This window comes from Charadrius vociferus, unplaced genomic scaffold (assembly GCF_000708025.1).
Source record: "Charadrius vociferus isolate BGI_N301 unplaced genomic scaffold, ASM70802v2 scaffold68, whole genome shotgun sequence".
Classification (NCBI taxonomy): Eukaryota; Metazoa; Chordata; class Aves; order Charadriiformes; family Charadriidae; genus Charadrius; species Charadrius vociferus.
The window spans coordinates 2547994-2601056 of NW_009649946.1; the positions used below are offsets into that span (position 1 = coordinate 2547994).

Consider the following 53063-nt stretch of genomic DNA (forward strand, 5'->3'; position numbering starts at 1 on the left):
GACTTCCTCTGCCAAAGCTGCAGGACTCTAAGGGTTTGTAGAAATGATGTTGAAAGATGCATGAAACAGACAGCAAGGCTTTGTCAGCTAGCAGACAATGTCATACTCAGCTGTACTATGTGTACAAAGCATTTTATAAAATTAAGGTGACCACTTTTAGATCTAGTATTCCACAACATATTGAGGTCAGTGTTGTGAAGCCATTGCTTGTTCATCTAAAATATTGCCGAAGGAGTAGAAAGTATGAATAGAGTTTGATGGGCTAAAAATAATTTTGCCGAGATCTTTGGAAGAAGTTTTGTTAACAGGATGTTTGCAAGTGAATTGTGTAGCTGTGCAAAGGAGACCAGTGTGGAAGGAATAAGTCTTATCCACAGTTTGTGCTTAGTGCCTATTAAAAGAAGTTGTCTTGGTCACTGATGTGCCTGCAGGATTGAGGCATAGAAATGAGTTTGAAGTTCCCAAGTGCTTTCCCATTGGAAAATATTGTCTCAAATTTTGTCCTAGTACAGTAAGCTGTCTTGTTTAAGTGCTGGACAAATGTGTTCTAGCACAATAAAAGACAAATGCCACAATAAAAGAAAACTCCAGGGATATGCTGCATACCTGTGTGATGGAGTCTGCAAGTGGGAGGTAGTTAAAGGCTACGGGACATCCTTCAGTCCTGGACAGTCTCTGTCTTACCTTTTTACTTTTCATCCAGCATCTGGCTATGTGAGCTGCTGTGGATGGCTTTTGCAAGTGTACTAAATCAGACTAATAACCTTGTTAAGGTAGGTGCTTGTTATCTTACTATTAAGAGCATATTCCCAAATCAGATTGGTGTTTTTGAGATGCCACCTAAGAAATGTGTTTGGGATGCGCTCTTTAGATAGTAAGAACTGTTTACCCCTTTCCTGGGGAGCTGCTTTTCTGTACAGTACTTCAGATACATGCAAAAGGCTCTGCATTTAGAACAGGATAAATTTGTCAGGGTTCTGAAGAGGGATACTACAGCCTAATGCAGAAAAGATGCTTTTATGAACTACCAGCTTCTGATTTATAGCACAACAGCAATCAGCAAGAGACAGTGTTGTCTGATGAGCTGTAAATGCCTGGGAGGGAAATGGGAAGTGTAACTTTGTTTCAAAATACTGACCCATACATTTCCCCACTGAGTACAGGCAGCGGTTGACATAAACAATATTAGCCTTACTCGTTTTAGCTAAGTTCAGTGAAATCAAATTGCCCTCTTGTTGGTATGAACTCTTGCCTGATAAAACTACTTGGGGATGGAAGGGAATGGACAGCTTCCACAGGATGAGAAAGAAGCCTGTGGGCTTGGTGGATGCCAGTGATAGATGTACACTGGCATCTTACTTGTCAACATCTGGCTCTATTGGCATAACCCTGTTTTATTGAAGACTTAGGAAGGATATGGGTGGGGAAGTTGAGTATCAAGCTTTGGTCTGCTTTACTTCTAGACTGTAAATAAAATTCTTCAAAATGTATTTGGATTATGTTGAAAACTGCTAGCAGAATGAGGCAGTGTGGAATAGGGGGATGGCAAGAACAGATTGTTACAATGTATGGAACACAGATTGGGCTGGTGCCAAAGCATACTAGGGCAAAGAGACGTGCAAACTGTTCACACTTATTAAAAAAAAAAAAAAAAAAGGAGGGGTGGGGGAGAGAACACTGTGTAAATGGATTAATCTATGCCGTGTTATAAGACTCCATATCTGCTGGTGGGAGCAAAGTGCTGTGACCATACCTGATGATAGTGGTCTCAGCCTCTGGTGTTCAAATTCTCTGTGACTTGTCTCAGGTCCTGCAAAGCCTATGTGACATTGTCCATCCTACTGTGTAGGATGATTCATCTCCTTGTATTGGGATGGTTTTTCCTCTGGCCTCAGCTTTGTTATTGTTGCTTTTTACTTTCTTCCTCATGAACTTGAGAATTACTTCTTTAACCTCCCACACATTCAAGTGTTTGGTTCTGTGTCTGAATTTATTGGGATGATATTTTGAGAATATCTTCCTATGGTCTGAGCAGTACCGACGACAAAGGACAAAGGGCAGTGTGTTGGAATGGTGTAAACCTTCCTTGTGGAGAAAGTCAGGATTGAAGGACCAATTGGAGGGCTGCTTATTGTGGAAAGATTGTAGGGTGGTATTCTAAATGATGCAGGTAAGCCGAAGGGAGATGTAGTAAATGCCAGTAGCGTTATCCTCTGGTGATGAGGTCCTGACCTTAAGACTGTTAATTGGGCACTAATGGAAATAAAGGTGAACCTGCTATTAATAGGGAATGGCAACATCTGGGAGAAATTGATACTGTGTCATTAAATAAATGAGGAAAAAAAAAAAAAAAAAGGCACCTCAGTCCATATTTAAATGCCACTGAGTTGGACCTAGAGGAGTGGAGCAGGCAAACACAGTTATGTGAAAAGGAATGACAGTTGTGATATTGTTCCAAAATCTCAAACAGGTCAGACTCTGGATCAGCTGATGTAATGGCAAATGCTTTCAGACAACTTTGTTTGACATTCTTAGGATCCAGACCCTTAAGGGGGTTTACCCCTACCTACATGTAATGGCTGATGTCTTTTATTTTGAACAGTTGTAATAGCCAGTCCCTTTCACAAATGCTTTGTTATTCTTCTTGTCCTCTTATGTGAGTATAGTTGGTTTCTGCGGCAACAGTGGAAAAGAGTCAGCCTTGCAACCATTTGAAGTTTGTCAGTGACATAAGACTAAGTAAAGTTGTTAGCTATTGGTCCAAAAGTTAAAAGTAAACTGATTTTGTAAGAATAATACTTAAATTAATGGGTTGTAAGAGGATTGCTGAATGATGTACCCCAGCACCTGAAAAAATGTAGCTGCAGTGACCATTGCATACAATTGTGGTAAGCACTTTACACTTCTTTTAATAGGAAATATTTTTAACTTTTTTTCATTACCTTTTGCCCTCTAAAAAGGTGTCCAAAGATGATGATGCTGAAAAAGGAAGTGTTTATTTTATTTTTCCCATGAAAGGATTTTTTTTGTGTGTGGGAGGGAACAGTTACAGGCTAATCCATGTTTAGTTACCTTTCGTAACGTACATGAGAAAATCCAGACACTTCGTATTATTCTTATTCTTAGTTATGGAAATCAATCTTTCTTTAAAAGCTTGCTTTCCTCTCTGCTTTTGAGAAAACTGGTATATAGAGTAGCACTGTCTTTTATAGTTTATCACTTCAGTGTTATCTGCTGGCTACTTCAAAATGTCAGATTAAGAGTTGATAAAGTGGCAGACTGCTTTAACAAACGTAATATACATTGTCTATTTGATGTGTTCAATGAAAGAAGTAGAGAAACTGTAGTATTAAACAAACAAAAAAACTTAGGCAAGGTTTAAGTTTAAATATTCAAAATAGTCCTTAGAATTCTGATCCTTGATATTAAGGTATGCAAAATCAGTTAGGCAAAACCTCACTACAGGAGTATTTGAATGACTGGAATTGTGCTCTCTTTTCCTTGAGAAATTCTGTTTCTTTGAGTGTGCTCTGACAAGAAATCATAGGATTTTTGTATATCTTAACCTTGTGATAATATATTTTAAAATTTAATGTATTCGTTCATGTTTTCTGAATGAATTGTAAATGAAGAGTAGGTGTTTCAAAGCTGCCTGAAAGAGCTGGACTCTCAGAAGAAACTAATAGGAGATAATGTAGGTAATTTGGCATCGTTTTGTGTATGAAATAATTTAGGAATTGTATCAAATCCCACCCCTCACCTTGTTTTTCTCAGACTGAAAACTTTTCTTTCTTAGCCTCAAGTCACATTGCCTGTAATCTTAAGTGTTTTAATTGCACTGATGTAGATTACAATCGATGCCAAATTGCTTGAGGAGAAACAAATAGCTGTTAAGCTACTTGCTGGCTCTTTGCATTCTATTTACATAGGGAAAACAGTGCTTGTAGAAATACTGTTTGGGTTTTTTTGGTTTTTTTTTCTTTGGCAGGCAGAGTTGCGAGCAGCTGTGTTTTTGGCATTAGAAGAACAAGAGAAAGTAGAGGTAAGAGAACCTTAAAAAAAATAAATTAAAGAAAAAATCAGCATCCTGATATTTCTTCATGTAGAATTAAACATAATAGCTTTAATACTTTCTATCTGTGAAATGTAACAAGAGAAAATTATGTATTGCTGCATAAGAGTGTGATGCTTAAAGAACACAAAACAGGACTATCAGGATGTTTCCTGATGTTTAGAAATAGGAATTGTTACATAGCCTTTTGAAACTGTAGCTTTAAGTTACTGTCTCTGCTGGTGTTATACTGCTTCTGTCCAATTGACTGGAATAACTAAATATCTTTTCCATCAAGTACTTCTTTTTAAAAAAAAAATAATTAAAATTCTAGCTGACTGTTCAAGCTTTTCTAAATTAGAATAACGAGTTTTGAAATTTAAAATATTATACTGCGTTTTTTTGGACAAATGTATTGTGAAAGCAATTTAATGCAGTAACTTGCCAACTATGCTAATGCTTTTGGTGTTTCTCGTAAGGATGTTGTAGGCTTACTTCAGGATAATTTGCTTTTACTTAAGGAAGAATTCTGAATTAAGAGATGGACTAGGTATTGATACCTTGATAATATACTATTACTAAGGGTATGTAATACTAATGTGATTAAGTAACAATACTTCTGTGGTATGCAGGTGCTAGTTTTGTGACCTCTTCTACTGCTGGCATAGCCTTGCTTCCTGTGTCTTTCAGTTTTCTAGAACTAGAGAGGAGAAGGTGCTGTATGTCCAGGCTTTGTGTTTCAAAAGAGAGGAATGGAAAACTGTCCTATTTGTTTACTGGTTAGATGGTTGTGCTCTTTCTGGAAAATTATGCAACTGAAACGACATTTTTATGATGTTAATAAGGAGGGGAAGTAGTTATTTTATGGTATGAGATTCCATATTCGAGAAATCTAACATCAGATTGATGAAGACGACATAATGGAAGAGTGATATAGCAAACAGTGCCATCTGTTACAGGAAGCTTCATCATGTTATAGAGTACCCTATCTGGAAAGTAATAGGGTTGAAGAGAGATTTGCTACAGTTGATCTCGGCTCACCCTTTTTTCAAAAGACTTAAATGTGTCATATTTTAATTTTACACTGTAGAGACACTGGAAATATATTAATACTTATCACTATTCTGAATTCCTAAATATTAAGCAAGGTATATTTCTTTTTTCATGCAGCACTTTCTTCTGTGTGCTAGCATTTATGACCATAGTGATAAATACCTTTACTTATACCTTTTCTTTGAGTTAGGTTCTTGCCCAGGATATTTTCATGTTAGGAATGGCATTTAGAATTTGGTTTGAAAAATCCCTGAACAATTTTGACAAAGCTAAACATAGCACATGGATTTATCTCTGTTTAAAAATCAAAGTTGAAGAGGGCAAATCTAACGGGAAGAAAAAACATTTTCATAATATCTGTGAAGGTATTTTAATTAACAGAATACTAGCATTGACTTGTGAACCAGTAATTAGCACGGTCCACTCTTTGCATAGATGACTCGTAAATTCCCATTTTTTTAAGAAGTGGGACTGAATTTCCTTAAACAAACTTGGCACTATGTTAAAGGAGCAATTTGGGACATTAGCTGCTTAACTTACCTTTTTAATCATTAAGTAAATAAAACTCAATGTGCTATTAAGAATTTTGGCGAAATTACTCTAGCTCTGTATCTTTTATAATAGAAATGCTGAGACAATTTTAATTTGCCTAGGTAAATGTATGGCTCTGCAGCTTTTACTTGTAGGTAGTAGAATTAATACAAAGGTAGATTTTGAAGAAGTGAATTACATGTGCCAGGCATCCTTGTGGAACAGCATATACCAAAATACCAACTTGCTGTGGCTTTCAATTTCTTGCTAGTACAAGGATGATGTTAATTACTGTTTGGTTTTTGCTTTTTGACAGAACAAAGCACCTCTGGTAAATGAAAGCTTGAAAAGTTTTTTAGGTACAAAAGATGGTAAGTTTTTTGTTTAGTATACTTCTCTAATAAAACAAATGAAATAAAAGATTAAATCTTTGAAGACTGTACTGCTATAAAAGACTCATGATGTAAAGGACACTTGTTCCTGTCAAATGTCATAATTACTATTCATTCAGAATATAATTCAGTCTATAACTTTTGAAGTTAATATTGCTGAAGTTGTATTTTTATCTGATATGACTAATGCATCTAAATTAATATTTTATGATGAGTTATGATTATGCTAACTCGGAGGCATTCTAGACCAATAGAAACAGTAACCAGTGAAAAGTCACCATAGGGGTACAGTAGTGAATGCACACTTAAGAGAAATGCCAAAATGATGTCTTTAAAACAGCTGAATAGTTTAAAAAAAAAAATCTTACACCTGAATTTTGTAAGCAATCTCTACTTATGCTCCTGCAGTATTGCTGCCTTAAAAAATTTGTATACGATGGCTGAGTTACAAATTAGGGAATCGGCATACAAATTAACTATGTGGTGGTAGTTTGCTGAATGTCTGAATGATGTTTCTAGGAGTGTTGGATCAGTGTAGACGTTCACACTGAAGCCGTGTGAATGTTAAATCTTTGAAGTAAGAATTGTTTGCATCTGGTGTATTTTTACTGTTCTGATTTCCTTTTTAGGTCGCTTGGTAGCAGGTCTCGTTGCAGAATTTCTACGGTTTTTCAATCTTGATTTTACATTGGCTGTTTTTCAGCCTGAATCAAGCACGGTAAGATATACTGGTTTTATTTTTATGCTATGCTATGCTGATTGTTTGGAGTGCATGGCAATGAATACAGAAGCTATAGTAGATTTGTTTAAGCTGCGTGCTTGTGTTTATTCTAAACAATTTTTTATATATTAGCCTGTAAAAGGTACTTATTGCCATAAAGACATATATTCCAGGAAAGTGTGCTAATATAAGAGAGTATTCCCTTTATCAGAAATCAAGGCTTGATAATATGTTAATTTTTAATTAACAATTTAATAATTTTTGTGAAATCGTGTGACAGTATATACAACAGAATAGTCCTGCAACATTTTTTGCTAATAGTTTTACTATGTAATGATATTAAGGTAGTATCATTACATGAAAATTAAAACGATGTCAGTAATCTGCTCTGAGAGAAATTTCAGTGAAACAAAGGACTTTGTGCAGATGCACATGACAAAAGGTGATTGAATAGAATAATTCAGGTGGAAGGGACCTAAAATGATCAACTGATTCCTTTTAGGCTTTTGATATTGAGTTAGAGGTTTTTCATCATGTTTGTCCCTTTGTCTCTTTGTATAATATAAAGGTTTAATAATAAACTTGGGTTTGAAGCAGTTCCATTTAACCAAAGAATTTCTCTTTACATCTCAAATACTCGTTTTTATTCTTAATGTCAGTTTAAATAGTTAATTTATTAGAAACCCAACTTTGTTAAATAAGTTAATTGATTACTGTTTCTCAGAAGTCCATGGCTTAATTGAAGAAAATCCCATATACTCTTGTCCTTCACCAGATATCCTTAGCTGCATTTATTGTACTAGGACACATCTGTAAAAAGATTCATGTTCATGCTACCAAACAGAAACAGTCCTGCTTTCTGTCACATTGTCAGTCACCCTTGGGAGCAGTGTTTCATTCACATTGAAAAGGCATCTCATGCTTTTTGAAAGACTCCCTTCATTTTTCCAGTAAAAGCCTCTTTTTCACCTGTTGTGCATATATGAAATTTGGCCAAATTAAGCAAGTTGGCTAAGACCTGCTGTATTATGTATAGTGACCGTGTAGAGTGCTGAAAGATTTTACTTTGTCTTCCTCTGCTAGCCCCTGTCTCAGAGCTGTCTGTTGTATTGTCTCTTTAACCTCTGTGTTTCGGTGTGCTTGACTAGTGGTGGCTTGCTTCAGTATTTGCTTGACCAGTGTTTTGATAGGAAGTGTCACTAAGCAATCATAAGAGTTCAAAATGAACTGGTGCCCTCTGCAGTATTGCCGTTTTGAGGTTATGCCCACCAACCTGGGTTTGCTGCAGCATTCTGCTTCTGCTATAATATGAAGTTCAGTTTTGAAAAGAAATTCTATTTTTCTTTATTTTTTTCCTGTGGGGGTTGGTTGTTTTATTTGGCTGATACTGAATATTTTCATCCATGTTTTTCTTAAAGTGAAAAACTGAAACTAAGTATTGACCTATGCTGGTGTACTTCTATATGCACAGGAATTGAGACTCTCCATCAATTATGAATTTGCTGGAACCACTGGATACGTGTCCTAGGATCCACTTTCAAATGTGATAGGCTAAAGTAACTTGACCATATAAATCCTTAAATCCTGAATCTTTCTAATGATGGATACTTGCATATTTAAAACAACTTTGGATGGTCTGTGATAAGTTCAGGTACAGAACAGAAGTAGATGCTGCAGTAGGCTATAATTACTTCAGTCCACATGCAACAGAAAGTTTTAAATAATCACTCTTTAGTCAAAATATTGCTGTGCTAAATAAGACCCAAAAGCTTTAGGAGTTATATGACAAAATATATATTGTGTTGTGGTGATTTTTTTAAATGGGTTTTTTTTTTTTTCTGTCCCCCCACCCCCAGCTAAATGGCCTTGATGGTCGAGAAAACTTAGCTCGAGATTTGGGAATTACAGAAGCAGAAGGTACTGGGGGTGGTCCCCTGTTGTTGGAGGTTGTTAGAAAATGTCAGCAGAAAAAGATTTCAGGCAGTGGAGAAGTAAGTAGTGTTAACATGTAATTTCTTTCTTCATAATTCTTTATTCATTTTCATTTCAATGATGAAAAAAAAACCTGAATTAAGACCACTTGGTTATGGCTGTAGTATTACTGTTTCAAGTCTCTATGATATTATTTTATGCCTTCAACATAATTTATCAGAAAACAATGCTGAAAGATAAAGATTATGACTATTCTATTCCTTTTAATGCCACCCTAGTACTCTTTACTAATATTCTACTACAACATAGTAAGACAGAGTGAGCCCAGATAAATGACACAAAACACTGTGTCACTTACTTTCTAATTTCTAGTGTGGTTTGATAACACTTCTAGCTGTACCTATTCTGTTTGGTATATTTCTAGTTTTAATATGACCTGAAAAGCCTACAGTTGGTTTTGTTAAAAGCTTTAAAGCTATTCTGAAAATATATGTATTTAAAACTAAATACATGAAAGTATTGAGCTTCCTGAAGTCAATGGAACTAATATTTTAAGGGAATATATAATTAAATTGTTAATTAAATGAATGAAATACAACCAATATAATTTGATTAATTGTTGTCATTGTGGCTCGAAAGAGAATTTTCTGCGCTCAGGATGTGTTTAGTACTCCCAACAAAAACTTAAATTCAGAAGTAGTTGTCATAGATTTCCTAACACAGCATTGCAGTGTCACAGTATGCATACTGTGTGAGTGAGGATGGTAGCCTTGTTTCTTGTTGGATGGGATTATGACAAAATTCAATATATTTTTCATAAGTGTTTATGTGAAACTTCTTAGGTGGCTCCAGTTCTAAGCGATAGCCTGTGCCCCACATCAAAATCATCTGATGGAAGATCAAGTACACACCCTATACCAAATAATAAGGTAAGAGTGTTTATTTGTAATGAAAAAGCTACATAATGTACATAAGAAAAAGAGAGAACTCCTATGAAACTGCGGATGTGATGGCATTCACTTAAAAGATCTCCAAAGTCCTGTACCTTTTTGACTGGTTATGTGACAGTGTCTCTGAGACACAGACAGGTTGGAACTAATTTGTCTGTTTATCAGGCAGCTGGCTGATTGCTGCTTGGGACTGATAAGGTGTTAGGATACAACTGTCTTTGTGTTGGGGCCTGTGGCTTTCTTTTCTCTGTTGCTTCCTGTTAGCACAAAATCTGTATTAACTAATATCTTCCAGGCCTCTAATACTTCTTTACATTTGACAGGAACTGACCAACAAGTTGAGAATTAGGGGGAAGTGTAGGGCATGGAAAGGTGCATGATCTCTTAAGCCTCTTTTCCACAAGAAACCAGCTACCCACTACACCCAGTAGAGAGAGGGGAAAACAAACAAACAAATCACACCAAAAAAAAAAAAAACAATACCAAAGCAAAACAACCCTTATGCAAATACTAAAGTTTGAAATTATTGATTATCTGATCACATAAAAAGTTTTAATAGCTTTTTTCCAAGATTATTGAAAATAACTTAGAAGCTTTTCAACTCACTAATGAAAGCTGAGAAATGCTGCATGGATTTTGTTGTTAGTTTATTCGCTTGGCAGAGGGAGTGAAAAAGATAAAAGAAAAGAAAAATGACAGCTCAGTTTGGACCTGCTTCATTGTATTCCAGTTCTTTAGGGCTTTTTGCCATGCAAAACTAGAAAACTATACAATTTGAAAATAAAGAAAATAAATTCATTTAAAGATTAAGTTACTTTATTAATTGCTGTGCTTGTTGATAGTATCTTAAAAGCTAATATTTCTGTAACTGACCTTTGAATGGAAACTCTGATAATTTCAGACCTGCTTTAGGAGAAGATACTTCTTGCTTGGCACTGGCTTTTAAAACAAAATAAATCCACTAAAAAGGATCTGAATGCTGATTAAATATCACTGATATTGTTCCACTAGTTGTAGATGTCTTAATGGGACTGCAGTTCTTAGATATATTTTTTTCCTTGGTTCTCTCTCTCCTTGGCAAAGGCAGGATGGGAGAATATTCTGCCTGTGCAATGTACTTGGAGTAAAAAAAGAATGCAGAAGGAGGAAATTTTAGCCAGTCCTGGCTGGAGCAACATGGAAGTTACCTGAACAGTCTAGGCTTCCCGATTGAAACTTGAAATTCTTTGGTGGTTTTTCAGCAAACCTGTGAGCTGAACTGGCTCTGACTGTAACCTGACAACCAGTACGTGTAACATAGAAGGGAGCGTGCTAGGAGAGACCAAGACCGCAGCTCTTGGCAGCAGCAAAGAATTACATATGTTTAAGTGCAAGTGTGAAACCACACTCTGACTTATCTTATTAACACCATTAGTCTGAAAACGCAAGGTAGGCATCTTGCTCCTTGAACCCTGAGCCATGGTTAACCTATCACTACAATTTGAAAGTAGTTATTTCACTTCAGCAAAACTGTATGATATAGGAATTCAGGCAAAGGCTGTCATGCTTGTAGTTTCTCAGATGAGATAGTAGCAGCTCACTCCCTCAGGGCCCAGAAGAGAAAAGCAGCTGTAACTTCCCTTTTATTCCAGGCAGAGTATAACTAAGGTCTTAATTTTCAACAACAATTCTGTTCCTCTAGGATAGGAAATTAAAATATTGATGTTACTACCACTTACAAGTAAAGTACTTTTTCTTGCCTGACAAGAACTGGGCTGCTGCCAGCAATTGAATGTGGTTCTGTTACTGAAACAAAATTACTTTGGTAGGCCTTTTTCAACTTTCATGGCCTACAGTTTGAAAATTCTGCTTCAGCCTTCTGGATGAAAGTTAGAGACTAATAAAGAAATACTTGGGACAGTGCAGCCTACATATTGGTTATCTGGGTTAAACAATACTCTTGGTTTTGTTTCAAAACTGCAGATATTAGTGTGCAGGAAGGAAGTTAATGTAATAAATAGCTCTTTTCACTGGCTTAGTTTTAATAATTCTAGGGCAAGATAAAAATTGCAGTATTGCTTGCTAGGTAGCAAGATGCTATTGCTTAAAAAATTTTCACAACAGCTTGATTTGCATATTGTTCTTTGGACCATTAAGTTTTGCAAAGATATGACTTGAGGTGTATTACTTTGACCTTAAAGTTAGCACACAGAATATTGCTTGCATTCTTGAGTATCTGCAGGACTGAGCCCTAAGCATGATACAAAGACTGAAAGTTATGTACTTTAAAGAATCTTGTTTGTATCACTTTTGTTTTTAGCATTTGGAGGAAGAAAGTGTTATTAACGGCAGTCGTCTTATGCTTGCTGCTTTAAAAACTAATATTATATTGCAGAGATTACAATTCAGTATGGGTTAGAATAATTTGCATGAGTTTAAATTGACTTCTTTTGAAGACAATGGCTGTAACTAACAACATTTATTTATAGACAAGTTGCAAAATAACACTAATAAAGCATCATGTAACTTTCAGGCTGTAAAACAAAAAATCCCCCTATATTCAAAGATAGGAGGTAAGAATTAGTCTGTCTGTAGAATTCTTTATTTCACGTCCAACAGCTTTTAAAATTGGTTGCTTTTATAATAGAGGTGATCTAGATAGCAAAGCAATGCAGGGGATGGAACAAAAACTTTTAATGGCAACAGCAATAAAGTTGATAAAATGATAAAGCAACTTTTTTTCTCTTGTGTGATTCCTGATGATTTTAATAAATTCCTGAGAAGTACCAATAAATTTAAGCAAACTTTTTAAAAACTGATGGTTGGTGTATATTATATGTTGTGTGTTTATACTACCACTTACAGTATTATAAGACATAAATACTTATACCTTTCAGTGAGGGCTTTTTTCTTTATCTTTCGAGGCTGCTGAAACTACTCAAAGTGATACAAGTGTCTCATCAGGGGAAGCAAGCAAAAGGAGCATTCATTTTCTGCCTAATGAAACAAAACTAGATCCTCAACTAGAAAACAAAGACTTAAATACCAAAGAAAAAAGTGATCCAGGTGTGGATGAAGATGATGTAGAGGGAGATTCTTTTTTTGATGATCCTATACCCAAACCAGAAAGAACTTATGGCTGGTAAGTAACATGGATGTTCTACTTAATACAGGCTTATTTTGTCCTCAGTGTGCTTGCAGACATTTGAGAGCTGGCTGATGTTTGATTATTCGCACTTGTAAATGCGAGTGTTTAGATCTGTTCTGTAAAATTTTGTTTCTGAAATGTGTGTTTCTGTGATTCTACTCTTTGAAATGCACAGTGTCATCTGGGATCTCTTGGATGTACCATGAATGGAAAAACCTGTATCACTTTCAGGTGCATCAGTTAAACTATATAATGTCCCCAGCCTGTTTCTCTGGTGGAATGAACACGTATGAGGAACAGACATCGGTGTTTCTTCTTGCAGCAGAGCTGCAGTGATGATCAGTACTAAAGGAAGTGGACAATGACAGGGATAGTGCTTTAGATATCTCTATGGCTTTGTAAGGAGTACAGAAAGTTTGGTGAATCTGTAAACTGGCTGCACAGCCTGAGAGAATAAGGAAAGTTTTCTCACTGCTGAGGTCTTTCTTTTCATATTGCAGCACCTTTTGCGTGCAGTTCTATGTTTTAAGTGAAGTGTTGTTATTTCTGAATGTGTCGATTTTGCAGGTGCTTTTGAAGGGCATTTTTTATTGTTCATCTGTGGAGTCTGACTGAAAAATTCCATTTGAAACAAGAACTAGTGACTGAACTATACATCAGCTTTATTATAAAACTGAAAAACCTATGTTTGTGTTAACGTGTCAAGTTATCTTGAAGCCTAGTTTAGATATCCCTTGAGAAATGCTCCAAGATCATTTCATGGTGTTCTTCTCCTGTGCTTGAGTAATCAGAGAATGGCTCTAGCTTAGTAGAGGTTGCAGAAGCATTTGCAAGTCAGTTTGACAGTAGCTTCTCTCATGTTGGCTTCTTTCCCCAACTATGTTGATAGTGGGCAGAGCAACATAAACTTTTTATTATCATCACGACAGTAGGTGCTTACTGGTAGAATGGGATCATTCTGGTACAGCACAAAGCAATCGTGCCAGGTAAACTAGGTCTCTTTCTAGTAAATTAATGGACTCTCTGAGAAGGATTATTTATAACACAGCTGTTGTTGGATGTATTTAGTTGGAGCAGAATTTTTTTTCCCCAAACAGCAGTGATTTTTCTCTGGAAAATATTGTCTGTTACAAGTAACTCTAAGATGGTATTTCTTTTCTTTTTCTTATTGGAAATGTCAAGATTAAAACTGCATCTGAGTGCATTTACTCCTCCTTACTCAAGAGTTCATTGAACTAGCCTTTAACCAAAGTCTAACCATCATAGCAGGTGGTTGTGTTGCCATAAAATAGGTTTAAATAAATTGGGAAAACTGGAATAGGCTGGAAAAACTTCTGGATAATAATAAAAATTACCAAGCTCTTATTTTTTGAGCATTTTTGTATGACAAGAAGCGAAATTCACTTTGAAATTGCGTAAACTGGACTTCTTTAAAAGAGCATCCAAGAAAAAGACTCTTAATTATTCAGTAAAATAAGGATTTTTTTCCTAGTAGAGAAACTCACTACAGAAAAAATGATTTCTAAATTATGTGTGTCTGTAATAGAGTCACAGGCCACTAAGTAGTAATTTGTACCTCATAATGTTACTGTGATGTAGGTGTTATAGTAATGTTCCATAATAAGGTTTGCTGAATATGTTAATAATAAATGAGCTAGCAACTAATTGTAACTGAGCTGTCTCTGCTGAGTCTTTTGCTTCTACCCTTCTGGCAGCTCCTCTAGAGGAGAAAAAAGAACATACTCTTCTGGTGAAATTCCTTTGTGGTATGTTGTGCTGGTGTGCCTGAGTCCCAAGGGATGAGTAAGTAGGAGAGGTGCCAGCATCACTTGGTTCGCAAAAAGGTAAATTCCTTGTGGGAGCTTTGCCCGTTCCTGTGAGAAGGATGCATTAGAGAGGAAGGGAAGAAGCAATTACTAAGGACAGGGTAAGAGATGATCCAAACTCTTATTGCCCCTAGGTCTCTGACCCATTGTTCAAAATTTTGAAGGTTTTTTGATATGTGATGGTATACATGATATTTTGGTGATATAGATATAACGAATGATTCAAGCATCCATTGCTAGTAGGAATGGAATCACAGTAACAAACAGTTCTGGTAGTACTAAATATGAAAATCCTGATCTTTCTTTAATAGTGTCTCTTCATCCTGTACTTGCAAGTAGTATTTGAATTCAACAATTTAAATATATGAATGGAATAAGTAGTAGCCAAGTGAACTTTAACAGGTGATGAGATCTATCTTGCAATAACTGAGAGGTTTTCATTCTGTGAACTGACTGCTCTTAGGATTAATAGTTTTGTCAGACATCATCTTTTAGTTGTAAAACAAACTAATTTAAATATTGATTTATATGTGAATCTTTCTTCTTTTGGCTGCGTTTATGTGTGGGGATAATGAAAGGCCCCTTGATAAAAATAGTAGTGCTGATGAAGGTGCAGGAGCTCTGTCTGTGAAAGAAGGCAGGCAGAAGTCTTTGCATAGGTGAGAAAATGACTTTCCTACTCAATGTCTTGCTTGATGCTTGTGCCAGTAAACTGCCTACTGCTTTTAAGATTGCAGAATGAATAATTCTTTCCCCTTGCTCTTTTTGCTGTAAATATTGCTGTTCTAGTTTTCTGACAATTTAGTAAATAATAGAAAAGAAAGTCCCTACACATATTTCACAGCTCTGTGGAGTACCTATTTATTTGGTTTGTTTCAGGAAAACTGAAGCTAATAAAGCAGGAGGTCTAGCATCCCTTTCTGATGCACCGCCTCTAAAAAGTGGGTTAAGCTCCCTGACTGGCGCACCTTCACTAAAGGAGCCTGATAGTAAGTTTCCACATGTTCTTGTGTTTTGATGAATGTAGGAGATATTTCCCATAATGTAGTGAATGTTCTATACGTTCAGATGCAAATGTGGTTAAGTATGTGGCCCCCTTCTGGTTGTAATGTGATTTATAGTGATGCTTTTTTCACTGAATGATCGCATACTCATTTTGATATATTATGCTACCACTGGGACATCTTACGTTTTGAGCATGAAATACTTATCTACAATCCTGGGGTTTTCTTTGTGTATATAAAGCAGTTTTCAGTTGTATAACATTCTACTGCTCAGTTTTTAACTTAAATTAACTTACTCCTTTGTGTTGTTATCTTACATTATTTGCACAATTTCTTTAAGGATATTTGCTTTCGCGTTGTAAAACCTGATCCCGTATACTGGGAGGTCATTCCTGTTTGCTACTCATGTTTTTAAAAGTTAGCAGAGCTCAGACCTAAAAATTTGATCTAATGTTACCATGCTATACTATAAAATTATGTAAAGTTGTTATAAAAGAACACTTGTTATAAATGGTTGATGGGTGTGCTTAAGTGGGATCTTATTAAAGAGTCACAAGTCAAATTTCTGATATAAATGCTTTTGTTTTGTTAAAGATGTGAATAGAAACTCTGTTTTGAAAGACCTGCGGTTGGTGAATGCAAAACTGGGATCACTAGAATTAGGCAAGTAACCGCTAAACATGATGAAGCTCTGATATTTTTAACTGTAAGTTCTGGCCTGGCTTCTTAGAGGAATCTGAGAAACTGAAATACACATATTGAACTAAAATCTTCAGCTTTTACTTCTTCTGTCACTCTATTTAACATCACTGTGAAACTTGCTGGAGTTAAGAGCAGGATCTGATTTAAAGGAATACAGAAAAGTCAAAACCGGTGTCTTGTATGTGGATTAGTATTTTACACATGCATCAAAAATTTGAGTCATTCCATGTATACATTTGCTAATACAGAGTGATAAATTTTGTCTAGGTTTCTAAGAAAGGAGGGGGTTTATATTTGTGAAAAAGATGGCCAGACAAGTCTTACTGTTTTTCAGTGACATATTTACTTGCCCTCTGCACCTTTAAAAGTTACCTTGTAAGCTTTAGGAGCAATATGAAGATGATGTGATATAAGAAGTATCAGCCATCTCTCAGACTAGAGCTGCCAAGTATTTAAATTCTGTTCAGCGATGTAGTCAACATCCTGAAAACATGTTCAATTTGAAAACAGTTTGTGTAAATCACATTGAGATTAATAAATGGCAAACATAAACTCATCCTCTTTTCCTAATCTGCACAAGTAATTTAATCTACTCCCATTTTTGCTGGCCACCGAATGATATATTTTGGAGCACGAATAGTTTCTTTTTTTGCATTTCCTGATGAGAAAACTCGTTTGATTAATACCTTTTAAAACTTGTTTAGGAAATGGAGATGACGATGAGTATGCTGATGACTTCAACAGGTAAGAGAAGGATGATATTGCAGTAGCATAGTATTTCATGCATTACAAGTGTGTCCACTAGCATATTTAAATTATTTCATAATATTTCAGCTAGTCACTAGTGCTGCAATCTGTCAGTATCTCTGAACTCCTTTAAGCTTGAGTTTGCTGTTTTAATACATATAGTTACAAATTAAAAACAAAAAAAAAACAAACGAAAAAAAAACCCCAAAAAACAGATCCCTTTTGTGCCTAGAGTAATAAGCTCCTTAAAAAATCTGGTGCTAACTTTAAGGTGATGAGAAGTTGTTGCTGTTTTATGGAAGGTGTTTTTTTTTCCTGAACCATGTGCTTAACAATGTTTCAACGCTTTAATTAACGCTATTGGACAATGAATATGGTGTATGCTGAAATATTCAGCTAAAAAATAAAGCATCATAAATACTCACTAATAAATACTTAACAGAAATATTTAACAGCCTCTTCCTTATGATGTGAGGTATTGGTGTTGTAAACTGCAGGACTGAGGCCTAAATATTTATCGGTATTTATCATGGCTCTATCTAGGTAGAAAGCTTTTAGTTGTTACAGGTTCATAGAATCATAGAACGGTTAGAGTTGGAAGGGACCTTGAAGATCATCGAGTTCCAACCCCCCTGCCATGGGCAGGGACACCTCCCACTAGACCAGGTTGCTCAAAGCCCCATCCAGCCTGGCCGTGAACACCTCCAGGGATGGGGCCTCCACAGCTTCTCTGGGTAACCTGTTCCAGTGCCTCACCACCCTCACAGTAAAAAATCTCTTCCTAATACCTATTCTAAATCTACCTTCTTCCAGTTTGAAGCCATTCCCGCTCGTCCTATCACTACATGCCCTTGTAGAAAAGTCCCTCTCCAGCCTTCTTTGTAGGTGCCCTTCAGATACTGGAAAGCTGCTATAATGTCTTCCCAGAGGTTTTTAAGTAATTTCATATTTAACTTGCTAGGAAGTGAAATCCCAATCAAATGTCAGATATAAAGTGAATGTAGTACCTGGATGTTTGAAAAATCTTATTTCTACATTTATGATTTTCTTTCCCTTTAGTACTAGTCATCGCTCAGAAAAAAGTGATATCAGTATTGGTGAAGAAATAGATGAAATTTCCGTGGAAACAGAAGAGTCAAATGCTAGTGATAAAGTATGATTCTTTTAAAATTGTTCTTCTTGACATTATTCTGATCTTCTCTTTCCTTTTTTGTTTTTAACCTTCTTTGAAGGAATATGCCATTATCATAGATTCCTAGGATACATGATAAGGTTGTATTATTTGTTATATTCTGTATATTTACACCTGGTATTCCTGCCAAGTTCAATACTATACTGATTAAAAAACTAAGCAAAAACCCCACAACAATTGTTTGGTAGCCCAATTCACTGTCTGTTTTTAGGCATGTAAAATTTATTTGAGACTGGCTTAGTATCCGGCATAGAAATGTCTTCTCTCTATGTCTCAAAATCTGTCTGAGCACAGTATGAAGTATGAAATCTCACTGAAAGAGCTTGAGGCCAAAAGGATGGGATGCTATGTGAAGGACTACAAGAAATAGTACTTACTGTTTCTATGATTTCTGAGTTTGTGATTTCATTTATTTTCTAGCTTGAAGGCATCACGCAAGACCTTACCATTTCTCAGTTAAGTGATGTTGCAGATTACCTAGAAGACGTGGCATAGAATTGGACAGCAAAAATGTTTCATTGTGCTGGACTAGAAGACTGCTGTGGACTGTTAATTTCAGACAATCACTTTTTGCTGGAATGTCCACTCCCTATTTGTGCCTTGTGTTTCAAAAAGACTGTAGGTGGAGAAGGCTTTTAAATATTCTTAACAAGAACTAAATGAAATAGTGCGTTCCCTTTTGAGTCTGATATCAGAATTATTTTCTTCATCTGGTTCAGCCAAACATTTTACAGCAGAAGATGGATTTTCCGAGCAGAATGTCCATTGCTGGCAGTGGGCATAATAAAAACCAACTGATAAGAGAACATCTACAGAGAGGCACGTGGCTTTATAATGAACTTGCACTGTTACGCTAACAGTCTGAATCTTTTTTGAAGATAACCAAAGCAAGAACTGTCAGAGGTAGTGGTTCAACTCGCACTTCTTTTAACACAACTTTGTCAAGTCAGCATGTAGTACATATATTTATGGTAACTCTAGCCACAATACCTAATTGCTCCAAACTTACTTGAAATTGCTGTTTTTCAGACTCTTCTGAAAGTTGGACTTTTTTTTTTTAAAGGCATATCAAATTGAAAGCATCTAAATTCTCAAATCTAAATTTAGCTAAATTGAGGAGCTAAATTTAGCACTAGTCTTAACTCTGAATATTCTCGTTTAAATATGTTTGTCAGACCATTGATGTTAAGACCTAAGCTGCTTTTATATATGATAATTTCATTGATGTTATCTGTTGTTAAATCACGAGAAGTAATTTTGTAAGGATCCGTAAATTGTTAATTAAATCTTATTGATTATTGTTAAGTTTTTAACAGTGTGGTAATGGTTTGTGGAGCTTTTATTATTGAGGGCTCTTCATGTGCTGTAAGCTCACTTTCATTCTTGAAAATCCTTGTTATGTAAAAATGAGCGCCAAAAAGTGAAACCACTAACCTTCTGTTTTTCAGATTCTGACTGCTGTATAGAATTAAATCCAAATATTTAAAAATACCATACCGAAGACGTTATGGACACTAAGTTCTAGCTAAGAGCAAATTCTTGTATTTTTAATATACTCTTGTAAAACAGGGTCAGTAATGGAAACATTGACAGTTCTTTAATGATACTGTTGTACATGGCGCTGCTATAATATATAGGTCATGGACATTTGTAATACTGAAACAAGACTTCAAAATGTGCACTTTTTGAAAATTGTGAACACATTTGGAAAATATACATGTAAGTGAATATAAACAACTTAATTTTTTTTTAGGCTTTGTAATTTTTTTCAGGAACGCTGTTGGCCTCTCGTCAATGGTCATCAGAGCAGAAGTAGCATGCTAAGCTAAAGCCATTAGTTAAGCATATAGAGCTGCTGCTAGCATTGGATGCTGACTTAAATCTTTTTTTGCACTGGGCCAGCAGGCATGGAGCAGTGCTGGGAAGTTGGGCTTGTACAGTACATAAATGATTTGAGAGGAGAGAGGAAAAGTGTGCCTTTTATTTATGTGCACCCCAAAATAGCCAGCAAAAAAGCATCAGAATATTTAGTCATGATGTTAATGTCTAACTTTGTGCCATATTGTAGCAGCTGAGCACAGAGAAGATTTTATTATTTTTTTTACCCCAAAAATCAATGTGCCATAGACTTCAAGTAGCAACAATGTTGTAACATATGATACATCCTGTGTAAAAATTCCTTAAAGTATGGGGGAACCTGTGCCTCAAGATACTGTCCGAAAAGTTTGGTTTGGGCGCGCTTTTTTTTTTTTTTTAAAAAAGAGCAACAGCATGTCTGAAGGAAATAAAATTCCACTTGAATACCTGGGAACAATTTGTTTCTTGCATTTGTTTTTAAGGTGTATGGAATAATGTAGAGACAGTGTTGTTTGCTTTTTTATATGTCTTGGGAAAACATGATATTCCATTACCTGTTAGTTGTAGGATATGTGGCAATTTATCATACCAAAACAAGCAAATACTTTATTAAATTATTTCTAATTGCATTTGAAGATGTGGCCTTTTAAATAAGTAGTTAGACATTTTATGTGTTGACATGACTTTTGTTAACAGCAAAGTGTTGTTCTGTTACCATGGGGGTTAACTGGAGACCTTGCACGCTGGCTCTGAATTAAGGAAATGCCAAAAAGTGGTAAGTCTTCACACTGTTCTTCTGTTGGCTTTTACTGAATAGTGTATAATAATTCAAATTGCAAAATAAAGCTATTGTGCTGGCGAAATTTTAATTTTGAGACTTCTTGAAGCAAAAATCTTAACAAGTAGGAAGTTCAGTAAGCTCTGTGGGTTTTCGGGGGGGTTTCATGAAAAATGTTTTTTTCAGAGTTAGTCCAGTCTGCAGCTGAGAACGTGCACATGCTCAGGTTTCTTCTTGACGCTGAATCCTAAATTCTCATTAAGACCAGACTGAATAGGGTTACTGGGTTGTCTGTGGTATCAGTCTGAGTTGTCAGATGGCTTATGATTCAACAAAGGATAAAAAAAATAACCTGATCTTGACTGGCAAAATTTTGTCTCCTTTACCATTGTTGTTGTTACTTAAATGTGACTGACAACCTAAGCTCTCTTGAATGTTTATTTTGCTGTACATTTCAAACCATGTTGTTTGGTATTTTACATGAGGCTTCTGCCTAAAGAACCTAATGCAGTTGAATACCCAACCTCATCAGTCTGTTAGAATTAACAACTAGAGCCCTGTCTTAGAAGGTGGGAATGTTCCTGCGAAGTGTTCTTCTGCATTGGTTCTGCCTTTTCCTAGTCACCTCTGTGAAGAGAGAAGGAGGTGTCTGAGAGGGGCCGTTAGGACTGGTCTGTGCAGTTCTATACTAACTAGCTCTGATTAGAAATGTGCATTTTTGTTAAGCACTCAGACTCTGTAATTTGTTTAACAAATCCTGTGATTTACAGAAGTAAAAAAAAAAAAATAAAGACTAAACTATGGTTGACAGTTCCATGGCATTAATATGGCTATGGTAATGAGGATGGGTTATAAAAGAAATTACTGTATTCCACTTTTTTCTTTTTCTTACTTTTTTTTTTTAAGCAAAATGAGAAACTACATCGCATTTGATCAAACACTTCCTCATAAGTGATGTTTTCACCAACTGTAATAATACCACTCTCAGCTTTAGACTGTTTTGACAATATAGTCCTTATTTAGACAATATAACTAGCTCTTGGGGCAACCTAAAACACTTCTGAACTGACAGGGTGATTGGGTGATGATGATGAAGGGGTTTACTTCTTTGTTAGCTTTTTAGCATAGTAATTTTTATTGATGAATTACTTTCCGCAAAGCCCAGCTTTCTCTTCAGGAAGAATGCATCCGTGAATATTTCAGTTCAGTTGTAGATAAAAGCTAACAAACTTCTAGTTGTAGCATTGTCTGGGCAGCAGGAATTAAATCTCAGCAAGATGACTACAGTGCTTTGTGTTCATTTTGGGAGATGCCAGTTGCGTCTTTTTTTGGTTTGACATTTTCCTGGTAAGGTACAGCCAAGAGAAGTTAAACTGAATAGTAAGAGATGCAGTTTTGGTACAGATTTGTAAGTGATCTTGTTCATCTTGAAGCTAAATCCTTTACAGACTAGCTATAACAAATGCAGTATTGCAGAAACATAACTTGCAATGCAACTGTCTTGATTTCTTAAAAAAAAAACAAACAAAACAAAAAACGTAGGAACTGGCCTATTCAAGGTTATTGAGTTACCCAAAGATTGAACCTCTGACAGAACTGTGATGAACATCAAAAAGCGTCGGTTCCTTTGTTTATCTATCATGAACAGTACTAAATTCTCCTAATAAAAATGGCAAAGGAGAAGAAAAAAACAACGCAAAGGCCAATGACCCCTAGCATGCAATTTCTGCTTTTGGGCTGCTGGGGTACTAAAATTTGTCACTGCTATGACTTTTTTTTTTCCCCCCGATATGGGATAATAGGAAAAATACATTTAGCTGTCCTTGCTTGTACAATATGTCACTTCTTTGGAATATATCTGTAATGTCTTTCAAGTCAATTGCAGTTCTAAATTTCTTGTGTAACTTTCCAAATAATCCATCTTTTTAATATTTCAGAGGGCAAATTATGGGTATATGCCTTGCTGTTCAAAGAAGTGCCACAAACTATTCTCTCCCAAGCCTTGAAATGAATGGCCTCAGTCAGCTTAGTCCACTGTACCTTTCGGGGGGGGGAAATGGTCAATAAATGAATAGCGAGCCTTTAAGTACAGGAAGAGGATGGAACTTTGTTTTTTACTAGTGCAGTCTTCAAGCATTGTCTTGGTACAGTAGGTGAGGAACAGAAGAGAGATCACAATAACGTTGAGCGTATAATTAGAAGGTTATTTCAAGGAACACTTGCTTTGTTCAATGAACTAAATGTTTGCTTTTAGTGTTGAGGTTTTTTGTCTAAGTGTGTCATTCAGCCTAGGGGAACAGTATGCTTTGTAAGCTCCTCCAAAAAAAAAAAAAAGCTTTTTAAAGCTTTGTAAGCACAGTGCAGGAGAAAAAATGCAGACTTGGTGCTTATGAACTGCAGCTGGAGACAAAAAGCATCTATGAGGAGATGAGGAGTTGCACGCTGAGCAAGATATATAATGGGAGTGAAGCAGGTGTGTGTCAGGCTTCTGTGTCCTGGTCAGCGCGTGGTGTGTGAGGTGGCAGCCTGCCGGGGAGCCGGCACTCATAAGGTGGGAGGAATGCAGCGAAGAGCTGGGAGATCGAGAAGCTGCCTGCCGAGTAGAGGGAGCAGGGCAGGCTCGCGTTCATCTTCTTTCTTAACACCTAAGGACCACTGTGACCAGCTTGTGCAAACAGGAAGGAGTTGGTGGGAGAGGGTGAACAGTAAGGCTGTAGATGGTGCTTGAGACCAGTAGAGGACATGGTGATGATGGTGACAAGCTGCAAGACACAGTCCTTAGCACTATCCAGAGCAACTACCACAGCATACTGGAGACCTCAACCCAGAGCCAGTCCTGGGGAAGATGGTCCTGTCCAGATGCTGGCTGCAGGGAGTGCCTGGAGCTTCCCAGAGGCTGAGGGCTGACAGCAGTGTCACCTGCAGGAGCTGTGCTCTGGTCAGGCCACTGAGCTGCCAGGTGAAGCAGGCTGGATGGCACCAGGAATGACAACAGGACCCAACCTCCTGGTGCATGGGAGGAGAGGAAGGCCAGAGGCAATGTTTAACCAGGGGAGGGCTGGGATTCCCATGGAGGAAAAAAGAAAGCTTTTTCTACAGTTGCAGTTGCTTAACAAGAGAACTGTAGAGCTCTGACAAGACAGGGAGTGAGTTTTGTCGGGGGATGCATTTAGCCATGCTGTCGGAGCCAGGGAGGCTGAGAGAAAGTGACAGGTAACAGTAGTCGGGGACTTTCTTCTGGAAAGGGATGGTGGCACCCCCCTGCCTATCCAACATGTTTATGCCTTGCCTGAGCCCATCTCTAGTATGTTGCTGGTGTCAGGGGCAGGGCTTTGGGTTTTTTATGGCTTTTTCAGACACCTATTCCTCTTTGAGGAATGAGGTCTGCTAGGAAAAGATGAAGGTGATTATCTTTGCTGACAGTTACTAACCTTGTGAAGAGCTTAAACCAGATTTGTTGGGTGTACAGACCAAAGCCTGAAGGTAGGTAGGAATTGAAGGGAGCACACACAGAGTGTGAGGAAGGGATGTGCTTCACTACAAGAAATCAGGGTGACTGGGATCATCTGAGGTTCTTTTCCACAAACAAATGTGCAACAGAATAAACAAGAGAAAGAAGTCTGTGCAGTCACAAAGCTGTGACATTGCTGGAATGACAGGAACATGGTAGAATAGATTGCACGACTGGAGTGCTATAGTGGATGGGCACAAGCTTAACAAGCAGGCAGGTAAGAAAAATGGAAGGGGGGTGGGGGTCTGCAGAGGAGTAGTCTGAATGTGCAGAGCATAAATGGAATGGAAAAAGCCCTGACGACTGGCCCGCCAAGGGTTTGTCGTCATGGCTAAAGGGGAGGCCAACAAAGGGGATATTGTGGTAGGCACCTGCAACAGACTACTCAATCAAGAAAAGGAAGAGAATGAAGCCTTCCTTAAACAATTTGAAGAAGTCTCCTGATTGCATGCTGTGGTTTTCATGGGGATTTTTAACCACCTCCCATTTGCAGGAAGAGCAACATGGCACAACGCAAACAACCCAGGAGACTCAGAGTGTGTCAGGGACCATCTTATTTGGGTGCTAGACAGGATGGGGTGGGTGATGCTCTAGATGTGCTGCCCAGGGATAAGGAAGAAGTGCTCGGCTGCATTAGGCAATGGCAACCTTGGCTACAGTGACCATGAGATGACAGAGTTAAAAATCCTGAGAGCAGAGAAGACAAGTAGCAGAGTGATAGTCTTGGACTTCAGGGAAATGAACTTTATCTTCTTCAGGGTTCTGTTTGGGAGGAGCCCTGAGGGGTAAAGGGGCCAGAGCTGGTTGCCTTTCAAAAGGATTCCTTCCAGCATGTAAAACAGTGCATAGGAATAGCAGGACAGACTGGCTGACTGAGAAACTCCTGGCTGAGCTCAAATGCAAAACATTGTATGACAGTGGAAGTGAGGATGGGCTACAAGGGATGGCTATGGAACTGCACAGGCATACAGAGACATCAAAGCTAGGCTCCAGCTGAAACCGGCAAAGGCAGCAAGAAGGGTTTCTGCAAGCAGGACATACATAAAAGGAAGATGAAAGAAAATGTGGGCCTGCTGCTGAATGGAGTGGGTGACCTAGTGATGAAGGTAAAGAGAAAAAAAAAGACAGGTACTCTTTCTTCTTCACCTCTGTTTTTACTGGCAAGGTCTGCTCTCAGGCTTCTTTGAAAGGTTGTTGTGATCAAGGGACATTCCTGATGACTTGAAATTCTTACGTCTAGCTTTTCAGAAGGTGAGAAAGAGGATCGAGCAAGCTACAGACTAGCTGGCCTTACCTCAGGCCCTGGGACATTTGATGCAAATCCTCGTGGCAGTGATTTCTAAGCACATGAAAGAAAAGGTGACCGAGAACAGCCAGCATGGGTTTATGAAGGGCAAATTGTGCCTGACCAATGGGATCACCTCTTGTCATGAAGTGATTGGCTCTGGGGGCAATAGCGGATGTCATTTTCTTTGGCTTTAGCCAGAATCTCCCAAAACATCTATGTAGCCAAATTGTGGAGAGATGGGCTGGGTAAAAAGCAGCTTTGCAGAAAAGTGCCTGGGGGCAGCTCTGAAGGGTGAAGGCTTTGAAGAGTTGAGTCAGTCTGCTGACTACGCTTGTGTAGCCAATAGGCTGAGGGAACTGGTTCTTTCCCCTATGTTCCCTGTGAGATCATACCTGGAGTATTGTGTTTAGTTTGGGCTCCCCCCCAGTACAAGAGATGCCAACAAAACAGAGAGAGTCCAGTGGAGGAGCGAGAGGATGGTGATGGGGCTGGAGCAAGTGACCTGTGAAGAGCTGGGGCTGTTCTGCCTGTAGAAGAGAAGGTGAAGGTGGGTGGTTAAGATGTGGTCTACCTTGCTTACGGGGGCGGCATATGGAGATTGAACTTGGACTCTTCCTTGAAGTGCCCAGTGAAAGGACAACAGTCAAATTACATCAAGAGAAATTCTAGCTGCGTACATGGAATTAAAAAAAAAAAACCAACAACCAAACAGGAGAATGGTCCAGGAACTAGAGCTAGAGCAGGTGCCCAGAGAGGTTGGGAGTTCTCCATCCCTGGAAATTTTCAAAACTCTAATGGACAGATCGAGAGCAACCTGATACAGCTTTGAAATTAGGTCTGCTTTGAGCAGGAGGCTGGACCTGCAGAGAGCCCTTTCAACCTAAATTATTCCACAATTCTACCAAAATGGACCTTTATATGGAATATTAGTTATTATGGGGATAGACTCCATCTGGCTGCCTCTGGGCGTGCAAACTACCTTGTTTGCATGTAGAAACAGTACAGTTTCTATGTGGTTTTGCTACAGTTTATTGGTGCAGATGTTCATGTGCGTGTAAGCTGTGCTACAGAGAAAGGACAATATTTGCAAATATAGTAGTTTAACATCAAGTCTACTATAAGGTTTTAAACCTTATGTCCTTGAAGGAATCTCTTAGAAAACATGAATTTAGAACATAATTGGATAGTGCACTGTGAGAGTAACTGCAGCTGATCCTTACAATTGGATCTACTACTTTTAAAAACAAGCCGTAAGGTTTCTAAAAGTTGTTTTTCAGTTTCTTAGCAGCTTTAATTGTTTTGTTTCAAATGCTTTATGCTATGGGGAAACCACAACAGATACAAAGTACTAGAATCAGGTCATTCACACAGTTCCCCTGTGAAAGTATCACATGTGTCTTCATAGCAAGAAATGTGCTTCACCTTTTTTTTACTCTGAAATGGAAAAACTTCCACCTCATGCTCACAACATGGTCTGTTTTGGCTCAGAGATGTCCTTCAGGGCATGCTGCAAAGGGCACTATTGGGAAGGGATGGTGTGTGGCAGAGCAGTGTTTCCAGTTAAATTTTTGGCTTAGATGATCATGGCAGAATTGCTGATGTTTGTGTTATGTTTTAGGCAAATAATTCTGGTATTTTGTGTTAGGTTATCTGATTAAAAGCTCGTATCTACAAATGGAAAGGAGGACAGAGGAACAAGGTAGCTCCTGTAGGTCTTGCTGCCACTACGAGGGGCTACTCTGATCTTGTAGCTCCGTCCCTGAGGTGTGGGGCTGTGAGGCTGACAAGCCCCTCAGAAGGTACCCTGCAGCAGCACCAAGTTTCCTGCTTGGGGAGCGCAGCCTTGCCAGGAGGTGAAACGTGGCTGAGAAATGCTGTGCGAGGACAGGGGATGGTGCAGTTCACCTACTTTTACGTAGGTGAATGCTAGGTTATGGGATTAAGGCTCACCTCACTGAGCATAGAGGAGCAAGGGCAGGGGGTGGGGAGATGGGCTGATACCCAACTGGAGCCCCCGAAGCCCCCTGCCCTGTCTCTTCTCTGGGATGCCTCAGGAGAGAAGCCAGCCCATGGTCCCCCAGGCAAGCCCCCAGGTCACATCACGAGCTGAGGGACCTACAGAGCCACGGACTCACAGTGGGATGCCAGTGAGGACCATTTGGGGAGTGCAAAAGTCCTGTAATGGGATATTAGGGACCAAAAGGGGGACAAGGGAGGGGTCACAGTGGTTTGGGAGAACAAGGGTGGGCAAAGAGATGGAAAAGCGGATAAAGGGGATGGTTTGTGTGCGGACAGGCTGCTGGTCAGCAGCTTGTCCAGCCAGGTCTGCCCCTACCAGCACCATCTGTCCTGTCTCCATCCTGAGCACTGTTTCCAACCCTTTCTAAACATGAATAAAGATGCTTAAAACAGTCTAAATTATTCTAGGTTGTAGATGAACTAGGGATGAGTTTAGGCAAAATCTTGAGGCATACATTTCCTTGAAATCAATGTAGTATTTTCCTACCTAAGAAATGTTTTATAGAGCTCAATTTTAACCTAAAATTATTCTGGCAACCTTTGTGAGAAAAGGTACCTTTATAGTGCTAAGTGTCTCAAATGAGTGGCTGCCATTTTGACTGATGTTTTCTTCATCGCCTTTCAACTGCAAAGTAGGAGGGCTGTGCTCTGTTTATTAAAAGGAAACTGATAAAACAGAAAGATAAGTAGATAAAAAAATTCTGAGCAAACGAAGAGGGAATTACAAAATGTTGTTTTGTTTTTTTTTTTTCAGAGACTAAAGAAATCCTGGAGATTAGAATTATGTAAACTTAAACTTCATAATCTAACATACATTGATGGGAGAAATACGAAATTTAGAAAAAAATATTTAAGGAATAAATTGCAGCTAAAAGTAACAGATGCTGGCATAGCAGAGCAAGCCTTGCCTCAGCTATTAAGTGTAGAACTGCAAAACTGATATTACTCTGTTACACTCAGTCAGTAGGCTAAGTTAATTAAGCCGTAAGTGAAATTTTAAATCATGCACTTAAATCGGAAACCGTTAAACAAAACTATGAGAAAGTCTGAATTTTGAGCAGTTTTTTGCACTGCAGATCCCTTTAAGGTGTAATTATAGATGTGGGAAGGTGCTGACATTAGAAATCTGAGGTTCCTGGGGAGAAAAAAGACAAATTCTTCCATGAAAGAGAAATTAAAATTCATTAACTTCTCTTCCCCTAGTTTTTGGTTTTAATAAGTGTGTGCTAATTCAATGGTACTTAATTTGAAGGAGTTGAAAGTACCAGTCAAAAAAATGAATGTGTTAGGGCCATAGGTATCGTCTAACCTGAGAAGCTAAGGTAGAATAAATCAGTGTGATGTTAATGCACCATAGCTCTTCTGCACTGTTTCCTTGCATGAATGCTCATTTTGTGTTATACATCAACATGAATTAAGCTGAACTGTGGAAAGATGCAAAGGAGTCCGGAGAGTTACTAAAAGTAAGAGCAGAAATGAATGCCAAGTACCACTTTGAAAGAACCTGAAATAATCCAGTTTATACAAAGAAAAAGAAATCGAGCACGTACCCATGAACTGAAACTAGCCAAAGAACAGTGAAGCTGAGCAGGCAATGGGTGGTAGCAGAGAGCAAGCTGTGTAAAACTGATTGAAGCAGTTAGAGTGCCCATAGTCCACCCATGAGAGCCATGGCTTGGGGCAAGAAACTCCCTTTGCGTGGCCGAAAGGCCAGCTGAAGCTGTGCCCCCTTCCCTGGGGCGTTTGGCTATGGTGTCCGCTTCACTGTCAAGACCGACTTGGGCAATTCAGAGCGGGGAGCCACAGATGTGGGGATTAACTTGAGTTAAAAATTTTAAAAGTCTGAAGAAATAACAGCAGGTTAACAGAGGTTAACTGTGAGGAGCACTCTGGTTTTGAAGCAGAAGGTCAGAATCCTGTTTGTAAACAAGAAATTTAGAAGGTGGACTTAGGTTTTGGTTTGGCCTAGTGTTGTAGGGGACGTGCCAGCAAATATGTTTGGTGGGAAAAGATGAATAATTGCATGCCTGTAGCAGCTCACAGAGACTGTGTGATCTCATAGCTCCGGCCCACAGGTTTTTGTGTAACAGAAATACCTGTAACCCAACAGCTCTAACAGCACCCAAAGCAGGCATGGCTTATTTGCAGTGCAAACCATGTAAAGAGCTGTTCTCCCTATGAAACACACCATTCTTAGGGGCAGCTCCACAAATGTCATTTACTCCCCTCTCCCATGTTAATGGTGGGATCAGAACCGCGGAGGGCCTCTCCCTGCACCGCAGCACGTTCACCACCACAGCCGGTACCACCCCACCTTGGGCTTGGCCTCTACCCAGCAGCTCAGCTGTGGGTGCAATTCAGAATAGAGGTGCCCCGAGAGAGGAGGTTGTCTGTCTCTTTCTGTGTCTTCCTTTGTCCCCTTTGCTGAAGAGCAGCAGTCAATGTTCGGTTCAGGCTTAGGGCCACATGGAAGTTAGAAAGCCTGCAAGTTAGAGAGCTGTGCACCTCATTCAAGACTTGCCCTGTACCCAGTATTGACCATTCCCACTCCTTCACAGCACAGGCTTTGTACCAAAGGATGGCATCTCTGTGGTACAGCTACAAACCTGAAAGAAAAATGGGGTCATGAATATAGGCCAGTTGCCCATGCATCACGGAACAGGAAATCTTGCAGAACAGCCTTTTTCTTTTTCGTTTGCTCATCTCCCAGTGTGGTTTGCTCTTGTGGTCTTTGAATTTTTTAAAAAGGATGCATCCTGACTCATGCTGTTGTATTACAATGTTCTTACTGATCACCAAGGATCACAAGGCTGTCAAGTTGCATGGTCCTTTGCAATAAATAGCATCTATACATTTTCTTATCCTTACTGAGTTTTTGTTCTGGTTGACTGCTTTTTTTCAGCACAGTAGAGCCGAATTCTGCTAAGGAATCATTTCATTGCTACTTGGTCCTCTCTGTGCTGCCTTGAGGGTCTGGGAGATGAAATGAAACAAACAGGTAGGAACATAAAAGAGATCATCCAGACCAAGTAAACTTATTTGGTTGGAACTTATTTTCTCCTTCCTTGGTTCCTATATCACAGGAGTTCAGAAGCTGAGCTGTGATAAACTGACCACATAGCTAAAGACAGAATGCTTTCTTGAGTAACAGCTGCTTCTCTCCTCCCCTGGCTCTTGTTCTTAACCTGAAGGCTTGATCTAAAACCACAGTAGTCTGTTGTTTGCTACCAGCTTGGGCGATGCAGTTATTTGGAATGATCATTAATGAGCTATGGTCATTATTTTAACAAATATGGTATTTCATAGAATTTAATGCTCCAGCTCAAAGATGTGGCAGTGCAGAAAAATCTCACACAGTGAAGAATTTGCCAGGGTTTGGGGGAAATCAGAAGTTTCATTACCCAAGGTATTGTCCATCAGCACGAGGAGCTGGGGGGACTGAAGGAGCAGTGACCAGTGACCGCGCTGTGCGTGAGGTTGCACCAGCAGAGAGGAATTTAATAGTGTGTTGTTAAAGGCACCTAAGTGATTAAGTGCAGGGACACTGACGTCCCTTATGGCCTTGTGTTAACCTCTACCTGCAGAAAACTGCATGTTTAGATAAAATTACACAAGCCCAAGTTTGTGTCTAGTCTCAGTCACAGAAAGGAAGGATGAAGGACAGTGGAGGATCTTCTGCTGTATATCCGGAGACTGAGCAGTCAGTGGTGAGGCAGTGTGGGACCAGTGCCAAAGTCCTGGTGGAGCATGGTGAGGCATGCTCGGGTTGTGTGATGCAGAGCCTTCCTCCCTCTCAGGTTTCTACAGTGGTGTTGGGGTGTTCCTCCTTGGCAAGAGGTTGGGGTGTTCCTCCTTCGTGTTAGTTTGGTGGGTGGGAAAAGTTAAAAACCACTGTTCTCAGAACTGCCCTCTGCATTCATAAGTCCTGAGGCCTGACAGACTGGGAACTCAGCCACACTAAGCACACCATAGGTAGCCACAAGATGGTGGCATAAAAAGTCCCTTGACTGATTGTTTCAAGCTCCTTCCCTTTGTAAATGGTCTATTTCCTTTCTAACTTTCCTCATCTCCTTTATTGCCTTTATTCCCCTGCGTCTCTGACTGGATCCTTCTCCCTCTATTGCTGTCCCTGCATTGCCCCTGCTCATCCCATTGCCTCAGCTCCCAGTTGTACTTGCTTTCTGCAGGGTGACACCATGAACCCAACTGGCACAGCTGTTCTCCCACCAGCCACCTCTGCTCCCTGCACCAGGAGAAATTACTTTTGTCTGAACACGGTCCAAGGAAGGGCCATCTAGCCCTTATGGCACCGACCTGCGTCTCCCAAGGTATGTTCACAGCTCTGCTACAGGCTTCACGGGTGACTGGCTAAGCTGCTTAATGTTTCTGTGTGCCAAGTCCTCAACTGTACAATGTGGGTGGACGAACCTGCTGCAAGCTTGCAGTTTGTCAAACCATACAACTCATGAAGTTCATAACATCCCTGAGCACTACTAGTGCCTTTTTTTTTTCAGTGGCGCCCAGTGATAGGACGAGGGGTAATGGGCATAAACTTGAACATAGGAAGTTCCATCTTAACATGAGAAGGAACTTCTTTACTTTGAGGGTAGTGGAGCACTGGAACAGGCTGCCCAGAGAGGTGGTGGAGTCTCCCACTCTGGAGACATTCAAAACCCGCCTGGACGCTGTCCTGTGTAACGTGCTGTAGGTGACCCTGCTCTGGCAGGAGGGTTGGACTAGATGATCTCCAGAGGTCCCTTCCAACCCTAACAATTCTGTGAATTCTGTGTGGATTTCCCGCCATGCTGGTCCAGTCACTCTCTTCCTCTCTGACCCAGGACAATGGCCTGTAATTACAACTCAATGACTCTCTGCTGAAAGTGAGATGGTTTGCAGCTGGCCCTCTGTTTCAGTCTGGGATAGGTCTGAGGAGACAGCAACATATTGCTCAGAAGGAAATGAAACCCACCCTTGTGATGATTCTAGCCTTTAGAGCAATTTGGAGAGGAGAGAGAGAGAGAGACAATATGCTCTTGGTGGGTGTAAAGACAGTTCGACATACCTCTGTATGTGGGTGGGAGCCCTGACTAATATATCTACTGGTCTTCTCAGGGTCCTGGAAGAAAACCCTTGAATTGCCTTCAACTCAAGTAGAAGATTCGGTTGCTACCTAAGAACACTATGTAGTTCCTGAAGAGTTCAACAGTGGAGGCCTGCATTTTTGGCAGTATGTTAAAACTGTTGTGGGGCAGGAGATGACACAGGAACCAGGCAGACTGAAAGGTTAAACGTTCAGGAGGGGCTGCTAGGCAGAACTGGGCACCCCAGAGACATGCTTAGAAGTCCTAGTGCAGGAGCAGAGCTTCAGACTCTAGTCTGAAGTTCAAAGCATTTGAGTGGGATAGGGACAGAAGAGATCCACCATGAGAGAGCAGGCTGGCAGCTATCCCAGGAAGAAGCTGCTGTGTACAAGAGCTTCAAGGCTGCAACATGAGTTGAATGCTGAGGTACTCTAACACAGACTGAAAATCACTCTGGGCCTTGCAGGTCAGCAGAAAGAGAGAAGATGAAAGACTTTTAACACAGGGTGTTACCACCTCAGATATAAAAAGATAAAGTTGGAGGTAGTGAGCAATCTCTGCCTTTATGACTATTAAAAGAAACAAGTCTGATCTAGTCTTTTCCAGTGATTAGAATAATGATATTTCAACTTCTTCAAAAATAATCTGAAGCCCTGTCCAAAACAAAACACCCTTAGTACACTGCTTAAAGCGAATTAAACCCTCTCAAAGCTTCTTTCTTCTTTATTCAAATAGCAGCTTTTTATTTAACGTATGATTAGAGGGGACCTTTTAAGAATAAAACCTTGTGCTGCCTTCACTAAGGGGGCATCTTCCACAGTAGAAGCTCTAAATAACTTTCAACCACAAATCTCCTGTTGATTCTAAAAATCTTTTGGTCTAACATTCTGTCTTGCCTTTTATAGTCTTTGTTGCACTCAGCTGTGACGGAAAAGGAAAATCATTGTAAACAAAAGTTACTTCAAAGTCCTAAGAAAATCTTCACGGGGAACTGCAAAAATACTGGCTTTTCCCACACACCTTTTGTTGAGACAAAGGCTGGAATGGCCTCACACCCTCCATTTCCCTTAACCAGGTGGGATCTACATTACATGCTTGAGGGCTTCTCTCCAGCTGTCAGCATGGCCTCCCCCTCACCCTTCACAGGCAGGGCGGCACATCTGAGCAGAGGGGTAGGTTCTGAAGTTCAGTCTTTCCCTTACCTACCATCATCTTGCACTGAGAAGCAGCTACCTGAGTATCGAAACTTCACAGTTGGTTCAGACAATGAGAAACCCGCAAGGAGATAAATTACTATTGCAATACCATAACATAATAAGAATATTTTTTTTTTTGAGTCATTAATCCTGCTATGGGTTCCACTTCTGTAGAGTTGGGGGAACTTCTGAATTCTGAGGTGTAGCTCATGGTTATCAGGCAGTAGCATCTCAGTAACACAGGACGTGAATCTAGTAATTACAGTGTAGCTTCTTTCATAGTTACTCTTCAGTAATACCATTAAGTGAGGCATCACAGTGCAAGCTCTTTTGCTGTACTTGTTTGGATTAGACTTGTTAGGTCGTGTAACACCTAAATATGTCAAAATGGAAAGAGGAAAACAACCCTCTGGACACACCCTGTCTTACAGGAGGTTGCTGTGTGAACTTGGACATGAGGAGCATGCCCTGCTGTGAAGCTGGGTGATGAAGATATCCTCAGAGACCTGGCTTGGCAGTCTTGAGGTCAACGTAACAGAAACCTCTGCCTGTTGGACAGGAAGAAAGGGGCTCCTGAAGGATGGGCTGATCTGTGTGCTAGCCACAGCAGGGTAGCCCAGAGGCGACCAGCACACACAACAGATTGTGTCCTGCCAGGACATAAGGTGTCATTGCCTCCCCAGAATCAAGCCAGGGTGAGGCTTAAGGGGTCCTTTCCAGACTTCAAGTGTCACCGTGGGTTACTGTGGAAAAACCTCACCTGTGTGGGTGAGAACTTCCCTCTTGGTTGAAGGTGGGAAGGACAATTCCCACCAACGAGAACCCTTTTTCCACACGCACAAGGAGGGGAGGCAAGGCAGACCCAAGTCTATTCAGGATCAAGGTCTGGGATCTTCCTGCTGGCTCTTGCCTGATTCCTCAAGGAGTCAGTTCTGTTTGCTAAACACAGGGGAAATTCCTTACTTGGGGGGGGGCGGGGGGGGGAGAAACAAACCAAAACCAAGCTGGCAAAGAAAGATAATGAACAGTTTTTTGTTTGGGCAAGCTAAGCCAGCCATCTGGAGAGAAAGATGAGTTCCAGAGCCCAGGAGAAGGTAGGGGACCACTGCCTGCGGCAGCTGACGTGTTGGCTCAACTGTCTCTTGAAACCTGACTGAAAAACACCTTTGGGACTATTCACACATTTAGAATTAGGCAGAGGTCTAAGTGCCTTGCTAGACTGAGGCCTCCCCTCATTCATAAGGGGCTGAAGAGTCAGTGGTGCAATGCTAAATGAAATGCAGTGGCTAGCAGTGGGCATGTTGACCCTGTGCCTTCGCTGTGCTATAACCTTGAGAAGTCAAGGAATGGATTACACAAACTTCATGTAACCAACATTGCTTTGAGAAACTGATTACAGAGTTTTGGACTCTGGTTTTCTGTATTTGATATTAAAAGGTAGTCTGCTGAATAATTCTTGTGATGTGTGCCTTGAGAGTTAGGGCATTTAATTCTGGCACTCAGGACTGAACAGAGAGCAGATACGCTTGAGATGAACAGACAAAAAGTGCAGAGGAGCAGCAGGACTGCTAACGGGTAGAAGGAAATGACTGGCTGGGCCAGGTCTCATTTCAGCTAGCAAGAGTCAGAGGTATTTTGGTAGAAACTGAGTTTTGAAATAGGAAAAGAAATATTGTGCTTGTGAAGTAATGAAAGAACAACACTGCTGGCCCGAACATTCCCAGCTGAGGAGTGATCCTGACTCTGAACACAGTGTGCTAGTGTCTAGGTGGTGATTCCTGGGACAGGCGCTAAAGCTTCAGGGAAGTGAGAGCCCACTGGGGATGAGTGATGGACCAGTGCAAATTTAGAAGTCTGCCAACCCTGGTCAACAAAGTGGGAGGAAGCTCTGGTGAAGCAGGAGGTGGTTAATAGTAGCACACTTTCCCAAATCTAGGCAGTGGAGGCAATCAAATCATCCTGGGGACAAGGGAGAATGGGCAGCTATCAGTTGCCAGCTTTCTCAAGCGTGTCCTCAGAGATGCCCATGCCTTTTCCCTTCAGAACATGTTTGTACTGCACAACTCAATATGATGAAGAGATGACTAAGGTGCCTGGGTGGGCAGTAAAAACCGTCTAACTTGGAGCAAGATAAATGGAACCTTTGGGGGCTGTAGTGTATATGGCACCTGAGCTATCTGGCATAGATTTGCACTGGGTAAGGAAGATATACTGAGAGGCCTGTTAAAAAGTCTTGGACTTGCTGCAAATGAAGAAGTTTCCTTGCCAAGGACAAGAACCATAACCAAGTTTCCAGTTTTCTGGCTGAAATCAGTGCCAGAATGCCTACATAACTGAATCTGGCCCTTTGTGCTACCGGTGCCACCCAGCAGGAGAGTTGTACCTGAATATCTGGGCTAATCTTCTGCTCTACTTCACTATCCAGCCTGTTGCCCTGTAGTATCATTTCAGTAGATTTAGCTGGGCTGCATGGTTCTCCAACATACCTGTCCCACAGTGATATCAGGTGCTTGTCTTAGTGTGGGCTAGGTTATATTTATGGAAACAAACCCATCATCTCTCAGGAATGGGATGTAAGGACACGCTTGCATTCTCTGTGCAGCACAGGATTAATGAACAGCAGTTGCTGCTTATGTGAGGAAATGATCAGTAATACTTTCCTTTTTTTTCTTTTTCTTTTTTTTATGACCTCTATAATCACAGTGGAAAAATCAATTTTATCAAAGCACTAACCACCTGCAAGTCACTGCTTGCAGGAAGACCTAGAGATTGAATGATAGCAGCAGTTGCCCACTCTTAGAAGGGAAGTGAAAGGTGAACTATATCTGCTGCAAAATGAATTCAGAGAGGTGTTAGCTCTTCACAACAGAGGATCCTGTGTCAGCAGTTGCTTCCCCTGTCATTTGCTTGGCACAGCAGCCCGATGTGCGTTTACTTTCCCTCCTGATCCACATGGAAATTCATGGGTATGCTCAAGTCTCTAGGTACCTTGCTCAAGGACCAAGGTGCTTAGCTTCTGTTGACTGCAGAAAGAGTTAAGTGCACGGTACATTTAAAGCTTATTAAAAGCAGAATGATTTAAACATGTGCTTGATTATTTCACTGATCCACATCTGACCATAGAGAGGATCTGTGATTAGGACACAAGTTCCTTCCTATAGCAGTCTGCACACGTGGCATCTCAGTGGTGACTGTTTAAGAGCAGTAATTCCCACTGTGCAGAAGACTTGGAAAGAGACTTTCCTTCTTGCAGAGCAATCTTTTGTGGGAGTTTTTCTCTGGGTTCCCTGTCCTGGTTTGAGGTGAAAGAGAACTAACTTTCTGTTCAGTAATTTTACTTTTCAGCTAAGTCTCTTCTAACTAACTGAGCTCTCTGAAATTAACGGTGTATTTTTCAGACAGTAGCCCGCTTCCAAAGTGGTAAGACCTGATGTTTATAATTCATACCAAGGAATGGTATGCAAAGATGCTCTTGCTTATAATTATTGCTATAATACCCAAGGCCAGTTAACTTTGTTATTTTCTCTGTTAGAGGGTTAAGAGCAGAAATATGTAGCACGGTCGCACATACGGGGAGGAGCAAACAGGACAGGTGACCCAAAACTGACCAACAGGGTATTTCATCCCATCTGCATCACGCTTAGTATAAAAGCTGAGGGATCAAAGGGGTCAGTCTCTTTCCTTCAGTGGCCGGTGTCCAAGGAGGACTCTGTCTGTTTGCCTTTGATCCTGAGTTCAGGTCTCATCCATCACTGAGTCCAGTCTGGGACTTTCCCAGTGCCTGCCTGTGACGTGATTGTCATCCTGGGAGCTCTACACTGGTTTTGTATATATTGTATATATTTCATTATTTTCTTTTTTTGATATTCTTATCGTTTCTTTTTATTATTTTATAATTAATATTTCATTAAAGTAGTTTGATTTCTTTTAAACTTGTAAGACTCCTTCTTTCTCATCCTTCTCTCCCTGAAGGGAGAGGCTGGGGAGAGCATCTGTCGTTTGTTTCAGTGGCCTGTCTGGCCCAAACCAGGACAGCTTTATTGGCGCCCAAAGTGGGGCCTGACCGGGACTTGACCAGAACTCTGACGGATTGCCTGAATAATTCAGATTCCAGCTTGCTCAGTTGAGAGAGTATCGGATTTTTTCTACAAGAGTCTTAAGGGGTTGGAAATTAAACCAGACAGCTCACATCATGTTATTCTTAAGTGAAATGTTGTGTCACGACTTTAGAGAGCTTTGTTTATAGTTAGTTGATGCAATTCTGCTTAACCTGTTGAAATGTGTTGTACAGTTTATTTCTTCTTTGTGTTTGTATACAGTGGTTTAAATGTGCTATCCTGCTGTGGTTTTTGATGCAGATCTATAATATGATAAATTGGATAACGGTTTTCACTGCGTATCTCGGGCATGACGTAATGGATTCTATTGCTAACTACACTTTCGATTTTACCTTGGAAAAGTTTGCTTTTTCCTTCGATGCCAAATTGACACCAGCAGAGCTAGGGGATTTTGGAAATTACTATTACTTTCCCAACATTGTGATTTTACTGTTGATTATCCTGAATGTGTTACAGGGGTGGTTTTATATTACATTTTGGTGCACAAGTGGGTGTACGGCATGCACTGCTGCTCCCCAAATCCCATGAGCCACTCAGCAGCCTGTACTGGCCCCACCCATACCGGCACAAGGTACTCCATGCTCGACAGTGACCACTGCCACTATTCCAGCCTCGACAACGCGCACCGTTGCTACCCCACCTGCTCTGACAACAAGTACCACTACTACTCAGAGTCCATTAGAACAAGTTGCCCCAGTTACCAGGAAGCAGAAATGGAGGCCAGCTGGTTCCCCTGCCCCTTACAACAAAGACCAGCTCAAGCCAGATAGCATGGGAGAGAATTCTTCTGACAAACATGTAGGAGAGGGTCCTTCTAAAGCAGATCGGGGAGAGAGTCCTTCTCGGGCAGCATCAACACAGGAGGAGGAATCAGACACAGCAGTAATCATTAAATCCTTCTCTATGAAGAACTTGCAAAACATGAGAAAGGAGAAGCTAGGCAGTTGGGAAACCTGGTCAGAGATGGAGGTATCGATAAAGCAATTGGGAGAAAGTCAAAAACTCTCAGTCTCTGGAGGCGGCTGATGTCCGCTGTAAAGGACAGGTATCCCCTTAAGGATGATATCAAATGCCGTCCAAGCAAATGGACCGCCATGGAGAAAGGTCTTAAGTACATGAGAGAATTGGCCGTGCGAGAGGTGATTTATGGTGACTGGTGAGTGAATGTAGACCCAGATGAAATGTCATGCAAACCACCTACGTTGTAGAAGTTTGTGCAGAGTGCACCATCAAGATATTCCCACACATTGTCAACAATGACTTGAGGATGATCTGATGCCGACATACCAACTGTAAGTGAAGTGGCTGACAGAGTACAACAATATGAAGGCAGTCTCTCTTATCCCCTCACGGTGGCAGCCATGGAAAAACTGGTTGAGAAAACTAAGAAAATGACTAAGAAAATGGCTAAGAAAATGGCTAAGAAAAATGAGAAACTGTTTGATAAACTGTTTGATAACCTGTCCAGGATGGAGGAAAGATCACTGTCATCCCTTGCATGGACCCATGTTGCAGCCATTAGAAGATGCCCTCCTACAAGACCGGCTCAAGAGAAATAGAACACACTATGAGATATCCTGTGGTTTTGTGTCTGTGACTGTGGAGAGAACATAAGGAAATTGGATAGGAAACTTACCTTGGCCCTACAGGCACAAGTACATGAATTGCAAGATAAAACAGACAGAAGAAAGAATTTTTCCAGGAGGATGGCTGCGCTGCTCTAAGGTGAGTGATTCTCCGGTCCAGGTAGAAACTCATCTGTTAATTGTGGATACTATGCTCAATATTAGAGGGGCCCTGCCTCCAGCCAGGAGGAGGACAGGGACAAATGAGTTTATTGGACTGTATGGATTCAATGGCCTGGCACGTTAGAGCCACAAAAGTATAAAGCCCTGGTGGACACTGGTAAAATGTACCTTATTGCCATTGAATTATAAAGAGGCAGAATCTGTCACTATTTCTGGAATGACAGGGGGATCTCAAGTGCTGACTGTATTAGAGGCCAAAGTGAGCCTAACTGGGAATAAATGGGAGAAGTACCCCATTGTGACTGGCCCAGATGCTCCATGCATCCTTGGCATAGACTATCTCAAGAGAGGATATTTTAAAGACCCAAAAGGGTATCGGTGGGGCTTTTGGTATAGCAGCTGTAAAGACTGAGGATGTTATACAGCTGTCTACCTCACCCGGTCTTTCAGATGACCCTTCTGTTGTGGGACTGCTGAAGGTTAAAGAATAGCAGGTGCCAATTGCTACTACAGTGGTGAATTGACGACAGTATTGCACCAACCGAGACTCCCTGATTCCCATCCATAACCTGATCCATCGGCTAGAGAGCCAAGGAGTGATCAGCAAGACTCACTCACCCTTTAACAGCCCTATATGGCCAATGTGAAAGTCTGATGGAGACTGGAGATTAACAGTAGACTGTCATGGCCTGAATGAAGTCACACTAACACTAAGTGCTGCCGTGCGGGATGTACTAGAACTTCAGTATCAACTGGAGTCAAAGGCAGCCAAATGGTATACTACAATTAACATTGCTAATGTATTTCTCTCTATTCCTTTATCAGCAGAGTGCAGGTCAAAGTTTGCTTTCACCTGGAAAGGTGTCCAGTACACCTGGAATAACTGCCCTAGGGATGGAAACACAGCCCTACTATTTGCCATGGACTGATCCAGACTGCACTGGAACAGGGTGAAGCTCCAGAACAGCTATAATACATTGATGACACCATTGTATGGGGTAACACAGCAGAAGTTTTCAAGAAAGGTAAAAAAATAATGAAAATTCTTCTGAAAGCAGGTTTTGCAGTAAAAAGAGGTAAGGTTAAAGGGCCTGCACAAGAGGTCCAGTTTTTAGGAATTAAGTGGAAGGATGGATCCAGATTCCAATGGATGTGATTTACAAAATAACAGCTATGTCCCCACCAACTAACAAAAAGGAAACACAAACCTTCTTAGGCATTGTGAGTTATAGTCAGATTGTGAGACCTCTCCATGAAGTGACTTGAAAGAAAAATGATTTTACATGGGGCCCTGAGCAACAACAAGCCTTTGGACAAATTAAACAAGAGATTGTGCATGCAGTAGCCCTTGGACCAGTCTGAACAGAACAGGACATTAAAAATGTGCTCTATGCTTCAGCCGGGGAGACTGGCCCTACCTGGAGCATCTGGCAGAAAACACCAGGGGAGACTTGATGTTGACCCCTAGGATTTGGGAGCTGGGGATACAGAGGATCTGAGGCCAACTATACTCCAACCAGAAAAGAAATACTGGCAGCATATGGAGGAGTTAGAGCTGCCTCAGAGGTAATTGGGGTAATTGGTACTGAAGCACAACTCCTCTTGACACCTTGATTACCAGTACTGGGCTGGATGTTAAAGGATAAGGTTCTTTCTACTCGTCATGCCACCCATGCTACCTGAAGTAAATGGGTTGCATTAATCACACAATGGGCTTGAATAAGAAACCCCAGTTGTCTGGGAATCATAGAACTGATCACAAACTAGCCCAAAGGCAGACTTCAGAATGCCACTAGAAGAGGTGGTAACATGCTAAAGAAGCCCCACCATATAATGAACTCTCAGATAATGAGAAACAGTATGCTCTATTCACTGATGGACCTTGTTGTATTGTAGGAAAACATCAAAGGTGGAAAGCTGCTGCGTGGAGTCCTACACAATGAGTTGCAGAAGTGGCTGAAGGAGAAGGCAAATTGAGTCAATTTACAGAGGTAAAAGCCATCCAGCTGGCTTTAGACATTTCTGAATGAGAGAAGTGGCCAATACTCTATCTCTGTACTGACTCATGGATGGTGGCAAATGCTCTGTGGGGGTGGTTAAAGCAGTGGAAGCAGAGCAACTGACAGTGCAGAGATAAACCCATCTGAGCTGCTGAATTGTGGCTAGATATTGCTGGCCGGCTAGGGAACCTAGTCATAAAGGTACATCATGTAGATGTTCATGTACCCGTGAGTTGGGCCACTGCGGAATATCAAAACAATCAGCAAGTGGATCAGGCTGCTAAGATTTTCCTGACAGACTTGGACTGGGAATATAAAGGTGAACTATTTTTAGATGACTCTTCAGGTCATCAAGGAAGGGATGCAACATATAAATGGGTGGATTTAACTAGGGACGCTATTGCACAGCTTATCCATGATTGTGAAACGTGCCAAAATCAAGAAAGCTAAACGGTTAAAACCTTGGTGATAGGGGGAAAATGACTGAAATATAAGTGTGGGGAGTCTTGGAAAATTGACTATATCGCACTCTGTCAAACACCCCAGCATAAGCGCTACATGCTTACAAAGGTGGAAGCAAGCACTGGATGGTTGGAAACCTATGCTGTGCCCCATGCCACTGCCTGGAATATTATCCTGGGCCTTGAAAAGCAAGTCTTGTGGCATCATGGCACTCCAGAAAGAATTGAGTCAGACAATGGGATTCATTTTATAAACAGTCTTACAAGTAATTGGGCCAGAGAATATGGCATTGAGTGGATATATCATATTCCCTATCATACACCGGCTTCTGGGAAAATTGAATGACACAATGGACTGTTAAAAAACACCCTCTATTGCTTTCTAGGTAGAACTTTTAAAAACTGGGACAAGCATTTAGCACAAGCTACCTGATTAGTTAACACCAGGGGATCCATCAGTCGAGCTGATCCTGCTCAATCAGACATTTTACCTATTGTAGAAGGGGATAAAGTCCCTGTGGCGCATGAAAGGAATATGTTAGGGAAAACTGTTTGGGTTTTTCCTACTTCAGGCAAAGGCAAACCCATTTGCAGGACTGTTTTTGCTCAAGGACCTGATGTACTTGGTGGGTGCTGCTGAAGAATGGGGAAGTTCAATGTGTGCCTCAAGGAAATGTAACCATGTGCGAGAATACTCAATTTTGAGCTGGATGATGTTAATTGCTACATAATACTAACAGTGCTCAATAATTTTTTTTTCAGGATAACATAGTGGTGATGAAACTTAAGCTAGCTTCATCAAGTGGTGTCCAGCAAACTTTTCTAGGTGGACATTCTACCTGTGGGCACAAACAACGATGAATTTCATACCAACTTTCCTGCCCTGAGAGTCTGCTATGATAGATGAAATTCTGCAATGATGAACTAAATGAACTTAACGAACTTTTGTGTATAAAGATAAATCATAAAATAGTGGTCTGTGTGTATTGACATGTATGTGTATATATCTGAAGATCAAAAAAGTAATAGTGATCTGAGCATGATGCAAATGGTATGGAATAAGAGGTGGAATGTCCTGGTTTGAGGTGAAAGAGAACTAACTTTCTGTTCAGTAATTTTACTTTTCAGCTAAGTCTCTTCTAACTAACTGAGCTCTCTGAAATTAACGGTGTATTTTTCAGACAGTAGCCCGCTTCCAAAGTGGTAAGACCTGATGTTTATAATTCATACCAAGGAATGGTATGCAAAGATGCTCTTGCTTATAATTATTGCTATAATACCCAAGGCCAGTTAACTTTGTTATTTTCTCTGTTAGAGGGTTAAGAGCAGAAATATGTAGCACGGTCGCACATACGGGGAGGAGCAAACAGGACAGGTGACCCAAAACTGACCAACAGGGTATTTCATCCCATCTGCATCATGCTCAGTATAAAAGCTGAGGGATCAAAGGGGTCAGTCTCTTTCCTTCAGTGGCCAGCTTCTGAAGGTGGATTCTGCCTGTTCATCTACCTTTCATCCCAATCGGTGTGTTCCTGGATCCAGATCCTGAGTTCAGGTCTCGTCCATCACTGAGTCCAGTCTGGGACTTTCCCAGTGCCTGCCTGTGACGTGATTGTCATCCTGGGAGCTCTACACTGGTTTTGTATATATTGTATATATTTCATTATTTTCTTTTTTGATATTCTTATATTTTCTTTTTATTATATTATGATTAATATTTCATTAAAGTAGTTTAATTTCTTTTAAACTTGTAAGACTCCTTCTTTCTCATCCTTCTCTCCCTGAAGGGAGAGGTTGGGGAGAGCATCTGTCGTTTGTTTCAGTGGCCTGTCTGGCCCAAACCACGACATTGCCTCAGGTCGTTTGTGTGGTTAGTGGTTACAGACGGCACTATGGTGTAGAAGTTAAGTGAGGGAGTCATTGTGTCATCGACAGGGCCAGCCAACCCCTCCAATTTGTCTTTATGATTGGGAAAATCACAGTGCATGAGCTGAAAAGCACACGCTGCGTCTTGGTCCACACTGGAGGAAAGAAATCTTCTTTGAGCTGTATCCAGCCAATGCGGTGACTGCGTATCGTGCAGACACAGTTTCAAATTTCAGTGTTCCATTTCAGCATTTGTGGTTTTAGGTGGGAGCCAGGATTCCAGATGCCTTAAAATTTCCATACTAAGCAACCAATTGCATCATTAGTTATATAAGCACCATTTAAACTCTATCTTTTAGTTCTTACTCAGGCCATGAAGGCCTCTGTTGTGGAAAGAGAGGTGATTGGGGCATTCCATGGTGTGGGTCTCTTGTAAAAACAGTCATATAAAGAAAGTACAACTGTAAAAAAAAAAAAAAAATCAGGTCAATGAATTCAACATACTCAGGTTGAAATGTCAGTGCTTGGGAGCACAGACTGATGACAGGCTTTGAGAAACTACTCTGGTAGTTATTTCAATGAGACACGAAACAGAGAGTGAGCGACTGAGATAGCAAGAAAAAAATCAGGTCAATGAATTCAACATACTCAGGTTGAAATGTCAGTGCTTGGGAGCACAGACTGATGACAGGCTTTGAGAAACTACTCTGGTAGTTATTTCAATGAGACACGAAACAGAGAGTGAGCGACTGAGATAGCAAGAAAAAAAATGTTACCGCAACGGGTATGGTCTGACTACAGCATCAAAAACACAGAAATTATGTCAGCGACTGCATATTTAACTCTGATGTCTCTTTGCCTTGTGTTTGCAGCATTTCTGATATGGAAACTCACTTTTCCTTTACACCTTAATGTAAGTTAGTCATACACTGGTAAACAATTCAGCAGAAATTTTGCATTTACTTCAGAAGGCGGCACTTATTTGGAAATATTCTGCAATATTTTGTCTTCTTTGTAGTGATACCTTTCATTTAATAAAAAATTAGATCCACTTTAGCAAGAACCTGGTATTAAGCTTTTCAGTGTAGATGTTGTGTTAAGCTTGGTCTCATAATGACATATTATGTAAGTTTTGCAGTAACGTGGGCTTGGTTTCACAGATTCATTGGCCCAGATGGGATCGAAGAATGTTGTAGTAGGTACTTCTGATATGTAAATCTCCACTGGGCAGGGGAGACACCGGAATGAAGCCACTTTCCCCCACCATGGCCTCAGAGAGGACATTTACAATGAAAGCAATCTCTTCCCACTGAGGAAAAGAAAATGTCTGGGTGGTGCACATCTGTACACAAAGCATTGCACAGGTGGTGGAGAATAAGGGACTGGGACTTGTGTTATATTTTCTTCCTTCAGATTTCAGGAACAAACATATATTTTCTGGTCTATATAACAGTTTCTTGTGTGCATAGAACATAGATAAATGAGATTACGAGTGCCTGGCATCTTCATTCAGTTGCCCATTGGCAAAACAAGGATTGTATCACTCCTCTCATCACTGTAAATGTTCATTACTTCTGGCATAACCTTCGGAGGTGCTTTCATCAGATATGGTTCTTAAATCTCTTTAAGATAAGCAGCTGAAGGGCAATAGCAGGTAACAGACCAAATACAACCTAATTCAGGTAAAAGTTCTTAAATTAAAGGAGTATAACTGATAAGAAATTGTCTGCTCAAGTTGTTTCTTGGCGGAAAAAGCATTACTTCAATAAACCAGGTTTTTCCTTCAGAATTACTTTAGCTATCCCAGAAACATTTTGATGAAAAATTGAAAGGTGTTGATTGGAAAATGCTGCCTTAATGTCTCATGGGAGTTGTTGTTCCTCATGAATTCCAATCTTTTTCCTATCCAGGATTTTGTGAGACCTTAGACCATGGAATGACATTACTTATTGCCCACTTTTTCTATCCAAAGCTAGGAAACATAGTCTAGTTGGTAAGCTCAGACTACAAAAGAGAATAAAAGCATAAATAACCATATAATAACCCACTGTGCATCTTGGTGCTTTTTATAAACTGGCATTTTTGCCATAAAAACTTCCATTAAAAAATCTGTCAATTTCTTGTTTAAAACTCTTGTTTTCATCAACATTTTCTCCAAGAAAATAAAATATTTTTAACTGGCTTTTCTGAAGCCAGTGATTATCAATGGGAGGACACACTTACTGCTCTTTATGCTTCTTTCTGGAAGCCAGGCCAGCTAGGAGCTCGGCTGGTTCTAAGAAGTGATGCTGCAGTGAAGCAGAGGAGTGGTCTGAATATGACTGTGCTCCTCCTTCAGAAATTCTGCCTTCAGTCTGAGAAGAAATGACCTCTGAATCTTTACCATTTTCACATGACCAACAAACTGCTTCCCATCAATTTTTTTTAGCGTCCCTCCATTTTTAAATTAAATAGCAAGTGCATTGATGGAAAAAACTCAATGAATTGTGAAGTTTTACAAATGCAATCATATGTCTTGGGCTAGGGGCAAGAGCTAAACACTGATTATGCAGTCCTTCTCCTTCCCAAGTGCTCTGTTTGCAACCCTCACCCATTTAATTTCCTGAGCCCTAGTTGATCCCTGTAGAAGGCCTCAGGAGGGCTCTCTCTTCTCTAACTGGTTTGACAGAGGTGATCAAGTAGTTAAAACATTGATGGGTGACAGTCAATGTGGGATGGCTGTCAGTGCTGGGATCATGCCATTTCAGTCCCTGACACCTCATAATGTGTGAGTAGGACTGCATCTGACGTGAGGGGGTAGATGGAATCAGGTGGGAGTGAGGCTGAAAATGTGAACAAAAAAGATCAAAGGGGAAGCAAGTGAGTGGTGCTACAAAATGTAACGCTGGAGAGAAATTATGAAGACAACAAGAGATGGAAATAAGAGAAATCTAGAAAAGCTGAACAAAGAAACAGGAAGAAATAGGGAGAACAAAAAGTTAAATACAGAAATACTGAAACAAGAAAAAGCATGGTTGGCAGGGAGTGAAAAAACAGATGCAAAGAAAAGCAGGAAAATTTGAAAGAACTGAGAAAAAATGTGTTGACAATGTAGGATGGTAATGCTAAAAAAAAATCAAATAGGTAATATAAACGACCTGAATGTAAATACATAGTTTCCGTTTTGTAGTCTGAAAGAATAATGGAGAGACCAGGACCTCAGCTGATGGCTGGATTTTTGAATTGGATGGGACTGATCTAAATTTAACTGAATGAACATTAAAGCAGGATGGAACAGGGTGGGGTGTGTGTGCTGCCTTTCTTTTAGTTAAAAAAACCCAACGTCCTGAGTCATTCCAGAAGAAACATGTGGATTCTGGAATAACTCAGATGGCGGTTTTGTTTTCTTTATCTTTCAATATTTTCTTTCCTTAATTAGTGGTGGCAGAAAACTAACATGTGGTGAGATTTGAGAAACCACAATAACCATATTAGCTAAACGAGAGTAGATTTCCTTTCAGAGCTTTAACATACGAACAAGAACTAACTACATGTGGGGGCTTCATTTGCATAACATGCAGATTTTCAAATAGTTATCTTAAAAAGAAAACACCCTTTCCACTTGCCACAGTGTGAAGGTGAAGCACAAAGCGCCTGCAAGAAAGGCTGTCTGGGCTTTGTAACTGGGTCAAAAGAAAACACGCTGAGAAGGTAAGTCAAACTCGTTACCTTGCATTAACTTTGGTATTCACCTACATGGTTAATTCTTCACCTTCTGAAAGACTGTTATTCATGCTGAATATTGAGTATGTTGCAGACTAAAAGCACAAGATACATTTAAATTAGAAAACACCTGAATACGGAACAAGATGAGCAACAGTTTTTGTAATGGATCACCAAAAAATCTGATTTATCTTTTAATTAAGCATTAAAATTCTGATTTATCTTTTAATGACACTCCTTCCATGAAATAGTGTTGATAATATTCAGCTGCTTCACAGGCTAATCTGTTAGTATTCCAAAAGTAGGTTGTTGTCTGAGAGAGATGCTGGAAGCTGTTAGTAGCAGCAGAAGTGCCTGTTTGAGTATGGACTACAATCATCATGGACTTAGCTGGTGATTTGAAATCACATCCATTTTTGTAATACAGAGGGAACTTCTAATACTCTTTATTTGCTGCTTACATGACTGTCATGGGCTTGGTTTGTCTTTGTGTAATGAAGTTTTCTCTGCAAGATGCAGATCCATCTCTTTGATCCCAGAGAAAGAAGCACTTAAAAGGCCTACAGTGAAATGGCCCACAATGAAATATTGTCAAATTCTTTTACCGACATAGAATGTGCTCCTACTCTGATTTTGTTGTTTTTACCAGAATTTAAGCCCATGTTTTAAAATGTCAGACACTGTGAGCATGAATCAGTCTTTTGCTTCAGACAGCATTTAGGCAGAAAGAGAGTTGTCTGTAAACAGGATCTAGGCTGTCGCATATAGCCATGAAAGTCCATGCACATCAGCTTATCAAGAGTAAATGTACTATTCTTTGCAGCACTTGAGAGGCAGGAGATTTAAAAATGAAGCTTGCATTTTCTTTCCAAAAAAGTCCAGAAAATACCTTATGAGCCTCATCTGAAGCCCACATCAAGTTAATTGGATGATTTTCATTACTAGGTTTTGACATGCAAATAAGAGCAAGTTAGCAAAACAGTAAAACAATGTAGTTAGAAAAAAGTTAAAGCACCTCTTAGCAAAGGTTAAAAGGGTGGCCTGAAAACTTGTGACTTTTTAATGATGGAAATTGTTATGAATTATGAAATAAATAATACAGTGAAAAGTACTACACTGTTGTGATTAAGGATGTCTCGAAAGATTCACAAGGTCTGGGCACCTTGCCAATCGTCTTAATGCAGAAAACCAAAAGAGAGTGCAGTTATTTAGCATCGTCCACCACATTGTTGCTCACACACCCTCCCCACTCACATCCCTGTCCCTGCGCTGCCCTCTCACATCAACCGACAGCTCAGCTCTCCACGCTGAGGAGGGTTCATAGGCCAGTTAAAACAGGTGTCCTTCAGCAACTGCTGAAAGCCACTATATCTGGACTGCTTCAGATAGTTAAGACACGTTGCTGAGCACGTGGCTGCTACGAATACAAGAACTGTCCCACAGACCAAAGGTCCATTCAGTGCCATGTCCTACTTCTGAAGATGGCCAGATGCAGATGCCTGGGGAGAAGAACATCCGCCTCAGGACTTGGTTTTCGATATCCTTGCAGCTTTCAGGAATCTGTCTTTTGACCATTACTGCACCCTGGTCCCCTAAGTGCAGCTGCTAGTTTGATTTATCAATAGAAATCTAAAATGGAGATAGTATTACTCATCTGCCACAATTGTTCCTCTTGGCATTTTATGTTTACGGCTTGTCTCTGCACTGAAACTCACACATCTTCTTTCCTCCATGTAACTGGACTTTACCAAGCCATATTTCAAATGCTCTACTATTTTACGGATTTAATCATAACCTTCCCCAGATTTGTGATGACAGGGAACAGTTTAGTCCAAACAGCAATAAGCAGGCCAAATTAATCTTCAGCCCACTGAAGTTATTTGAGTCACAATCCATATAGATCTCACACTTTTTTTTTGCTTTGTATGCATCAAACAGTGAAGATTGCTTTTCAGCAGTAACAATCAGAGCATGCATGCACTTTGTCCACATACGCACACACATACAGGAAAAAACAAGACTCAGGGTTTTTAAGTATCTCCGTGTTGTTCTATGCAAATATGGCGGGATTTTGTCATAGCTGAAGTCCTATGAAAATCAGCAGTCAAGAACATTAAATGTGTCTGTTTAAATGATTATGAACCATTAGGACATGACACTTTAAGTCTACCAAGTTACATTTTGACACTATGCAGGTTTTTTGTTTCATTCACTAGGTATGGTTAGCAGAAAGCAACACCATACTTAAGCTGCTAGGGAGCCACTGCTATTGTGATACGCTCGGTTTTGAAAAAAAGACAAGCATGACATCTATCATCCTGCATTTCTTTAGGCCCAGCATTCTATTAATTTGATAATATCCTACAAGGCTGCCTGTATTAATGCCATCTGGTGTCTCTAATGAGATCACAAGCTGCAACTGAATGTTCACACGCACCATTTCTAAAAGAAATAAGACGTTTGAAGGAGTTTTCTACTAGTTTTTGGTTTTCCTGCTAATGCAAACAGCTAGGTTGTCATAAGAAACCAAAGTCTGGAAGAAAAATGTTTATAGCTTTTAAAATTCAGGAATCATAAAATGCAATATTTTCATGTCTCGTTCCAACTAACTTTGACAACAGACCTGAAGAGCATGCACACAAACAGCAAATGTTTTTCTTCAGAAAAGAGCTCTTACTCAATTTGGTAATTAACACATTTCTCAGTTTTGCAGTTCTACTGTTAAGTGATCTTGTTTAAATGATTAATGATTAAACTGCTCATCTCCATGACATTAAGTGCACCCTTTGCAAAAATAGGCCGTCATTCAGAGTGTTCTGAGCACAGCGACAATTAACATTGTACTTTTTATGATTCTAATGCTAGCTTGATTTTTTAAAAACTAGTGTCATTACGTAGCTAGCCTAATTTGTAAGAGACTTGCCTCCAGCTTGTAAGTTTCCAGCACAGATAAGGTTAAATATTTTCCTTTACGTAAAAAAGCAGGTTGTTGTTATTGCTTGTCAGGAGGAAGTGGTGATTATTTCAATTTAACTCTGTACCTTTAACTAATGCTGTTATTTCTTGTTTTTCGAATTAAAGTGTACTCCTGTTGAGGTTGATGGTAAATGTGCTTGAGGTAGCCACAAAAGAATGTAACAGAATCACACATCTTCTTTCACCTGATCTTCAGACAGTTTTCAAATCTGGTAAGTACTAAAATAAAATAGCTAATCTACAGTGTATCTGTGTGTGATGAATTTATTGAACTGAACAAGTAAGTAGGAGTGTAATTACATTGGTGGGCAATGCTTAAAAAATACTTATTGGCTGCCACCAAGTACTGAGAATCTTTTTCCTTATAGAAATCTTTTTCCTGAGTTCTTTCTTTATCCATTGTCGTTTGCTTGTGTAATTCAAATAATGTATTTTTATTGAAGATTGTAGTTTAGTCTTACTTTTGAGTACTCACATATTGCTTTCATAGTGAAAAGAAATACAATAATGTGGATAAAGTGGAAAAATAGTAAGCTAAAAAATTCAAAGCTTATATATTTAATATTCAGAACATAAGTATGTTTGTGTGCACATGCATAAACATGTTCCCATATGTAGTATATAAACAATGTTAGAACACACACACGCCCTTATGTACATGGAAATTTAATTTTTGTAATTACCTAATACATTAATGTTAAATAAAGCAATAAATATGCACATTATAAATGACAAAATTGCCTGTTGAAAGACTGTTAGAAAGATTTAAATTGAAAAGAGAACTGTGTTTAGAGGAGTTCTGATTCAACATCCTTTGCAGCAAGTGCATCTTCTTAATAACATTAGTAAATGCTATTTCAAATTCAGAAAAGGAAATCAACTCGAGAGATTTAAATCAGTTCCTAAATCTGATCTCTGCAATTCTGGTTTCAGTTTGAGTCCTTCTCTACAAATCTCATACCAACCACCCTCAAGAAGATTTTGCTGGACAGTGAAGGTCATTTTCTGAATAAATGTGTGACCGGTGGTGCCTTTGTGAACTCCTGTAGCATCAGGGAGCATACACAGCTCTCTCGTGGTGAGTAGTCTTGGTTTCCTACAGGCTTTCTGCTGAGCTCTTCTGAGGACTAGACAGTACTTCTTCAGTGCTAATCTGAAGAGTTCTCCTTTCTTAGCCCTCCATGGGAAACACCCATGCTCCCTTTCTTCTAAATGTCTTCACCCTGTCTTCTTCCTTCTACATGTCCTACACTAATGTTTGAGAGTGGCTTTGGCTAAGCGGAATGAAGAGTGACTGTTTTGTAGAGAACATATGCTGTCAGGCTCTCTGTATATTTTAACCATGTATGTCCTAGAAAGATATGAATGACAGATACCTTGGAAGGTATTTTTCTTGCAATAATAAAATAACAGTTTGTAAAACAATAACTCGGACACCTACCCCTTTAGTGCTAACTGAAGAGTTACTGTAGTTGCAGCCAAGCGCGAAGAATAACAGAAACACCAAGCAAGGGCATGAGTGTCTGGCTGAATGGGGTCAAAGGAGGGTAAAGCAGCAGATGGAGACTAGAGTAGCTCAAAGATGGGCTAGGGGACTACAGCCCCGGGTGAACTGTGCAACTTACTTGCTTGCTTTATACATCTTTGCACCTCTGAGACACACTTTAAATGGTTTAAAGTTTGCTTCAGAAGGTGTTTAAGTGTTTTCAGGCTGTCATATTCCTGCAGCTTCTAAAAATCAGCTTTGAAAAGTGAGCAGAGAAAGCTGGAGAGGTGTGGTTAAAGATTTTTTCAAAGGGCAGAGAAGACAGAGAAGCTGTGATGCTTATGCCACATTATATATTATGGGTCTTTACCCATCTGCACCCCTCTGTCATGAGCCAGCCTCCCCACATGACTCATAGGGAGTCTTATCCTCATTATACTTTTGGAGAGTGTTCAGTCCTTTCCCTCCCCCAACTTCCCAGTTATAGCTGGACTGCATCTGCCCCACTTTTACAGTTTATCTGTGTCTCCCTCTCTTTCAAAATTCAAGTAATTCCCAAACAGGAAGGATTTGTTTCTCTAGACTTAAAGTTGATCCAACTTTAGCAACACTACTAACAAAAAACAGAGAAACTCTAGATGAAGCTGCCATTCACAGCCTTAGCAAATATGGGACCTCATGTCATCTAGTCCCTGCAATCACTGCGCTGCTGGTATGTGCCATTCCCACAGAGCAGCTAATGGAAAGG

At 39.9% G+C, this 53063-nt stretch overlaps 2 protein-coding genes across 2 annotated transcripts in view; both read left to right on the forward strand.

Moving 5' to 3' along the window:
* Positions 1 to 2164: 2164 nt before the first annotated feature.
* Positions 2165 to 19161, forward strand: FGFR1OP (FGFR1 oncogene partner). The gene is made up of 12 exons (XM_009891471.1): positions 2165 to 2170; positions 3989 to 4042; positions 5952 to 6006; positions 6657 to 6745; positions 8605 to 8739; positions 9523 to 9609; positions 12534 to 12751; positions 15463 to 15572; positions 16182 to 16250; positions 16994 to 17033; positions 18096 to 18189; positions 18649 to 19161. The coding sequence occupies exons 1-12, from the start codon at positions 2165 to 2167 to the stop codon at positions 18721 to 18723; spliced, it is 1032 nt and encodes a 343-aa protein (XP_009889773.1). The 3' UTR covers positions 18724 to 19161.
* A 20009-nt stretch (positions 19162 to 39170) lies between these two features.
* The window catches only part of CCR6 (chemokine (C-C motif) receptor 6), a 17044-nt gene continuing 3151 nt past the window's right edge, over positions 39171 to 53063 (forward strand). Inside the window, exons 1-2 of the mRNA XM_009891472.1 lie at positions 39171 to 39232; positions 39726 to 39801. Of these exons, the coding sequence (XP_009889774.1) occupies positions 39171 to 39232; positions 39726 to 39801 (138 nt within the window). The remainder of the gene's footprint in view (positions 39233 to 39725; positions 39802 to 53063) is intronic.

Bases quoted from the DNA above. Each gene is read 5' to 3' on its own strand.
- FGFR1OP (XM_009891471.1), top strand. The intron at 9,610-12,533 runs GTAAGAGTGTTT...TTATCTTTCGAG, and splicing joins ACCCTATACCAAATAATAAG to GCTGCTGAAACTACTCAAAG. The intron at 16,251-16,993 runs GCAAGTAACCGC...AAACTTGTTTAG, and splicing joins ACTGGGATCACTAGAATTAG to GAAATGGAGATGACGATGAG.